General features: G+C 36.7%; 1 protein-coding gene, 1 long non-coding RNA gene and 1 pseudogene across 10 annotated transcripts; 1 reads left to right on the top strand and 2 right to left on the bottom strand.

Annotated features, from left to right (window-relative positions):
- Positions 1 to 16,717: 16,717 nt before the first annotated feature.
- On the bottom strand, positions 16,718 to 17,173 carry LOC114259463 (uncharacterized). The gene has a single exon (XM_028199482.2). It carries the CDS (start codon positions 17,171 to 17,173, stop codon positions 16,718 to 16,720), a length of 456 nt encoding a protein of 151 aa, XP_028055283.2.
- Positions 17,174 to 39,594: 22,421 nt separating this feature from the next.
- On the top strand, positions 39,595 to 52,679 carry LOC114259435 (uncharacterized). 9 transcript variants are annotated; one of them, XR_014349018.1, is made up of 8 exons: positions 39,637 to 41,566; positions 42,377 to 42,423; positions 42,587 to 42,899; positions 43,500 to 43,557; positions 43,723 to 43,814; positions 48,724 to 48,977; positions 49,202 to 49,270; positions 52,382 to 52,679. It is a non-coding gene; the product is annotated as an uncharacterized LOC114259435 (long non-coding RNA). The 9 variants fall into 9 exon arrangements; XR_014349017.1 differs by having other exon boundaries at positions 39,595 to 41,200; positions 41,433 to 41,517; positions 42,587 to 43,814; XR_014349015.1 differs by having other exon boundaries at positions 39,595 to 41,200; positions 41,433 to 41,566; positions 42,587 to 43,814.
- A 12,360-nt stretch (positions 52,680 to 65,039) lies between these two features.
- On the bottom strand, positions 65,040 to 66,158 carry LOC114315807 (uncharacterized; annotated as a pseudogene).
- Between the last annotated feature and the right edge of the window lie 5,931 nt (positions 66,159 to 72,089).

Raw genomic sequence — 72,089 nt, 5'->3', positions numbered from 1 at the left:
AGAAGTCTAGACCAAAAGACTTTGTGGTTCTAGCCCTTTTACTCCTTCTTGGCTCATCTACTTCATCAACTTGATCATCTACTTGATCAGTTATTTGATCAGCTGTTTGATCATCCATGTGATCATCTATGTGATCGTCTTTGTGATCATCTATTTCTTTCATGAAACTCGGAACCCTGTCTTGGGGACGACACAGAAATACATCTTCAAAGAAAGATGCACTTCTAGATTCCATGATAGTATTCTTGTGTATATCTAAAATATCAGACTTGTGCACAAGAAATCTATATGCACTACTATTTTGTGCATAACCAATGAAAATACAGTCCATGGTTTTCGGACCTATCCTAACCCGCTTGGGTGTAGGTACCGCCACTTTTGCAAGACACCCCCACATTCGTAGGTATTTATATGAAGGCTTTTGACCTTTCCACAACTCATATGGAGTCTTGTCCACTTTCTTCCGTGGTATTCTATTAAGAATATAATTCGCGGAGAGAATTGCTTCCCCCCATAAGTTCTGTGGCAACCCAGAACTTATCAACATTGCATTCATCATCTCTTTCAGCGTCCTGTTCTTCCGTTCAGCAACACCATTTGACTGAGGCGAATAAGGCGCTGTGGTTTGGTGAATAATCCCAAATTAAGCACAAGTCTCGGCAAATGGGGATTCATACTCACCACCATGATCACTTCTCAATGCCTTGATTTTCCGGCTTAATTGATTCTCAACTTCATTCTTAAAAGAATAAATTTATCAATAGCTTCGTCTTTGCTTTTAAGCAAATACATATAACAGTATTTAGTGAAATCATCAACAAAAGTGATGAAGTACTTGTTGCCACCACGTGATTGCACAACTTTCAAGTCACACACATCACTATGCACTAAACCCAAAGGCTGGGTACTTCTTTCAATAGAATGAAAAGAAGACCTTGTCAATTTTGCTTCTACACAAGTTTCACACTTGTGTTGTGGATTAATCTTGAAAGATGGTATGTGATCTAACTTGATTAATCTATATAAAGATTCAAAATTTACATGACCCAATCTACCATGCCATAAATTAGGGAATTCAAGCATATAAGCAGAAGAAGAAGCTTTCTCATTAATCTTAGGGATAAGTGTCATTACATTCAATTTAAACATACCACCTGACATATATCCCTTCCCCACATAGACCCCGCCCTTGGTCAACACGACTTTGTCTGATTCAAACACCATGCGGAAGCCATGCTTGCTTAGGAGAGACCCCGAGACAAGGTTCTTTCAAATGTCCGACACAAAAAGGACATCGTTCAAAGTCAGTTATTTTCCTGAAGTCATCTTCAGGATCACCTTGCCTTTACCTTTAACAGCTGAGGTTGCAGAGTTTCCCATAAACAACTTCTTCCCGTTTGAAACCGGTTCGAAAGTTGTGAACATTCTCTTCTCTGCACAAATATGGCGAGTGGCCCCAGTGTCCACCCACCACTCCCTCGGATTTGACCCCACCATGTTCACTTCTGACACGATGGCTGACAGATGCATGTCGTCCACATCGTGTGACAATTCCTCCATTTCAGCCATATGTGCCCGATTTTTGTGTTGGGGAGGGTTTTTCCTGTAGGGCTTCTTCTTCAGACAATCAACTGCCCGATGCCCGTCACTTCCACAGTTGAAGCATTTGCCATCGAACCTAAAAGTAGGCTCCTTTGGCTTGTAGGCTGGCCTTTTGGAGATTCCTCCTCTAGCCCCCAACTTTCAGCTTTTGCCTGTCGGTGGTTTTTTCCTTGCCCCCAAGGACTCGCCATGCTCAACCATGTTGGCTTTGACAGTGGAGGTACTCCTTCATTTCTTCCTGTTGTCTTCTTCAATCCGGAGCCTGACAATGAGCTCTTCGACTGTCATCTCCTTTCGTTTGTGCTTCAAGTAGTTCTTGAAGTCTTTCCAGCCGTTAGGCAGCTTCTCAATCAAAGCAGCTGCCTGGAATGACTCACTTAGGACCATCCCTTCTGCATGTATCTCGTGCAGAATCACTTGGAACTCTTGGACTTGACTCAGGACAGTTTTAGAGTCCACCATCTTGAAGTCCAGGAACCGGTTTGTCCAAGGCATCCCACAACTCCTTAGCCGATTTCTTGGCATAGAACACGTTGAAAAGCAGATCCGCCAAGCCGTTCAGAATGTAATTTTGGCATAAGAAGTCTGCTTGTTTCCAAGCGTCCAGAGCCATGAGCTTTTGTTTATCTTGCTCATTCTCCTCTACGGCTGGTACATCTTCACTCAGAAACCTCACAAGGCTTAGGGTAGTCAAATAAAACAGCATCTTCTGCTGCCATCTCTTGAAATTCACTCCCGTGAACTTCTCCGGGCGCTCGTGATGATTGAGCGGTCCTCCCGGAATAGCCGGAGTAACAACAGGAGGATTGACCACAGAGGTCACAGCAGGGGTTGGCAAGCCAGTCGCCCCGGGGTCCGGATCCCCACCAACATTAGCAGCAACAGCAGCAGCAGCAGCAGCATCAGAGACAGTTGCCATTTCTGAAAAATTACAGCATAATTTTCACTATTCTGTATTTCCAGAAATCAAACTTAACACTAGAAAATCCCACAATTGGAAATTTAATTCAAAACTAGTTTCACCACGCAACCTAGAATCGAACATGGTCAGGAAAGTTTCGAGGAAGACTGGAGGGGTCACACCGGTCCCACTTAAAACCCAGTTAACCTTAGACAAAACTTTCAAGAGCATGTTGACTCCTAGTCCATGGGAAACAACTTTAAGAATTAAATTTTTCAAGGGATGAACTAGGTTAAACACACCAAGTTCCAAACGGTACAAGCAATTACAATTGCATCACTTTATAAGCAATTACAACAAAATTGCTACAATAATTACAAGCAAATAAAACTTGCTTTACATATTTAGTACAGATTAATCCTTTTTCCCATTCCCATAGGTATTCCTGCAATAAAGAGTTAGCAGCAAAATACAACAAAACCTCCCTCAGCATTTCTTTGCTTTTGGCAAAGTAGTGATTGAAGGGGAGGGTACTAGCAAACAAAATAATAAATAACTGTAAGTAAAGATTAAAATCAACCCTTAAGTTACACATCTAGAATTTAAACAAAAAACTATAAAAAATTAATTACATAATAAACATGTAATTAACTATACAAGTTACAAACCCAAAATTAAATATAATTAAACCATATTTTAAATTGATAAATGTTACATATGAACTTATGGTATACTAAACATGTAATTAATTGAGGCAAGTTATAAACATTTTATAACTCCTAAACGCTTTGAAAATCCTAAGTGATTCGTGATTAGATCAAGATTAAAAAAAAATTCCAAATCCCAAAAATCTAAAACACACAATCTAAATCAACAAGCACTTACGAAAGTGATTTAGATTGCTTGTTTTTCAGATTAAATAATAAATCGACACAATACAATTTTTACGTGGAAAAAACCACAATTGGACACCTCCAACTGTGATTAAAAAAGCACGGGCGAAACGCCACTAATTAATCCACTACTGAAGTAAAAAAGATTACAAAGATAACATACAAATTACCCAACTCAGTCAATTTGTCTTCGAATCTTCTGTAACTCTTTCTCCACGACTTCGTCTTGGAACTGATCAATCCTGAAATTGATTCCACAACCTCATTTGTCAATTTAACGACTACGTATAGAATCAAACGCCTTTTGAAACTATACGTTTGAATCTTCGGAATCCACCGAAAAGAACTCTCTCTTGATTTTAAAGTAACCAATTCCTTGATGTATGTATTTTAGATCATGGGTGAAGAACTCTTCTCAAAACATCAATGAAAAACTCACAAAAATCTCTCCACAAGAACACCTCAGAAAATCTCAAAGTAGATCTAAAAAGTAATCCTAAAGTTTGGAGAAACCAACTACTTATAGAATTCCGGATTCTGAAGCTCGCTCGAGCGAAGCTTATCTCGCTCGAGCGAGAAGCTTATCTCGCGTGACTTCCATAAGTACCTTTGCTCGAGCCATAAAGTCTTCGCTCGAGCGAGGAATAAACTCTTTCAGGTTTGTATGCAGACGCAGTTCTTCGCTCGAGCCTCCAATGCTTCGCTCGAGCGCACAATGACCTCTTTCAGGTTTGCAGCCAGACGCAGTCCTTCGCTCGAGCGAGGCCTTCTTCGCTCGAGCGAGCAACATAAAACAGCACAGAAATTACAACTCGATTACACAAGTTTGTTCGTGGAATTGACAAGACTTAGGGACCTAACAATTATCTCCCCCTTTGTCAATACCCGGACAAAACTTCCTAACACAATTTCCTAAACAGACGAACTAGCTAAAACGATTACAACTCAACGCAAACGAACTAGCTAAAATGATTACAACTCAAGGCAAACCAAACAATAAACCAAACTTGAGGAAAACCTGTAATGAAATCTAACTCCATCAAACCTGAAATGTAACATAACAAACCAAAACAGATAGCCCAATATCCAGATCAGTAATATCCACATCATATAAACGTCTCCAAATGCTCATCTGCAAAAAACAAATCATGAGTACAACTCACTACTCCCCCTTTTTGTCCGGAGTGACCCAAAAACAACAACAGGCAGATGCAGCATAAAATAATAAAAAAAACACTATCCAAAGTAAGAACAAAAACTGTCCAAGAGAAGCATATGCCAAAAGCTAAGAAGGAGAAGATGGTGGCTGCTGCAACTGAAGAAGAGAAAGAATCTGAGCAAGCATGGCACTCTGCTCATCAAGGCGGCCATCAAAAGCATCAAGACGTGTAGCCAAAAGATCAAGGCGACGTGTAACAGACTGCTCAAAGTGCTGTAGCTGGCCACGAAATGAGCGAGGACGTAGCTCAGGAAGATCAGGGGCACCGGCATTGGCGGCCTCAAACTCCCCCTCCTCGGCAAGGGGATCATCATTACCTGCACCAGAACTCCCAACCCCCGACACACTCCCCCTCACATGAGCCTGACTCTGAGAGACTGTCAATTTAGTAATGGGTTTGATAGGGTAAGCAAACTCATCATCATCAAAAAAAAGAACATCAAGGGCAGTGAGAAAACGAGTAAGTAAACACCCATAAGGAAGCCCCAAAGATTTTCTGCCCTCAGAGACCCCAATCATTTTTGAAACAATCATTTCCGGAAGGTCAATAGGTAGTCGGTGATGAATACAATACAGAACATAACCTTGGTCCTGAGTAATATGCGAGGAATGGGTGGTGACATAAAGATTCGCACACACGATGATATTCAAGAGACGAAACCAAGGAAGCAACTCATTTTGCTGAAGGAGATCCCCAGTGATCCAAGTCCGGTCAACACCACATAACTCAGAAGCAACACAATTAAAATCAACACCTGACCGGGTAAGAAACAGAAAATGACAATTACGAACTTCAGGAAGACCAAGTAAAACCCGAAACACATCCCCAGTGATAACAAGTGACTTCTTCCTAACCCAAGTCTCAAAGGATGCCGGAAGTTCTTTGCAAATGGAATGGATATTGCAATAGAATTCCCGGATGAGACTCAAATTTTGTGGCCCGGAGAAATGCAACACTTGATCTCCGCCTAACGAATCAAATAAAGACCGAATGGGAAGAACCTCAAAGGCATTTGGGAGGATATTGCGCTCTAAATGTACTTTACGAGATGCAAAAGACTCCCTAAATAACTTAGATTTTTCTTTAGATGGGAACTTTTCAGAGTTGAAGGAAGAACGAGAAACCGTAGCTTTACGGCGCTTGGATGACTCGGCCATGACTAATACAACCCAAACAGAGCAACATAGACAAGAGCCCAGAAAGACAAGGAACATCCAATAAACAACACCAGAAAACCCCCAAAACAAAACACAAAGAGCCAGTCAAAACAAATTAGTCCAACAGGGGTTAGAAAAGCAGTGAAACTCGTAACATTAGCATAAAAGAAATGAAATGATTAGCAGTGCTAAAGAGACAAACAATCAGCCACAGAGAAAACAAGATATTACAGCCATTATAGAATCGAAACATCAATGTATGAAACAATAGAGAGAAAACAGATTACAATCACATAATGGCAATATATGTATATGTAAATGAAATCCCCAATGTTAAACTCTAACAAAACCCCAATGGTAAACCCTAAGCACAATGGAGAGTGCAATAGACAAAATCATGAACCCTAGATGCAAGAGTGAGGCTCGAAAATTAGAGGGAAGAACCACAACCAACAAAAATAAAACCTAGAGTCTAACAAAGAAAAACTACAACCACATCTCAACCCAAGTACCATACGAACAAAAAAAAGAAAATAAAACGAAGAAAGAAAAAAAACTTACCAGAAACGGAGAGAGAAGATGAAGAAACAAAAAACACTCCGAAATCAAGAGGGAAAATAACAGAAGATCGCAGCAAAGATAACCACGAAAAACCCTAGGGGAGAGAGAGAGAGAAAAGACGAAGGGGGGGAAAAATGAACTAAATAGGCACAGATTCAGAATTTGAACCGCGACAGGTCGCTCGAGCGAATACTTTCTCGCTCGATCGAGAGCTAAAAATGCCCAGGCGGTCGCTCGAGCCAAGAATGGGTCGGTCGAGCCAAAAAAACATGCTCTCAGGTCTAATGCAGTGGCAAAAGCACGCTCGAGCGAGGAAAGCGTTGCTTGAGCCAAAAAAAAAACAAGCCAAATTTTTTTTTTTTTTTAAAAAAAAAAAAAAAATAAAAACAAAATACTCAATAACTAGAAGTGAGACCCGAAACAAAAGTAGATGAGCACATTCAGCCAGAATTGAATACTAAGATGAGATAATCCGTAATTCATAAAGTCTGGAAACTTGCAGTTGTAAAAAAAATGACACTGAACATCATGAGCAAAACAGATAAAATATAATCAATGATCATAAACTACAAGAGAATGAACAACTCAAAATCCAACATGAGAGCTCACAAAATAATGTGTGTGTGTGCAATCCATGAGAGGTCACTGAGCTAGAGTTAATCCTAGTAGTGATCGGATGGCTGGACCTCCATCAAGAGTAACTCAACAATGCAGAGAAAAGTCAAACCACTAGGAATCACGGGGTATTTGTTGAGTAAATGCGGAGGCTCCCCCTCAATCAATGAGTCCCATTTTTTTTATTATTATTATTATTATTATTTTTTTTTTGTGTGGGCACTCACTGGTGGCTTTCACTCTCAAGAGTATGGAAACCAAACCAGAGAAGAATGAAATCATAAAGGATGGCCTGGTTGGTGCCTCTGAGGTAGCCTTTTCCTAATGCCCGGACTCAAGGAACTGAGGGAGAAACCGTGGAAGTGAAAACAGATGGTAGATGGTTAAGAGACTCAACATCACCCATGATATGCTAGTATCGGTCAATTCCACTGTAAAAGTACAAGAAACACTGTTAGTGGTCCATAGAGAACTTTGATCACATGTGCGGAAACCCCTGCAACAATTAATCTCAAGGATGTGTACAGAATGAGATCATGAGGTTAATGAGCATGGGCATTCAAAATGAGCTATGACCAATGAACAATGAGATCTTGTAAGCAGCATGAGTAGTGTAAAAAAAATTGGATGCAAGTAAAACAGATATCAATGATAATGAGATTATCACATCCAAGCATTCATAAGGCAAAAACATTTACACCTACTCAAGAAACAAGTAACACTCTAGTGATCGAGCATGACACCCAAGGTCTTCTAAGGAACTCAAACCGAAGAAGATCAAGGGGTTTTGTAAAAATATCAGCTTTTTGATGCTCTGTGGGAATGTTCTCAAGAACAACAAGGCCCTCTTCCACTAACTCTCGAATAAAATGATGACGAATGTCAAAGTGTTTGGTGCGAGAGTGTTGGACAGGATTTTTTGAAATGTTTATGGCACTTGTGTTATCACAGAAAAGAGTAAGAGTGTTCTGTTTTATCCCATAATCATGAAGCATTTGCTTCATCCACAACATTTGAGCACAACAACTCCCTACAGCAATGTACTCAGCCTCAGCAGTCGAAAGAGAGATGGCATTTTGCTTTTTACTATGCCAGGAAACCAGATTATTCCCAAGGTAAAAACACCCCCCGGATGTACTTTTCCTATCATCAGCACACCCTGCCCAGTCGGCATCAGAAAAACCAGTAATCTCAGCTGTAGTATCAGTAGAAAACAAAACTCCATACCCCAATGTCCCATTAACATATTTAATGATGCGTTTGACAGCAAGCAGATGAGACTCTTTAAGATTAGCTTGGTAACGGGCACAAACACCTACACTGAAAGCAATATCAGGACGACTGGCTGTGAGATACAAAAGACTCCCTATCATACTCCTATAAAGGGTAGGATCAACATCAATACCAGAGGAATCTTTGGAGAGGTGAAGATTGGTGCTCATGGGAGTGCGTGCATGTTTGGCAGACTCAAGACCAAACTTAGACACAAGATTTTTCGCATACTTAGACTGAGACACAAATATACCTGAAGGAGACTGTTTAATTTGAAGACCCAAAAAATAAGACAACTCTCCCATCATGCTCATCTTAAACTCATGTGTCATGCAATCCGAAAAATATTTCACAAGATGTTCAGCAGTGGATCCAAACACAATATCATCAACATAAATCTGAGCAACAAGAATATGAGACTTAGTATGTTTCACAAATAAAGTCTTATCCACACTACCCCTTTGAAAATCGTTGTCAAGAAGAAATGTAGTAAGTCTATCATACCAAGCTCGAGGGGCTTGTTTCAATCCATACAAAGCCTTGTCTAACTTGTAGACATGATTAGGACATTTAGGGTCCTCAAACCCTTTTGGTTGCTCAACATATGCCTCTTCTCTCAAGTACCCATTCAAAAAGGCACTTTTCACATCCATTTGAAACAATTTAAAGCCAAGAAAACATGCAACACCAAGCAAAATATGAATAGATTCGAGACGTGCAACTGGGGCAAACGTCTCATCATAGTCAACACCCTCTACTTGTGTGTAGCCTTGAGCAACCAACCTAGCTTTGTTCCTAACAACTGTACCATTCTCATCAGATTTATTTTAAAGATCCACTTGGTACCTATCACATTCATGTCTCTAGGTCTGGGAACTAGAGTCCAAACTTTGTTACGTTCAAATTGACCTAATTCTTCATGCATAGCATTGACCCAACTATCATCTAGCAAGGCCTCTTTAAAATTCTTAGGTTCAATTAATGAAACATAACACATATGTGATACCTCATCCCGAATCTGTCTTCGGGTTTTCATTCGATCCGAGACACTTCCAATCACCTGTTGAGCTGGATGATTCAGTTTCACCCTAGCTGATGGTTTAAGCTCAGGACTTGCGGTGACAGGGGCAACAGGAGTGATGTCCCTTGGAGCACTCTTTGGACTTGACCTTACCTGTGAAGATGGTTCTGTAACCATTTCTTGTGATGGGTCCGCACCTTCTCCTTGATTTTGTGATTCCGTATCCAAGATTGGAGACTCATCATTATCATCCTCATTTGTTGCTGGAGCAGGTGCACCTGTGTCATCTATAACCACATTGATAGATTCCATTAAAGATGAAGTTCGCAGGTTATAGACTCTAAAAGCCCTACTAGTGGTTGAATACCCTAGAAAAATACATTCATCACTTCGGGAGTCAAATTTGCCCAAAGGCTCTCTATCTTTGAAGATGTAACACTTACTCCCAAAAGTTTTGAAGTATTTTACATTAGGTTTCAAGCCCTTCCACAATTCATATGGAGTTTGTAAAGTGCCGGGCCTTAAATACACGCGATTTATGACATAAACAGCAGTATTTATGGCTTCGGCCCAAAATTTTGGAGGAAGTTTCTTACTAAGGAGCATGACCCTAGCCATTTCTTGAACAACCCTGTTCTTCCTCTCAACAACTCCATTTTGTTGTGGAGTAATGGGTGCAGAAAATTCATGCTTAATTCCATGTATATCACAAAAATCCGAAAACGAACTATTTTCAAACTCACGACCATGATCGGTTCGGATTCTTATGATACGATCAATGGAAATACCTTATTCATTCTGGATTTTAAAGACTAAGGCCTGGAAAGCATCAAACGTATCAGATTTTTCCTTTAAAAAATTTACCCATGAAAATCGAGTAAAATCATCAACAGTTAAAAAAATGTATCTTTTACCTCCGATGCTTTCAATGCGAGTAGGACCCATTAAATCCATGTGAACCAATTCGAGAGGACGTTTGGTTGTAAAGCTATTCACCTTTTGATGAGGGGCACGGGTTTGCTTTCCAAGTTGACATGGTCCACACACATGGCTCAAATTCTTACCCAGTTTAGGTATTCCCCTCACAAGCTCTTTGTTGGCTATCTCAGTTAGGTCATTGAAGTTCATGTGACCTAATCTTTGATGCCACAGGTCAATGTTACTAATGATGGCAGAGTGACAAGTGAGATCATTAGTAGTAACAATCCCATAGCAGTTATCAGATGTGCGAATCCCATGTAAGACAGTATTTCCCTTTTTATCCAAAATTTCACATTTATTTTTTGAAAACAATACTTCATGATGGGAATCACACATTTGACTAATGCTTAAAAGATTTGCTTTAAGACCATCAACTAGTAGAACATTATCTAGCTTGGGAAGACCAGCAACACTTATAGAGCCCTTACCAATGACTCTCGAAGTGCCGCCATCTCCAAAGGTAACAATTCCTCCTTCATATTTTTCAAGAGAGGTGAAGTAGGATTTGTTACCGGACATATGACGAGAACACCCACTATCAAGATACCACATGTGTGAATCACGTGCTTTTAGAGCAGTGTGAACAACTAAACAAGTCAAATCATCTTTTCTCACCCAAATCTTTTTAGTCTTGGTATTCCGCCTAGACATGTAAGGTTGTCTCCTAGCCCAAAAAGTATTTGAATTTCTACTCTTTTGAGACACCTTACCAAACAATTCATAGCAATAAGGACGAATATGGCCATACCTACCACAGTGATGACAAATAAAAAACGGTTTTACCTCCTTTTTGTTGATCTTACCAGCTTTAGGTAGACGAAGAGAGAGATCAGCCTGGTCTACCTTCAATTTTCCCTTTGCTTGAGTCTTCTTGTCATGTGAAGTAAAGGCCTGTCCCTTGTGAGCTGTTGCACCATAGCCTAACCCGCTTTTGTCGCAACCCATTTGTTGAGACCCGAGGATGTCTTCTAAAGATTTGGAACCTTTGTTCCACATGGCAATAGTGGCTCTAGCAACACGAAGCTCTTCATCCTTTTGACAGACTATCTCTTCCAATCTGGCTTGTGACAGCTCAAGACTTTCAAGCTTTTCTTCATATGTGGAATACACCTTCAGAAGTTCATTCCTTTCAGTTTCACAGGATAGTAATTTTCCACATAAGTCTTGCCTGTCACTCGAGATCTTGACGATATTCTGCTTTGCTGCTACAAGTTCTCCTTTCAGCCTGATATTCTCACTCTCACATGTTTTGATCTTGAGAGAGAGTTTGTCGTTGGTTTTGGATAAATTCAGAGATTCCTCATATAACTTTTCGTAAGCTTGTTGTAGTTCATCGCCATTGATCTCATCATTGTCATCAGATGTTTCATCATCCTCTTTTTGCTCTTTATTCTCCTTTGCCTCTTCCAATCTAGCAACTAAGACTGAAAAGTTGCTGGATGGTGGTGAATGTGAATTTCCTCCTTCATGGAATTGGCTCAAAATTTCCCATGCCTCTTTAGCCTTTGTGCAACGAACAACCCGTTGCTGTTCTTCAGTAGAAATTGCTCCACGAATAGTGATCAGGACTCTCTGATTGCTCGGATTGTCAACCCTGTCTGTATCTTCTTCAATGGCCTGCCAGCCTTCTGGATCAAAAGCTCTCAGAAAAGCTCTCATTCTGATTTTCCAAAACAGGTAGTTACTCCCGTCAAAGGTGGGAGGAAGATGCAAGTTCTAACCACGAGCTAACTCTGCTGGCTTTGGAGGAGGTGGTGTCAAAGTAGACCAAAATGCCATGAAAGCACTATCCCCGTCTTCTCCAGATTCAGGTTCTTCGGGTTCTTGCTCCGACCCGCTTTCATCATCCCAAGTTACAGTGTAGACTTTCTTTCGATTCTTTTTCGAAGGGCATTCAAGGGCAATGTGACCAAAACCTTGACATTCATAGCACTTGACCCCTTGCCCCTTTACAATCTTCTTTTCAGTTTTTGAAGCAAGTTTTGGTGGAAAAGTTTTGGGTTTTTCATTACTCTTGTCTTTTGAAATAGGGTCTCTGAAATTAGGCTTCTTTTTCTTCAAATTTTTTTTAAATTGTTTAGTAAACATAGCCGTCATCTCAGACTCTAAATCAAATTCAGCCTCTGGAGTTTTTGCAGACTCATGAGCACTAGTGAAAACCACACTTTCTTTTTGTTTTTTCTTTGAAATCTGGTGTGCTTCATAAGTCTGCAAGTTTCCAACCAATTGATCAAGCTTGAGGGTATCAACATTCTGAGCCTCCTCAATGGCTGTCACTTTTGGTTGGAACCTCTCGGGTAAAGACCTCAAAATTTTTCCAGCTTCCGGGATTTTTTCCCCGAGTGTGAAACAGGAATTCACGATATCACTAAGTTTTGCATAGAAATCATCAAACGTCTCCTCATCGCGCATAAAAAGGGTTTCAAAAGCGGAGGTGAGACGTTGAAGTTTTGACCTTTTGACAGAAGTCGTACCTTCGTGAATCGTTTCCAAAATGTCCCAAGCCTCTTTTGCTACCTCACACGTGCAGATACGTCGAAACTCTTCAGGTGTGACGGAGCAAAACAGGGAATTGAGAGCCTTACTGTTCCAACTCGAGTTTTGGTAATCAATTGTGTCCCATTTATCAAGGGGTTTAGGAATATTAACACCATCAATGGTGATAGTAGGTTCACTCCACCCATAGATCACGGAGTGCCAGACTTTCTCATCGATGGATTTTAAAAACGCTCTCATACGAGCTTTCCAGTAAGAATAGTTTGTACCATCGAGTAAAGGTGGTCTATGGGTCGAGTTAACTTCACGAATAGAATCCATAATACTAGTCACACAAAATCACACTCCTATATTTTTTTTTAAAAAAAAAGAGTGACCCACTCTGATACTAATTGAAAATCCTAAGTGATTCGTGATTAGATCAAGATTAAAAAAAAATTCCAAATCCCAAAAATCCAAAACACACAATCTAAATCAACAAGCACTTACGAAAGTGATTTAGATTGCTTGTTTTTCAGATTAAATAATAAATCGACACAATACGATTTTTACGTGGAAAAAACCACAATTGGACACCTCCAACTGTGATTAAAAAACCACGGGCGAAACGCCACTAATCAATCCACTACTGAAGTAAAATAGATTACAAAGATAACATACAAATTACCCAACTCAGTCAATTTGTCTTCGAATCTTCTGTAACTCTTTCTCTACGACTTCGTCTTGGAACTGATCAATCCTGAATTTGATTCCACAACCTCACTTGTCGATTTAACGACTACGTATAGAATCAAACGCCTTTTGAAACTATACGTTTGAATCTTCGGAATCCACCGAAAAGAACTCTCTCTTGATTTTAAAGTAACCAATTCCTTGATGTATGTATTTTAGATCATGGGTGAAGAACTCTTCTCAAAACATCAATGAAAAACTCACAAAAATCTCTCCATAAGAACACCTCAGAAAATCTCAAAGTAGATCTAAAAAGTAATCCTAAAGTTTGGAGAAACCAACTACTTATAGAATTCCGGATTCTGAAGCTCGCTCGAGCGAAGCTTATCTCGCTCGAGCGAGAAGCTTATCTCGCGTGACTTCCATAAGTACCTTCGCTCGAGCCATAAAGTCTTCGCTCGAGCGAGGAATAAACTCTTTCAGGTTTGTATGCAGACGCAGTTCTTCGCTCGAGCCTCCAATGCTTCGCTCGAGCGCACAATGACCTCTTTCAGGTTTGCAGCCAGACGCAGTCCTTCGCTCGAGCGAGGCCTTCTTCGCTCGAGCGAGCAACACAAAACAGCACAGAAATTACAACTCGATTACACAAGTTTGTTCGTGGAATTGACAAGACTTAGGGACCTAACACGCTTAAATCACATTACTAGGCAAGAATTGCAAATGACATGATTAACATGCAAATAATTCTAGAGAAATTAACATGAATTTAAATATAGGCAAGTTATAAACTTTACAACTCCACACCTAAATTAAAAATTAATAGGTACAAGTTACATGTAAATTTACTACCTAATAAACATGCTAGAAATGTAAATTACACTAAAAATTAAACCCGAATGAACATGTAATTTATATTGTACACTAGAAGCATGTGAACTAGAAGCATGTAAATCTAGAAATACAAGGCATGAACCGGTACACCATAAATTAATAAATTAATTAGAAAATACAGTGAATTAACGTTGCACCAATGGAACTCTTCTTCCCTATTGATAACAGTGGCCTATTACATGCAAAATTGTTGCACACACCTATGAATCTATTAATCTAATTCTATGATAAATGTCGAATCTATTTTAAGCTTGTTGGGAAAAACTACTCACATTACATAATTTCACATTGCATATCGCAAAATTATGAGATGAACAAACCAAACCTTCAATCCCAGGAAAAATAACATGTTTAATAAAATACAGATAAAATATAAAATGGTTAAAGGAAGCAAACCGAAGTCTGTGTAATACCACAGTCTCCTTAAAATAGATTCGTCGCCTCACCATTGGGGACTGGAGGTACGCCGGCGTCTACTTCCCAGGATACGACGGTTTTTACTAGCTACAATAGAAGCGCCTTCTGATTAGCTTAGTGAATTGACAACGGCAGCACTCTCTCTCAGGAAGAAAATTATAGGAGAAGTAGACTGACAGGGTATGGATGCCAAGAAAAAATTCTATCTCTTTTTTCAAGGAATAGGGCCTCCTTTTATACACCATGGGGGAGAGGGGAGGAGTCTCTAGCCATCAAGGCTGGCAACTAATGCTAGCAAAACTGCCCAATCAATTTTGTAAAACTGATGAGCCTTAAATGTGTGAGTTATATACACATTTATGAGGCAATTTCTTATTCAACCATTTTTCTCCAACACTATTTACACACACCAAATACCCTCTTTGCACATCCTTTTCACTACACACCAAAAAAATTAATTCCTAATTAGTTTACTCACTACACACACGGTTCATTCCACATCTACCCTCATACACACACACACACCCCTGACCCCAAACCCAGCTCTCCCAACGGTGCAAATACACACACCTATTGAAGCTGAAGCTACGTCTTCAACCTTGAGGACATACACACCCATTGAAGCTTACCGTGTGCAAATACATTGAAGCATTCCATCACATAGAAGCTTACCGTGTGCAACCCAGGTGTGCAAATACATTGAAGCATTTCATCCACGAAGCTGCATCCCATTGAAGCATTCCATCACATTTTCAATCATCATTCCTATTTAATTTGCAATGTAGAGTTTTGTTTTTTTCATTTTGAAAACGAACGAAGGCCCACAGAGTGTAAACAAACTGTTCGGAACTGGTTTTCCGAAATTAAGGAATTTGTTCGGAAGTAGGAATCCGAAATTGATAATTTATTTCAACAGTAGGTTTCCGAAACTTTTTGATTATTTCAGTAGTCAACTTCCGAATACATTAAATTCAAACAACAATCAACTTCCGAAATTAATTTTTTGTTTCAGATTTCAACTTCCGAACAATATATACTTTCAGTTTTCAACTTCCGAACAGTGTTATTTTTTTTCCTCCCTTCTTTTGTGTAATCTTTTTACATTTGTGGTAATCTCATATTGAGTGATAAATAATTTGAGAAAATGCATTAAAATTTTAATTATTGTAACATAATTTATACCTATATGAATCAATCACTACATATTGTATTTGAGATCACCTTTTCAAAACTTGTTTGAGCTTCAATGGGTACTAACATGGAATTGAAAAATGGTATAGCTTTGTTTGGGGATAGAATTAGGGAATAAGAGCATTAGTAATGCACTAGGATCGATTTTTTTTTTTTTTAATTTTATTTTTAACAATGTGATACTTAATGTGTTTATAATTATATGTATTATGAGATTATTATAGTATTATGTTTGATCAAGATGATGGTCATCGAACATATTAATTTTTGCAGATAATATGGATTTTGAATATCAACAACGTGTCCCACCTACTGCTTCAAATAGACGACGTCGTGAATTGGATGTTGACCATGAACAGGGACAAGGGCGTGGGCGAGGACGAGGTCGAGGTCGTGATCCAGTTTCGGTAGAATATGATATCCCCAGTGCCAGTCAAAGTAGAAGCCGAAGCCAAAGACGAGTTCAAGGTGATGATATGCCTGACATTGCTGTGGAGGACGCCTTTTTACCCGATTCTCCTACTGTCCAGGAAGAGTACCTTACTCATGCTTTTCCAGGTGGACCGACTGATCCATCAATATTGCGGAGTTTCAATAGTCATGTGACTGCAACTATTTGGCACGGGGAGGTAAACATTCCTCAGTAAAAGTGAAATCATTTGTATATGAGTTTTTTTTTTTTTTTTTTTGTGTGTGTTGTATGGTAGTTTCTAATGAGATATCATTTGTGTTATAGGAATGAGGGCCCCTAAAGTGTCATAATCACTCTTCAAAGATCCTTGCATGGCCATGGTGGTCAGTAGACAACAACACCAGATTCAAAGCCATTATTGAGCAGTCTGGGCTGCCACAGCTCTCTGTACCAATTCACCCAATAAGTGTTGCATCTGTGATCTTCCAGCTCTCTGTACCATCCTGTTTCGATGGCGTACATTGTAAATGGTTTTAAGTGTGCTTACATTGGGGGCATTTCGCTGTTTCAAGGTTACTAGGATTTCTTTTGGCCGAACCATCCTCTTTGACATATCCATTAACAATGCTTTCTCATCCTTTGATAGCCTCCCCGCATATGAATGTCCCTCAAGGTGCTCCGCAAGTGGATGATTATGCAATCCGCATACTACGGTCAATGTCCATTCATCATGTGTGGTAAACCTGTGAGCCCTCATATCAAAAGGACAACCACACTTCTTCGTACCGGTTATTCTTGATGTATTGTTGCAATCATGTTTTAACTTCTTTGTTGCTCTATATTGGCCACTCCTCTCACAAGCAAGATACATCCTGGGTCTTTTTTTCCTTCAACCATAGTCTGATGTTTTGATTACAATGACCAAACCATTTCTCTTTCCAACTTCACGTATCCAATTGAGCAATTCATCCTTACTTTTGAATACCTACAAAGTTAAATAAATATTATCAAACATTTACGTTTGGTGAGCAATTCGAAACATAATCGTTATAATTTCGTAGAGTGAACCTGTTCAATTGTGAATTGAGTGGTGTAATCCAACACAAAATCCACGCAAACCTGACTTCCTTGAGTTGACACATATTCCTGCATGTTTTGTATAACATTACAAATTTTTTATGGCATTATAAAGATTAATTTGCAATTTGAAACTGTAAATTTGGTATGCAGTTTGCAAATTTGGAATATAAAATAGGAAAAAAAAATTTACTTCATTCGGAAGTAGTTGTCCGAATTTATTTTCAAATTTCGGAAGTTGAATGTTGTAAAAGTTAACTTTGTTCGGACAACAACTTCCGAATTTAAATACTTTGTTCGGACAACAACTTCTGAAATTTATTACTTTGTTCGGAAAACAACTTCCAAAAATATATAATTATTTCAGTAGTAGATTTCCGAACCAAATAACACAATTCGACTCTGGTTATCCGAACGACGCTAAAAAAAATAAAAATAAAAATAAAAAGAAAAACTCACATTTCCTTTGCTCTGTTTTACATAAACACTTATTTGCTGATTTTCAGAAGACAAATCCTCCATAACAATGATGAATGAGGAAGAAGCTACGAATGAGGAAGGTTGAAGCTACGAATCAGGAAAGTTGAGACGCTACGAACTTGGACCTTAATGGAAGAAGTTGAACTTTGAGCTTAATGAATGAGTGCGTTCACTTCTAGCTCAATGGAAGAAGCTGAACTTGGAGCTTAATGAATGAGTGCATTCACTTCTACCTCAATGGAAGAAGCTGAACTTGGAGCTTCAACGTGAAGTCTGGATGTGTGCATTGAGACTTTTGAATTGGGTAGATGTTTAAAATAGTAATTTCACTTAGGGATAAAATTGTAATAAAATTAAATATCATTAAGTGTGTGTATAGAGGGGATTAGGTGTGTGTAGAGAGAAGCTCCCCTGAGTGCACTGTTGGTCTGACTAATTCAAAGGGCAAAATCGTAATTTTGCCCTCTAACTTCCCCCACACACTTCATCCAAATAGTATAGATTTTTTTACTTTTTTTACTTTTTTTTTTAGTAACTTTTTGACTTTTTTAAGGGATCCCAAATAAGCACTTATACTCTAGTTCTAACTATAATTTTTTGGACCTTCAAGTCCGATTAAATTTTTAATAGTCAAAATTACTCTTCAAACAATGATTATTCATCATTTATGATTATTTATAAAAAAAATATGATAATTTGACATTTATTTTGATTTTCAAAACTTTAAAACATCAACTTTCAAATTGAAAAAACCTAAAAAAAATTATGTGCAAAAAAAAAAAAAAACTAATGTTTTTTTTTTTTTTTGAAAAAATTGAATTTTTTTTTTTGGTGAAAAACTAAAAATTTTGTGTCTATAAAGAAGCATGATGATGGAACATTGATGTGCAAAAAAAAAAAAAAAAAACTTTAAAAATGAAAAAATTGGTAATGTTTTTAATTTTAAAACTGAAAAAAATTGATAATCTTCTCTGTTTTATTGGATAGTTGAATTAAATCAATAAGTAGAATGGCAAAAAAGTTTAATCTCATGCTCTGGAACACTACTATGTAAAATTGATAATGTTCTTAGTTTTTAAAAATTAAGAAAAACTGATAATATTCTCAATTTTACAAAATACGATTTATTAATTCAAAATTTGTTTAAATAAAACCTGAACTATCATAATATTTAAAAATAGGACTTTTAAATAATTATCTCTTTAGCTTGACAAATTTACGTTTACTTCTTTAATGCATTCCCAGTCAAACTCGGTTACTTTTGTCTAGGGTTTGACAAAGATGGAATATTATACAAAACGGTTATTAGCAATTATTTAACTTTCTAGTCAACTAACAAAAAAAAAAAAAAAAAAAAAAAAAAAAAAAAAAAACATCAACTAACATTATATGTATAAATAAAAAAAAAAAAATATTATTATAAATCCCTTTATGTTTTTATTTGGAAAGTAAGTTATCTCTAGTCATTAATTAACAAGAACAACTTGTGATTAACTCGACATATATAATCATCACACACGTAACCTATTAATAATTTTGTAACTTGAAAAGGTAAGTTTATCAACATGACTCAAATACTTTTTTTTATTTTTGAATACTTAGGCTCTGTTTGGAATGTGAATTGATTTTTTAGCTATTTTAATCTAAAGCTAAAAAGTCTCGTTGGGGATAAATTTTTTTGACTTTTGTAACAGAAAAAATAAAATCATTATGATTTAGATGTGATATTTTTTAACTACTAAAAAAATCTATTTTATCTTTTTATAACTATTTTAATCTCAACCCACCCCCACCCAACTTTCCAAACCAGTTCTTAAAACATTACTCAAATACTTTCCAAACCAGTGTTTAAAACATTACTCAAATACTTAACCACCTTAAAACTTTCTCCGTTCTATATTATAGAGAAACTTTTTAAACATATTTTTTGATTGTGCAAAATGTCCAACAGTACTACGTTATTCATATATTATTCTGATGGATTGTTTTGAAACGTTATCATGTATAATTAAGTTTATTGTTGGGGTATTTATTCATAATCTTTCTTCACTTACTTATATTCCACTTAATGTAAATTATTTTCTTATATTCTAATAAATTTTATAAGTGACATAGTTATCAAAATATCTCTAATAATAATAGAATAAAACACGCATTAATGTTCACATTGATAGCGCGTGTCAATATAAATATTCACATTGTCAACATAAACATTAATACAATCAAATTTATTTAATTTGAATATTTACATCACCAAGTTGGTGAGGGTTCAAAAAATATTTGTAAGGGTAAAATTATTTATAAAATACTTTAAATATGAGAATTAGAATTTAGTGAATTAAATGCCTAAAATAAAAAGACTTATGAGAATATAAAAATATTTTATAGACTAATTAAAATACAAGTATTTGAAAGATGATTTTTTTAATAAGATTTCCTTTATTGTTTAGAAATATGTCAAAATAAGCAATAAATTTGTTTTTGGAAATGATGATGTGTGTACGCACACAAGAAATATGAATTCTTGTTTGTTATTTGGAGTGTTAGGATTTAGACCATCTCTAATGGTTCATTAAATCTATTATTTAATTTAAATTTGATAAAAAAAAATTATTTTTGCTTCTTTAACGGTTCATCATATTCAAGATTTCACTTTTTTTTTAATCAAACTAAGGATCAATGTGTTTTTCATCAAATTACTATTCATTGTCGTTGAATTTTCACCACCGGACGTCTCCCGAATGACCACTTCAAGACAAAAATTTAGGAAAAAATTACACTGGCCAGTCGACCGGCCAATTGTCTACCTGGTGGACCGATGGTTTGATGAAGTTACAAAACCTTTCGTCGAAGCATTTAATATCAAAAGGAACTTTTACTCAAATTTTGTGAAAAAATTTATGCACATTCGGTGATATATCATTGAAAATATCAACAATGAATGCTTTGCCACTATTAGAGTGTGAATTTGTTCACACAATGTAAATAATATACAATAAAGTAATTCTATTTATACACCACCAAATCTCTTAGTATATACCATCTTCTCAATACACACCACACACATTTTCAATTTTTTAATTTCATCTTACTTCACACCATCAATTTTATTTTTTTTCTTCTATAATAACAAATCCTAAATTATCCTGATCTTCTTCAACTTTCTATCCCAAACCCTAACCTAACCCAACCCTAACCACCACCACGTTGTCTGCCGTCACCTCTTTCAATTGTCGCTCTTCCCTTCCCGCGCTTCGCCTCCACTCATCGTTACCCCTATTCTCTCTAGCCTTCACGGTTTTTCTTCTACCCTCTCTAGCCTTCATTATCATTTTTCTTCTCCTCTGGTCGTCACCCCTACCCTCACAGTTTCCAACAGTGGAGAGGAGAGTTACAGTAGCGGCAGCAGAATGAGGTAGCACTATCGCTCCCCTTCTCTCCCTATCATTATCTTTTTCATTTTCTTCTTGTTCTCCCGAAACCCTAACCCTAGATCTAGATATACCACCCACCACCATCACTACCCATCATCCATTGTCGCCCCTTCTCTCCTCTTTATTTCCTTTTTCTCCTTCTACTTTTCTGAAACTTTAGATCCATTATCGTTGCCAAATCGCAACCCATCGCCGTTGCCATCACCTCCCACCTTTGCCACCAAATCGCGACCTGCTGCCACCGCTCTTAGAAAACCCTAGATCTAGGGTTAGGGTTTCAGGAGAAGGGGAGAGAGAGAGAGAGAGAGAGAGACACACACACACACACACACACACAAATAAGAAGAGGAGACGGGGACTAGGGAGGTGACCAGCGAGGATGGTTGTGATGGTGGGTGCCAGTGATGGTGGCTGGAGAATGAAAGCAAGCGGAGGCAGGCGGTAGGTGGTGAAGTCCAAAATAGTAAGTTTTAAAGGGATATAAGTGTAATAAAAAATTATGAAAATAGTTTGTATTGAGAAATTTGGTGGTGTGTAAATAGAATTTCCCTACATTATATTTAATTGATTGATTTTGAGCTTTTGGTAGAATCACCCTATTGGTTCAACCAATGAGGTGTTGTATATTATTTAGATATGTGTAAATATATTTGTACTCATCTTTTGAAAGTTCATTTTAGGTCTTTATTTTGGTGATTTGTATGTTCAAATTTTAGTATTTCTCAATATTTATGTAAAAAATTAAATTAATCGAATATTAGTAATCTCATGTTTGGATCATGTTAATCTTAAAAAAATAAATAGTCTATTCTCGATATTATACTTGTTCATTTTAAAAGAAAATAAATATATTTCAAATATATTGTTACCAATATCTAATTAATTTAATTTTTTTACATAAATAATCTATTTTCTGTTTGGTTTAGGATTTTGAAAAACATCTTTTTTAAATTTTCAATCCATTTTTTTTTAAAGTAACTTTTTAAATGTTCTAATTATTTTAAAATCTAAATAAACTCCTGTCCTGTCTTCTCATCTTCTTTGTCATGGCAAATTGGGCAGAACTTGCCTTCCTTCTAATGGGTTTGTTTCTTTGTTACTCATGGAGTATGAAATCATACCCTTTTTTAAAAATTAAAAAAAAAAATTATTTTCTATATTCAGCTTTACTCTTGTGGATGTTATTTTCTATATTCAATTTTACTCCTGTGGATTGTTTTTGATAGTTATGTATACAATTTTCATTATCATAGTTTCTTTAACTTGTTTGCTTGCAATTCAGTTATATTTTTATTTTAATACTGTGGACTTGATTTATGATTGTACAATGCTACATAGCATGAACCTCTGGAAGTCTTTCCCAAACCATTGCATCCTGTTTGTGATATTGGAATTCTATTGTTCCCTCTTGAACTCATTAGGGAAGTGTAGGCTCTCTCAGCTACCTCCTTTGAGAGACAGACTTAATTCTAACTCTGATGGTTGCTCTTATGCAGGTATAAAACTAGATTTTCTTTCTTGGGTATACAATGTAGGTGTTTGGGGCAAGGCTGGTGGATGCAAAAAGACTATGATCTTGATCTACTTTCTTATGGAATCTCACCACAAACAAAGTAGGGTATGAAAAGTCTAGTTCAAATACTACAGTCATTCCTCTGTTGTGCTAGGATGAGCTTCATCACATTGTGTTTTATGCAGGTCCTTTTGTTGAGATTTTTAACCTGTTTTGTTTCTTATGAGTGGTTGGTTAGTTTCTTTCTTTCTTTTTTTTTTTTTTTTTCTGAAAGTAACATTTTATTAATTCTAACAAAACATTTAAAAGAGGAATTACATAAAAATCATGACATTTTCAATATTAGGAGCTCCATTCCAAATTACATTCTCTTGGTTATTCTCGGAGCTAGCTGCCAAGCACCTTGGTTTTTGGAAGCCTGAGAAAGGAAAACGATAGAACATAACAGACTTAAAAGGTCGAATCCGCAGTAGCGACCACATCATACCACACCCCGTCCAATCCCAAAACTGACGACCAAAAATAGGTAGAAACATGATAACATGAACAAAGAAGCAGCCAATGTAGATCAATGCTCCAACAACTCTTTATAAACAGACAACTCCAGAGTGCAAAAATATGAACCTCCCCCAGCAAAGCAGTATAAGAGCAGCTACAACCATATCACAAATAGTCTATTATAGGGTGTAATCAAAATACAAAATCAGTGACATTGATTGATTTGCATAAATCCTTTCCTTTTGCCTAAAGTAAAATTCTAAATTTTATATTTTCCACCACCTCTTCCCAGATAGGTTGCAGACCCAGTCCATATATTCCACATGATCGCAAAGGGGATGATTTCCCAAACAACCATTTCCTTTAATTTTTCCATCCTCTCCACCAATCACTTAGTGATTTAATTAAGATAGGAGCTATCCATGACAAACCCCACCATCTTAGGATAGATGCCCAAACTTTCCCAATAGCATGGCAATCAATTAGGGGATCACTACAAGAAATATGTGTTTTGGTGGCATATTTTTAACGAAGTTTTTTAAAATTTCATTGTTTATAATATTTAACGGTATTTCTTAAATGTCGTATCTATATTTTATATAAGGAAAATGGGGTTTCTAACTCACAAATTTTGTGGGAGCTCTGATATCTCAATCTTAATTTCTTAATTTTTTGATTTAAAAAAAAAAAACTCAACACTTATTGACTTCTCCTATATACATCATTTTCAACTTCTCTCATACCTATTTAATTATTTTGGAAATAATAATTATCCTCCCGTTTTCAACTTTTCCCATAGCTATTTAATTATTTTGGAAATAATAATTATCCCTTAATTTATGGATTTCATAATCTCTTAATAACAAAAATATTTCATAATCTTTCCATTTTAATTTCTCTCATCGATTTCTGAAAGAAAATATTAAAACTTGCCTTCTTTTTCTCTTCCTCAAAAAATTAGATAATATTTTTCATGATAATTGTGATTATCTATCTATATTTTATATATTATATTATAACATAACCAAAAAAAAATAATAATAATTAAAAATTAGATATACAAACAGATAAAATCAATAAGCGAGCTTTTTTGATAAATCCACTTTCTAAGAGCTTTATTCCATCCAACCCATATTCTTTTTTACTATTCCATTAGGTCCTATTTGAGATAAGAAGATCAAAATACCCTTTTCATCTACTTATGTTTCATTTAGTTCACATTATTTTCTTATATTTCAATAAATCCTATGGGTGACATAATTACCAAAATACCCCTAATGTGAATGTTCACACCATCAATGTAAATGTTCATATCGTCAATGTGTAGGGGCCCGGCCCATGTCGATCCTCGTGGGTGCCCGGAAAAATTCGAGTTGGGCCGAGGCGGGCCCGGCCCATTGACAATGTAAATATTCACATTGACATGTTAACATTAACATCAATAGGAGTGTAAAATTGGCCCACGTCCCATGGGCGGCCCGAGGCCGGCCCGGTCCGGCCCGTTGACAATGTGAATATTCACATTGACATATTAACATTCACATTGATAAGAGTATAAAATTGGCCCGCGGCCCATGGGCGGCCAAAAGCCTGCCCATAGCCCGGGGCGGGCCTGACCCGGCCCATTGACAATATGAATATTCACATTGACATGTTAACATTCACATTGATAGGAGTGTAAAATTAGCCCGCGCCTCGTGGCTGCCGAAACCCGCCTACAGCCCGTAGGCAGCCCGGGGCTGGCCCGGCCCGGCTCGGCCTGTTGACAATGTAAATATTCACATTGATATGTCAACATTCACATTGATAAGAGTATAAAATTGGCCAGCGGCCCAGGGTGGGCCCGGCCCGACCCGTTGACAATGTGAATATTCACATTGACATGTTAACATTCACATGATAGGAGTGTAAAATTAGCCCGTGCCTCGTGGCTCCTCGAAACCCGCCCACGGCCTCGGTGCGGGCCGGGCCTCGTCATTTTTTTCTAATTGTTTTAATTTTTTCTACCAAAATTTTATTATTTTCTACAAAAAAAAAAACACTAGGCCTCGGTGCGGGCCGGGCCTCGGACCGAGCCTTGAATGGGCCTTAACTGAGCCGATGGGCCGGGCTTCAAAGTGATGGCCCCGGCCCTAGCCTAGGGTCTCGGACTAGGCTCGAGCCTGAGGCCAAACGAGCCTTTCCCAGGCCGACCCAGGCCCTAGCCCTGGCACAACGGTATTCGGGCTTTGGATGGGACGATAGATCAAGCCTCGAGTCGGGTCGGTGGGCCTGGGCCTAGCCTCAAGCTTAGGTTGGGCTTGGGCGGGCCTAGCCATTTTTTTTAATTCTTTTTAATTTTTTCTACCAAAATTTTATTATTTTTCACAAAAAAATACATTGCGCCTCGAGCGGGTTGGGCCTCGAACCGAACCTTGAATGGGCTTTAAGCGGGCCGATGGGCCGGGCGAGGCTTCAAAGTGATGACCTAGGCCCTAACCTAGGGTCTCAGACATGCTCGGGCCCGGACCGAAACGAGCCTACCCCGGGCCGTGGGCGAGCTTCGGGTAGCCCACGAGCCGCGGGCCAATTTTACATTCCTATCAATGTGCATTTTAACCTGTCAATTTGAATATTCACATTGTCAACAGGCCGAGCCAGGCCTACCCCGGGCCGCGGGCAAGCTTCGGGCCGCGGAAAAATTTTACACTCCTATCAATGTTAATGTTAACATGTCAATGTGAATATTCACATTGTCACGGGTCGGGCCAAGCCCACCTCGGGCTACGGTCGGGCTTCGGGCCACCAACGGGCTGCGGGCCAATTTTACACTCTTATCAATGTGAATGTTAACATGTCAATGTGAATATTCACATTGTCAACGGGCCGGGTCGGGCCCGCCCTGAGCCGCTGGCCAATTTTATACTCTTATCAATGTGAATGTTAACATGTCAATGTGAATATTCACATTGTCAACAGGCCGGGCCTGGCCCGCCCCGAACCGCCCATAGGCCGTGGGCGGGTTTCGGGCAGCCACGAGGCGCAGGCTAATTTTACACTCCTATCAATGTGAATGTGAACATGTCAATGTGAATATTTGCATTGTCAACGGGCCGGGTCGGGCCTGTCCTGGGCCGCTGGCCAATTTTATACTCTTATCAATGTGAATGTTAACATGTCAATGTGAATATTCAGATTGTCAACGGGCCGGGTCGGGCCCGCCCTGGGCCGCTGGCCAATTTTATACTCCTATCAATGTGAATGTTAACATGTCAATGTGAATATTCACATTGTCAACGGGTCGGGTCGGGCCCGCCCTAGGCTGGTCGGGTCGGGCCCGCCCTAGGCTGCTGGCCAATTTTATACTCTTATCAATGTGAATGTTAACATGTCAATGTGAATATTCACATTGTCAACAGGCCGGGCCGAGCCCGCCCCGGGCCGCCCATGGGCGGGTTTCGGGCAGCCACGAGGCATGGGCTAATTTTACACTCCTATCAATGTGAATGTTAACATGTCAATGTGAATATTCACATTGTCAACGGGCCAGGCCGAGCCCGCCCCGGGAGGCGGGCGGGCCGGCTTTTGGCCAGCGATGGCCCGCCGGCCAATTTTATACTCTTATCAATGTAAATGTTAACATGTCAATGTGAATATTCACATTGTCAACGGGCTGGACCGGGCCCGCCTCGGGCTGCCCATGGGCCGAGGGCGGGTTTCGCGCCGCCACGGGACGCGGGCCAATTTTACACTTCTATTAATATAAATGTTAACATGTCAATATGAATATTCACATTGTCAACGGGCCGGGCCCGCCCCGGCTCGCGGGCGGATTTCGGGCCGCCCACGGGTCAATTTTACATTCCCACCAATGTGAATTTTAAAATATAAATGTTCACATCATAAAATTGCTAACCATTCAAAAAATATTTATAAGGGTATCAAAATTAAATATAAGGGATAAGTATCCAAGAAAATAGTGTAAATCAAGAAAAAAGACTTTATGGAATAAAACTATACATACATGAGACTAAATGAGTTAAAAAATTCCTTCATGGATTTCTTAGGTTAAAACACTTCTAAATGGGATTTATCAATAATTTACCCAATTAATAAATATGATTTTTATTTATTCAGTTAAAATCTTTATTTTGCCTCTCTATATCCAATTTTAAATTTTAAAAATCTTTAAAGTCTATCTAAATAAATCTAATTTGAAAATATCTCACACCATCATCAATAAAACTGACATGTCTATCACATATTTAACTCACATCGTGACTTACCTAAATAATAATAATTAAAAAAATAGAAATCCACAACTCCATCTTAAATAAATTGAAAATAAATAAATAAATAAATAGAAACCACACAAAAATAAATAAGATAAGAATTTACATATAGATTTCAAAAAGATATGACAATATCTAAATTTGAATTATGATTTAATAATATAATTATCTATTTTTTATGTATATCTATCAAACTTTTAAATCACTTAATGGGACAAATTAATCAATTTTGAAGTCTTATTTAAAGAATAATTTGATTAGTCATCTCAATTCCTAGATTTCACTGGCACTTGCGGAGGAGCTGCCGGATAAGGTGGGGCGAGGTCTAAGTTGTTGGGGGTAGTATCCTACCACTCCATAAATTTATTTATATTTTAATTATATTTTTTTCCCTGTGTGATTCTCTTTCTCTATTATTGGTTTGGCTTTGGTTTCGATTTTAGTGAGATTTATGTGTTTGTTTACAGGTTTACATGGTGGAGAAGAATTATTGGTAATGATAGTTGTAATTGAAGTATCTATGCCCATTTTGTACAAGGTTTTTGATCAAATTTTGTTTTTTTCAATTAAAACCGTAAAATTAAAGTAAAAAAATGGGTATCGAATTTTTTATTTTTTATTGTCTTTTTTTTTTATAGAAAATGTGAAAAATTATTAGGAATTCAAGATTGTACTATAACATTAGATTTTTGTATAACTAGGTAAATTTAAAACTTTTAAATATCATTATGTTTTTTATTTTTATCGTCTTTCTTTCCTATTATACGATTACTGCTATTTGTTAGTTTGTTAATCATAATTCAATTAATTGAAAATGAAAACTTAGTATAATTTTTCATATATATTAATTAATTTGTTACCGCTATATTTGTATATAATAGCATAATATGTAGGAATAATCTCCAAACATAATTTTTATTTTTTTATGTGATTAAAATAGTCCATCTTAAAATAGTACATAGAGGTGTTAGATGGCTACTTTTATTCCCAAAAAACCCAATTTATTTTTTTATACTTTTTAATTTTTTAAATTGTTTATGTTCACAAAACAAAATTGATAAACACATATCCAAAAGATACACATTTTTTTATTTTTTATTTTTTTTAATTGATAAGATATTTACAAATAAAAAATGTTTGACACCTCCAAAAAAATTTATAAAATCCTGTGCGTGCATTTATTTTTATTTAATTAAAACGGCACCGTTTTATGAATAGAAAACGTTTATAAACGCCTCCAAATGAGTTATGTCTCAGCGCCCCCCTCTGTCTCTTTTCCCTCTCTCTCTCTCTCTCTCTCTCTCTCTCTCTCTATCTCTGCTGTCTAAACCCCATTAATATCTCAGAGCCATTTCGAAACACATCGGTGATTCATCAGAGCCGTTTGGAAATCGAAATCGAAATCGATGTTCATCTCAACGATTCTGTTAGGTCCCTATGTTGTCAAATCCGGAGACAAAACATTTTGTTGATTCAAATATATTTTTTTGTGTTTTTGTTCTGTCCGCTCGAGCGTATACTTGAGAGCTCGAGCGTAGATTAGCAGGTCTCGGTATTTTGTCAGGACAAGCAAAAATACTGGTGGGTGTGATTTTACGCTCGAGCGGATTCTCCTACGCTCGAGCGCATCTCAGCTTGTTCGCACGCAGTTTTTGGTCAGTCCGCTCGAGCGGGCTGTGTTGAGCTCGAGCGGAGATCGCGGATCCAGATTCCTATGTAAAGCTGTTAAGGGTGTTTTTTGTAAAGCAGTTTTTCTAGATCTGATCTAAAAGAACTAGGGTTGTGTTTAAAGTTTTCTTTGGAGATTTTTCATAGTTTTCCTTGATGTTCTTGAGAGAGTTCTGAACTTATGCATTGAGATTCATACATCAAGGAGGTTGCTTCTTAAGTTACAAGAAAGTTCTCTTCGGTGGATTCCGAAGATTAAAGCGTAGAATTCAAAAGGCGTTTGATTCTACGCAGTCGTTAATTCGACAAGTGGAGTTGTGGTGTGGAATCAACTTCAGGATCAATTCCGTGACGAAGGTGTGGTGAAAAGAGTTACAGAAGATTCAGAGACAAATTGACTGGGTTGGGTAATTTGTATTGTATCTTTGTAATCTTTTTGTTCTTCAGTAGTGGATTGATAGTGGCGTTTCGCCCGTGGTTTTTTATTACAATTGAAGGTTCTTCAATTGTGATTTTTTCCACGTAAAAAATCGTTTGTGTCGATTTATTGTTTATTCTCAAAAACAAACAAACTAAAATCACTCTCGTAAGTGTTTGATGATTTTAGGTTGAGAGTTTTTGAATTAATTGGGTTTTGGAATAAGTTAATCTTGATCTAATCACAAATCACGTAGGATTTTCAATTGGTATCAGAGCAGGTCACTCTTTGTTTTTTCAAAACTATAGGAGTGTGATTTTGTGTGATTAGTATCATGGATTCTATTCGTGAAGGTAACTCGACTCATAGACCCCCATTACTTGACGGTACAAACTATTCTTATTGGAAAGCTCGTATGAGAGCATTTTTAAAATCCATCGATGAGAAAGTTTGGCACTCCGTAATCTTTGGGTGGAGTGAGCCTACAATCACCGTTGATGGGATTGATATTCCTAAACCCCTTGATAAATGGGACACAACCGATTACCAGAATTCGAGTTGGAACAGCAAAGCTCTCAACTCCCTCTTCTGCTCTGTCACACCTGAAGAATTCCGTCGAATTTGCACGTGTGAAATAGCAAAAGAGGCGTGGGATATTCTTGAAACGATTCACGAAGGAACTACCTCTGTTAAAAGGTCAAAACTTCAACGTCTCACGTCTGCCTTTGAAACCCTTTTTATGCGCGACGATGAGACGTTCGATGAATTTTATGCAAAACTCAGTGATATCGTGAATTCTTGTTTCACTCTTGGTGAAAAAATCCCGGAAGCAAAAGTTGTTGGAAAAATTTTGAGGTCCCTTCCCGAGAGGTTCCAACCAAAGGTGACAGCCATTGAGGAGGCTCAGAATGTTGATACTCTCAAGCATGATCAATTGGTTGGAAATTTGCAGACTTATGAAGCCCACCAAATTTCTAAGAAAAAGCAAAAAGAAAATATGGCTTTTACGAGTGCCCAGGAGACTGAATTTGATTTAGAGTCTGAGATGACGGCTATGCTTACAAAACAGTTTAAAATTTTTTTGAAAAAAAGCCGAATTTCAGAGCCCCTATTTCAAAAGATAAGAGTAATGACAAATCCAAAACTATTCCACCAAAATTTGCTCAAACTACTGAAAAAAAGATTGTAAGGGGACCAGGGGTCAAGTGTTATGAATGTCAAGGGTTTGGCCATATGTCTCTTGAATGCCCTTCGAAAAAGAATCGGAAGAAAGTCTACACCGTAACTTGGGATGATGAAAGCGGGTCGGAGCAAGAACCCGAAGAGCCTGAATCCGGTGAAGATGGGGATAGTGCTTTCATGGCGTTTTGGTCCACTTTCTCTCAACCTCTTCCAAAGCCTGCAGAGTTAGCTCTTGGTCAGAACCAGCATCATGCTCCTACCTTTGATGGGAGTAACTACCTGTTTTGGAAAATCAGAATGAGAGCTTTTCTGAGAGCTTTTGATCCAGAAGGCTGGCAGGCCATTGAAGAAGATACAGACAGGGCTGACAATCCGAGCAATCAGAGAGCCCTGATCACTATTCGTGGGGCAATTTCTCCTGAAGAACAGCAACGGGTTGTTCATTGCACAAAGGCTAAAGAGGCATGGGAAATTTTGAGCCAATTCCATGAAAGAGGAAATTCGCCTTCACTACCATCCAGTAACCTTCCTGTCTTAGTTGCTAGACTGGATGAGGTCAAGGAGAATGAAGAGCAAAAAGTGGATGATGAAACATCTGAGGATAATGATGAGATCAATGGCGATGAACTACAACAAGCCTACGAAAAGCTGTACGAGGAATCTTTGAATTTGTCCAAACTCAACGACAAACTCTCTCTCAAGCTCAAGACATGTGAGAGTGAGAATGTCAGGCTGAAAGGAGAACTTGTAGCAGCAAAGCAGAATATCGTCAAGATCTCGAGTGACAGGCAAGACTTATGTGGAAAATTACTATCCTGTGAAACTGAAAGGAATGAACTTCTGAAGGTGTATTCCACATATGAAGAAAAGCTTGAAAGTCTTGAGCTGTCACAAGCCAGATTGGAAGAGATAGTCTGTCAAAAGGATGAAGAGCTTTGGGTTGCTAGAGCCACTATTGCCATGTGGAACAAAGGTTCCAAATCTTTAGAAGACATCCTCGGGTCTCAACAAATGGGTTGCGACAAAAGTGGGTTAGGCTATGGTGCAACAGCTCACAAGGGTCTGGCCTCTACTTCACATGACAAGAAGACTCAAGCAAAGGGAAAATTGAAGGTAGACCAGGCTGATCTCTCTCTTCGTCTACCTAAAGCTGGTAAAATCAACAAAAAGGAGGTAAAACCGGTTTTTATTTGTCATCACTATGGTAGGTATGGCCACATTCGTCCTTACTGTTTTGAACTGTTTGGTAAGGTGTCTCAAAAGGGTAGAAATTCTAATACTTTTTGGGTTAGGAGACAACCTTACATGTCTAGGCTGAACACCAAGACTAAAAAGATTTGGATTAGAAAAGAGGATTTGACTTGTTTTGTTGCTCACACTGCTCTAAAAGCACGTGATTCACACATGTGGTATCTTGATAGTGGGTGTTCTCGTCATATGTCCGGTAACAAATCCTACTTCACCTCCCTTGAAAAATATGAAGGAGGAATTGTTACCTTTGGAGATGGCGGCACTTCGAGAGTCATTGGTAAGGGCTCTATAAGTGTTGCTGGTCTTCCCAAGCTAGATAATGTTCTACTAGTTGATGGTCTTAAAGCAAATCTTTTAAGCATTAGTCAAATGTGTGATTCCCATCATGAAGTATTGTTTTCAAAAAATAAATGTGAAATTCTGGATAAAAAGGGAAATACTGTCTTACATGGGGTTCGCACATCTGATAAATGCTATGGGATTGTTAATACTAATGATCTCACTTGTCATTCTGCCATCATTAGTAACATTGACCTGTGGCATCAAAGATTAGGTCACATGAATTTCAATGACCTAACTAAGATAGCCAACAAAGAGCTTGTGAGGGGAATACCTAAACTAGGTAAGAATTTGAGCCATGTGTGTGGACCATGTCAGCTTGGCAAGCAAACCCGTGCTCCTCATAAAAAGGTGAACAGCTTTACAACCAAACGTCCTCTTGAATTGGTTCACATGGATTTAATGGGTCCTACTCGCACTGAAAGCATCGGAGGTAAAAGATACATTTTTTTAACTGTTGATGATTTTACTCGATTTTCGTGGGTAAATTTTTTAAGGGAAAAATCTGATACGTTTGATGCTTTCCAGGCCTTAGTCCCTAAAATCCAAAATGAACAGGGTGTTTCCATTGGGCGTATCATAAGAATCCGAACTGATCATGGTCGTGAATTTGAAAATAGTTCGTTTTCGGATTTTTGTGATATGCATGGAATCAAGCATGAATTTTCTGCTCCTATTACTCCACAACAAAATGGAGTTGTTGAGAGGAAGAACAGGGTTGTTCAAGAAATGGCTAGGGTCATGCTCCTTAGTAAGAAACTTCCTCCTAAGTTTTGGGCTGAAGCCTTAAATACTGCTGTGTATGTCATAAATTGCGTGTATTTAAGGCCCGACACTTTACAAACTCCATATGAATTGTGGAAGGGTTTGAAACCTAATGTAAAATACTTCAAAACTTTTGGGAGTAAGTGTTACATCTTCAAAGATAGAGAGCCTTTGGGCAAATTTGACTCCCGAAGTGATGAAGGTATTTTTCTAGGGTATTCAACCACTAGTAGGGCTTTTAGAGTCTATAACCTGCGAACTTCATCTTTAATGGAATCTATCAATGTGGTTATAGACGACACAGGTGCACCTACTCCCGCAACAAATGAGGATGATAATGATGAGTCTCCAATCTTGGATACGGAATCACAAAATCAAGGAGAAGGTGCGGACCCATCACAAGAAATGGTTACAGAACCATCTTCACAGGTAAGGTCAAGTCCAAAGAGTGCCCCAAGGGACATCACTCCTGTTGCCCCTGTCACCGCAAGTCCTAAGCTTAAACCATCAGCTAGGGTGAAACTAAATCATCCAGCTCAACAGGTGATTGGAAGTGTCTCGGATCGAATGAAAACCCGAAGACAGATTCGGGATGAGGTATCACATATGTGTTATGTTTCATTAATTGAACCTAAGAATTTTAAAGAGGCCTTGCTAGATGATAGTTGAGTCAATGCTATGTATGAAGAATTAGGTCAATTTGAACGTAACAAAGTTTGGACTCTAGTTCCCAGACCTAGAGACATGAATGTGATAGGTACCAAGTGGATCTTTAAAAATAAATCTGATGAGAATGGTACAGTTGTTAGGAACAAAGCTAGGTTGGTTGCTCAAGGCTACACACAAGTAGAGGGTGTTGACTATGATGAGACGTTTGCCCCAGTTGCACGTCTCGAATCTATTCGTATTTTGCTTGGTGTTGCATGTTTTCTTGGCTTTAAATTGTTTCAAATGGATGTGAAAAGTGCCTTTTTGAATGGGTACTTGAGAGAAGAGGCATATGTTGAGCAACCAAAAGGGTTTGAGGACCCTAAATGTCCTAATCATGTCTACAAGTTAGACAAGGCTTTGTATGGATTGAAACAAGCCCCTCGAGCTTGGTATGATAGACTTACTACATTTCTTCTTGACAATGATTTTCAAAGGGGTAGTGTGGATAAGACTTTATTTGTGAAACATACTAAGTCTCATATTCTTGTTGCTCAGATTTATGTTGATGATATTGTGTTTGGATCCACTGCTGAACATCTTGTGAAATATTTTTCGGATTGCATGACACATGAGTTTGAGATGAGCATGATGGGAGAGTTGTCTTATTTTTTGGGTCTTCAAATTAAACAGTCTCCTTCAGGTATATTTGTATCTCAGTCTAAGTATACGAAAAATCTTGTGTCTAAGTTTGGTCTTGAGTCTGCCAAACATGCACGCACTCCCATGAGCACCAGTCTTCACCTCTCCAAAGATTCCTCTGGTATTGATGTTGATCCTACCCTTTATAGGAGTATGATAGGGAGTCTTTTGTACCTCACAGCCAGTTGTCCCGATATTGCTTTCAGTGTAGGTGTTTGTGCCCGTTACCAAGCTAGTCCTAAAGAGTCTCATCTACTTGCTGTCAAACGCATCATTAAATATGTTAATGGGACCTTAGGGTATGGGGTTTGGTTTTCCACTGATACTACAGCCGAAATTACTGGTTTTTCTGATGCCGACTGGGCAGGGTGTGCTGATGATAGGAAAAGTACCTCCGGGGGGTGTTTTTACCTTGGGAATAATTTGGTTTCTTGGCATAGTAAAAAGCAGAATGCCATCTCTCTTTCCACTGCTGAGGCTGAGTACATTGCTGCAGGGAGTTGTTGTGCACAAATGTTGTGGATGAAGCAAATGCTTCATGATTATGGAATAGAACAGAATACCCTCACTCTTTTTTGTGATAACACAAGTGCCATAAACATTTCAAAAAATCCAGTCCAACACTCTCGCACCAAACATATTGACATCCGTCATCATTTTATTCGAGAGTTAGTGGATGAAGGCCTTGTAGTTTTGGAACATATCCCTACTGAGCATCAAAAAGCTGATATTTTTACAAAACCCCTCGATCTTCTTCGATTTGAGTTTCTTAGAAAGACCTTGGGTGTAATGCTCAGTAACTAGATTGTTTCCTGTGTTCGTGGGGTGAGTGTGAGTGGCTGACTTACTATTCTTAGATGTGTTAATCTCATTATGATTGAGTCCTGGTATCTTTTGCATCAAAATATTAAATGAACACTGCTCATGTTTCTTACAAGATTTGTTTTACATCATTGTTCATAGCTCATTCTGAATGCCCATACTCATTTACTTCGTGATCTCATTCTGTACACATTCTTGAGCTAAACTGTTGCAGGGGTTTCCGCATAAGTGATCAAAGTTCTCTATGGACCACTGACAGTGTTTCTTGTACTTTTGCGGAGAAATTGACCCATACTAGTATATCATGGGTGATGTTAAGTCTCTTAACCATCTACCGCCTTAGTTCACTTCCATGGTTTCTCCCTCAGTACATGATCTCCGGGCATTAGGAAAAGGCTACCTCAGAGGCACCAACCAGGCCATCATTTTGACTTCATTCTTCTCTGGTTGGAATCCATACTCTTGAGCGTGCATGCCACCAGTGAGTGCCCACAAGAGAAAAAAAATAAAAATAAAAATAAAAAACAAAAAAAAAATCTGAGGGGGAGCTTCCGCATTTACTTAACAAATACCCCGTGATTCCTAGTGGTTTGACTTTTCTCTGTGATAGTCAGTTACTCGTGTCGGAGGTCCAGCCATCCGATCACTACTAGGATTAACTCTAGCTTTGTGGCTCTCAAGGATTGCACACACACACATTTTTTACATGAGCTCTCATGTGTGTTTTTGAGTTATGCATTCTCATGATGCGTGTGGCTTTGACTTAATACTATCTGTGTTGTTCATGAGCTGGTGTTTCATCTCTTTTCTCAAAATTTGCAGGACTCATAATTTGATGGATTTTCTTGTCTTTGTGGTTTAGTCTCACTTGCTCTCCTTGCTTGTTACAGGACTTTCTAGGTGTGTTTTGTTTTTTTTAAAAACAAAAAAAAAAAAAGGGTTCTTTCAGCTCGAGCGGAATGTTTTACGCTCGAGCGCGTTTTTCACTCTTGCAGCAGTTTGTTCGTGTTTTGGCAGTTCTGAGAGATGGGTTTTTGAGCTCGAGCTACCCTCTGCACGCTCGAGCGGGAGTCTGTTTGCATTGTTTTACGCTCGAGCGGTAATCCATACGCTCGAGCGGACCTTTTTCATACTTAACTCCCTCTCTCGACTCTTTGAGTCATTTTTTCTACCTTTTTCATTCTCTCGACCTAGGGCTTTGTATTGTGGCTGCATCTTGGTCGATTTTTCCTCTCCTCCTCCATCCTGACTGCCGATTAGCTCTTTGGTAAGTTTTTCCCTCTTTTATTTTTGGTGATTTTTGTTCTATTTGGTTCTCGTGGGTGTTGGGTTTGTGATTGTGTGGGTTTTGTGTGTCGTTTGTGATTCTCTCTCTCTCACCCCTTTTCCTCGTCCTATTGTCCGTTTTTTATGTGTGTTTTCTTTATTGTGTCTGTGGTATTCGGGTTTATCTGTGTTCCTGCTTTCTTGTCGATTTATGGGCTGCTTTCACGTATGTTTATCTCTGTTGAGGTCACTGTGTGTGAGTATGGGTCTGGTCTTGAATACATTGCTTTGACTTTCTCATGATTCATACTTATACTTTGCAATTTCTCTCATATTGGGTGTATTAGTTATGAGTTCTTCAATACCATGCTCCACTTTGTTCATGCTTGATCTTTTGCATTGCCCATTGCGGATTTCATGCCCTGTTCTTTAATTTGGTTATTGAACTAATGATTTGCTTTGGTTTTGTTTTGATGTGGTTTGGGTTTTGGGTTTGTTGGTTTGTTGGGTGTTATAGTGTCCTTTTCTTCATGTCTGCTCCTGCGCCTAAACGCCGAAAGGCCACCGTCTCTCGCCCTCTTTATAACCCTGATAGGTTTCAGTCGGCCACACAATCCAAGTCCTTCCACAAATCTTTTGTGTCTCGCACAGTTCATTTAGAACGGAATGTTCAACCTGATACTTTTGAGTCCATCCACATTCGTCCTTTGTTCGACCCTCTAGGTGGTGACCTTGTTTTATTGTTTTCAGGGCGTCAGAATCTCGATTGGGTTCGAGAATTCTATTGTAATATGGAGGGTATTCGTGATTATGAGCCATCTTTCACTACATGGGTTCGGTCAAAATCCATTTCCGTCACCCCTGTCTTGATTCGCCAACTTCTTAAGATTGAGCAAGTCTTTCCCCAATACTATCCTTTCCCTGTTCCTGACCGTCCTACTTGTAACTTTGACGATGTGGCTTTGGAGCTGAGTGGTGTTGCCCGTCATTGGCCTAAAGGAGGTTTGATTAAACAGTTTGAACTTCTTCTGGAGTTCAGACTGCTTAATCTGATTGTCTGCGCCAACATCATTGTCACCACACACTCATCCGAGGTCAAACAAGACCAAGGATTCATTTTGTCCTGTATTGCCCGTCACCGGTCTATTGATCTCGCCTCTCTTATTATAAAAAAGATGATCAGTGCTCATGGGCATAAAAAGCTTGGCCTTCCCTACGGTTGCTTGATCAACCGAATTTTGTCTGACCTTGGGACCCCTATCCTAGAAGATGATGAGTTTGCCTCTCCTTCTCGCCCCTTTACCAAGAAAACTGTGTCTCAAAGTCGAGCTCATATTAAGGGGGAGTCATACCGGGTTGGTCCTTCTGCAGGAGTTGCTGCTGGTCTTGCTGAAGAAGCCGAGTTTGAAGCCACCGCAGCCGGTGATGATGATGAGGCTCCTGTTCCCCCTCCGGATCTTCCTGCTCTGTTTCAGCAGTTTGCGGAGGCCATGACCAGACGTTTGGATTTTTTGGATGCTCGCTTCGATGCCTTTGATGGTCGTCTTGGTCAGATTGAGGCGACTCTCACCCATCTCGCCCGTCTCATTCAGTCTCCCCGGCCACCCGATGCTTGATTTTTGATCCCCGGCCAAAAAGGGGGAGTGTTATGTTTTGGTTGGTACAGCTTTTGTGGTACAGCTTTTGATTACACTTATGTTGGTACAGTTGGGTTTTATATAGTTTTTTCTTTTTGGTTCTATTTTGGATATATGTTTATGGATGGATGGATAATGGTTTATGATTGGCTTACTGATTTATTATTTAATCCAGTTCCACCTATTTTTGGTTGGCTTGTGTTTGGGTGTTCTTTTTCAGGCTCATGGAACACGCGCATAAGTGGGTGAAGTTGAATGAATGAATTCTTTTCCAAGTTGTGTGTTTTCGGGTTTTAAAAGATTGTTTTGTTTATTTGTTTTGTAACTCTTATAGTGCGTGTGTGTAAGGAACAATGGTTAGAAAGGTTTTGTCCGGGAATTGACAAAGGGGGAGATTGTTAGGTCCCTATGTTGTCAAATCCGGAGACAAAACATTGTGTTGATTCAAATATATTTTTTTGTGTTTTTGTTCTGTCCGCTCGAGCGTATACTTGTGAGCTCGAGCGTAGATTAGCAGGTCTCAGTATTTTGTCAGGACAAGCAAAAATACTGGTGGGTGTGATTTTACTCTCGAGCGGATTCTCCTACGCTCGAGCGCATCTCAGCTTGTTCGCACGCAGTTTTTGGTCAGTCCGCTCGAGCGGGCTGTGTTGAGTTCGAGCAGAGATCGCGGATCCAGATTCCTATTTAAAGCTGTTAAAGGTGTTTTTTGTAAAGCAGTTTTTCTAGATCTGATCTAAAAGAACTAGGGTTGTGTTTAAAGTTTTCTTTGGAGATTTTTCATAGTTTTCCTTGATGTTCTTGAGAGAGTTCTGAACTTATGCATTGAGATTCATACATCAAGGAGGTTGCTTCTTAAGTTACAAGAAAGTTCTCTTTGGTGGATTCCGAAGATTAAAGCGTAGAATTCAAAAGGCGTTTGATTCTACGCAGTCGTTAATTCGACAAGTGGAGTTGTGGTGTGGAATCAACTTCAGGATCAATTCCGTGACGAAGGTGTGGTGAAAAGAGTTACAGAAGATTCAGAGACAAATTGACTGGGTTGGGTAATTTGTATTGTATCTTTGTAATCTTTTTGTTCTTCAGTAGTGGATTGATAGTGGCGTTTCGCCCGTGGTTTTTGATTACAATTGAAGGTTCTTCAATTGTGGTTTTTTCCACGTAAAAAATCGTTTGTGTCGATTTATTGTTTATTCTCAAAAACAAACAAACTAAAATCACTCTCGTAAGTGTTTGATGATTTTAGGTTGAGAGTTTTTGAATTAATTGGGTTTTGGAATAAGTTAATCTTGATCTAATCACAAATCACGTAGGATTTTCAGATTCAGATCGGTGAGCTCCACCGTCTCTCTCTCTCTCTCTCTCTCTCTCTCTGTGTCTCTTTGTTGTCTAATCCTAATTATCTCAGAGATTCAGCTCGGTGATTCAGAGATTCAGATCGGTCACAGCGAAACATATCAGTGATTCATCAGAGCCATTTCGAAGTTCTCTCTCGAAATCGAAGTTCATCTCAACGATTCAGATTGGTGAGCTCCACTGTCTGTCTGTCTGTCTGTCTGTCTGTCTCTCCCTCTCTCTCTCTCTCTCAAGCTGAACTGATGATGCAATGTCGATTTGGTTGTTGAAATCAATTCTGTGAAATCCTGTATGAATGGTTTGATATTTGATTTGAAATGATCCTCTCATATCCTTCATGCTTGTTCAACATGGCTATTATTCTCTAGTTGGGGCTGGAATTTATTTTTTTTAATTTTTTTTAATATTGAGATTTGCAGTGGAATTAGTGTTTTTAGTTATATTAATATGAAATATTAGCAATTGCAAACAGATTGTTGTCAATGAATGTGAACCACAACTCTCTTTTGCTCTGCTAGAACTAGAAGCTACATTCTCCAAACAGAAGTTTAATGTTGTGTTTATGTATGAGAATGGAAAATATTTAGTTAATTTGTTGAATTTATATTTGACATATTTCTTGAGCTGGGCATAAAAAAAACTCTAAAAACTTAAAACTGATATATTGTTGTGCCTGTTTTCTGTTACTTGGGGTTTCACATATTTACAAAAACTTAAAACTCCAGCAATATTTATGGAGCACAATATTTACATATTTATATTTGACATATTTGTGCCTGTTTTCTTTCAGTATTGTTTCCACCTAGGTTTATTCACCTGTTTCTGAGCTTTGTATGAACTGTGAACCTGCCATTGGTATTTATTTGCTTGGAAACCTGTTCAATTGCTTTAAAATTGGGTTGTGTAAATTTTTTTTAATTAGTTCCTAGAGCCACAACCTTTGCTTGAGTGTTGATTATGCCATATTTCTTTCTATATGAGACCATGTGTCATATTTCTCAATGTTGCTAAAGTAGGATCGGAATGGTTAAATTGTTTCTGGAGCTCTTCACTTGATTTTATAAATGTTCAAACTAAAAGACGCTTGAAGTCTCTGTCTATAACTAATTTAATGTTGGGCAGCCTACATATATCTGTAAACAAATTTTTATTTGGTTATTACCGTGCTAACCAAGGTTTCAACTGGAGGCGTTTGTATTGTTCAATAAACCCTTTTTACCAAAAGAGAACAAAAGATCTTGTGCTTATGTTTCGAATCAACTCCAAGGTCCTAAAATTTTTTTGCAACAAAATGATGATGGGGCATATCTAACCAGTTCACATGATACAGATGACTTTGGAACGTTGCAGTCCAAGCCTAAAATGTTTAAAAATTGATTTTTGGACCTTGTACGCCTTGATTCAGTCCTCAATAATGCTGCTGAATCTTTTTTCAAGAGTGAAATACGGCAGAGATTATTTGTGATAGCTGTGTATTGTGATAAGTCGTATTGGTTATTTTATTCCTCTGCCTAGATTTGATAGAAGGTTGATACCGGAGGACTACCTTAGCTTTGTCTCAGGATCGGTTGGTGAGTAATCCAAAATTACAAGTTTTAGTTGCTTTATTCAAAATATTTTTCCTAATGGTCTCAACGGTGATGGCTAAATTGGGAATGCTTATTTTTTGTTTAAAAGTAAACTGGTAGCTGCTGTAATGTACCACTGCTGTTCTGGTGAAGCTAGATTCTTTAATGAAAGAACACTTGTTTCTGTTTCTCATTTTGTTCTTGGAAAAGATTATTTATGCATTCTATTTTTTAGATGAACTCGGAGATTTCACGGCTGAACTTAAGCTTTCCCTTTTCCAACTTAGAATCAATCCTCAGATTGCTGCATCAATTCTCATGCAAGTTTGCTGTTCTTTTATCCTCAGGTTTACATTTCTTGTCCATTATGTAAGACTCTATTGTGATTATCTTGATTGATTCTATGTTTTTGTTATTATATTTTCTTTCTCCATTCTAGTGTTGAACATTAGCACAATAATTTGGATGCTGAAGGTTCTTTCTTTGTGTTGCATTAAATGAAATGTCATGGACTTAATAGATTCTGTGTGGTAGTGATAGGAACTGAATTGGGTTTCATTTGGTGGTTTAAGAAACACTAGTAATTGGTTCGTGAGGTTTTTGGGTATTGATTGATACTATAGGTGAAATTAGGGAAACTTTGGAATCTGGGTCTTCTATAGAATTGAGTTCCCAAGCTATGAAAGCTGAGTCTTTTCTTGCGGATAGTTTTTGCAAACAAGTGACTCATTTTGGGGGAGGTTGGTCTTGGGTTCTTCTTTCATGCCTTGCTCAAACAGTTTGGAAAGGTTCTAAAAAAAAAAAAGGGGCAAATTATAAACACCCCCCTCGAGATTTGGTGAAATACAGATTCCCCCCTGAGGTTTGAGAAATTACATCCCGTCCCCTGAGGTTTATATTTTCATAACAAATTGCCCCCTGAGGTTTTTATTTTCATACAGATTCCCCCCTAATTTTTCCTAATTTGTTATGAAAATTTGACCCTCAGGGGAGAATTTGTAATTTCTTAAACCTCAGTGGAGAATTTGTATTTTTACCAAACCTTGAGGGGTGTTTGTAATTTGCCTTAAAAAAATCCCATATTTACATACATCTATATACACTGGCATTTATGTGTTTTGTGAATGTTTTTTTAATTTATTTCTCTCATCTCTTCTCTTCGTAATAGTAGATGGGTAGGACTACGAGGAAAGCTCTTCTTGCTGTTTTGGACAAGATCAAGGAATGTGAGATATTGGAGTTTTTGTTTTTATTTTCTGTTTTTTATTCATCATTCTGATTTTTGTTTCCATTTTTTTGGGTGTATTGGGGTTTTAGAGATAGGTTTTTGTTTATTCTTTGTTTTTTTAATTCATCACTCTGATTTTGGTTATCTTTACCTTTTGGCAGAGCTAATGCTTTTTGGATTTATCTTTCTTCCATATTCAACACATTTCTTGGAATTCAACAAAGTCTATTATGTGACTGCAGACCTTAAGAGATCTCATCTGTGCACACTATTGAGAAAAAAGACGAGATAGTAACAATTCAACAGGCATCATGACACCTGCATTAAAAAGCAAGTGCTCATCTTCTGAATCAATATTGTGAAGATATACACGATTGTTACTAAATTTTGTATGTTGTTGCAGAGTTTGGACCTCTGAGACAAGGAGCATGAAACAGATACACTCTTGATCAAAGGGGAAGCATGACAAAAATGGTCTCTCTCCAAAGTACAATATTATTAGTATATCTGAGATTACGTGTGATACTTTCTACAATCTATACTATTTTAATTTTACTTGCTCTTTCGGACGAGATTTTGAGATTTTAATTTGGTTATTCTTTTGCTAATTGTACGGGGTCTGTTAAATATTCTATTGATTCTTAAGGTCATTAGCCAAGGTAAAGGTTGTCTTTTGGTATTTATTCATGAGTATTCCCTTTGTACCTTCTCAGTTCCCATTTGATGTTTCATCCGATACATTTTCATTTTGTGTTGGATTTGCAAATTAAAGCAACAGTTGGGGAATCCTAACACCTTTTGAAATGAATCCAAACCTGAAAAATGAATATTATTTTTTTTTTAATATTTTTTTTAATTATAATTTATGGAGTTGCAATATGTTAATCTATTGAAGTATAGAACTGATTTCCATTCAATTCCAATTCTACACAACCAAATGCTTAGTGTAATTGGAATATGAAATATCTGGTGCACTTTGATTTATGATTATTGCTTCTTGTTTGTTGAATGCATATCCTCTCATATTCTGACATGTTTTCCTCTCTGTCCCCGTCTGTCTCTCTCTATATGTAGGTATACCTATTGAACATTGGATTTGTTGAACAAGATGGAGGTTGCAACAACTAAACTGGTAAAGTGTTTGACCTTTCTAGTGCATCATATGACATCATACATGAGTACTGGTAGCACAATACAAATGTCAAAATATCACCTTTTTTCTCAGCCTGCTGTTTATGCTCACTATTTATTCTCTTACTTTTTATTTACGTACATACATGCCTAATTATGTGTGTAGGGTCAGTCATTTGGTGGAACAAATGATTCCCAGAAATCTGTATTTGATTTGGTAGACTTTGCAGGGGATTTAACTGTTGAGGACACAAACAGGTATGATTCTTCCCTATGGCAATGCAATCACAAAATTAAGGATTTTTGTCCTTAGGTCACTAAATAAATCATCTGGCGCCAAAAGTATTTGCTTATATATGCATATATAAATTATGCAATGGGGAGGAAGTATGCGGGTTCTTCACATCCTGAGGATAAATGTTATGTGGATTGTGGACGTAATGTATTGTAGTTGTTTTGTTTGTTTGTTTGTTGTTAACCAAAGTGTATATTAATGTTTGTTTGTTTGTTGTTAACCAAACTGTATATTAATTGAAGGTTGAACCAAGTGGTGCTGTGATACAATGAAGAATAATTTAGAACTTCACCAATTCGGTACCTTATTAGTTTGTAAAAGTTTGAAATTTGATAGAGTATTATGTATGTTGATTACATTGTCTTGAGTTTGGAAAGAGTATCATGTATCATGTATGTTGATTCCATTGTCTGGAATAAAAAATAGTAAACTAATACTTAAGTTTGCTTTATCTAATGTCATCTTATGTAATATGACAAGGTTTTCACCTTTTCTTCCTTTGGTTTTTCTTTCTCTTTCATTCTCTTTTATGGAAGGATGAGATTGGTGGCTGGGCTGAAATTTCCAATTACAATAGATAAGTTATACTATATTGTGATTGATTTTACAAGGTAGGATTTGTGGAAATATGTTATTGTAGATACTGCTATATGATCTCTGTTCTTAATTGATATGAAAGTCAACATTGTAAATGGCTGGAAATGGGAATTTGACTTTCAATGGTAGTTTTTATTCTAATCAGATTCTAGAAGCGTTTTCTGATCATGCCAAATTAGCTTTATAGTATTTTCTGATTCAAGGCACTGTGCTTATTGAGCAAATGAGTTATGGGTTTTATATAAAGTGATCTGCCCTTTTTCCTTTTTATTATGGATTACCAGAGGTATATGGTTTCAGGAAAGGCAAAAGTTATAAGGGGATCCTCTATAATGTGTCACATATTTTGGAGCTAAGGTAGACAATATACCAATTTCTCTAAATAAGTTATTGGTGATGCAGATCTGGTGTTTATTTTTTACCATCTTTTGTGGATTGTGTCCTTTTCGTTGTTTCTGCCTCTAATTTATTGAATTTGAGCATTAACATAAAGCTCTTGTATTCAATCAATCAGTATCCTTATGGTGGTTTTTGAAAAACATAAAAATAAGAAGAAAAAAAGCATATTATTGCTATTTTTCAGCTTTATTACTGGTATTTTTTTTAGTTAAATCTCATAGAATTAGCACAATTTCAAAAAAAATAAAATAAAAATAAAAATAAGCTATAACGGTTATAATGCCAACAGTTATATTTTTAAAATAGAAAAAAGCTATCATGACATTTTTAAAACGTCGCTAAATATTGGCGTGACGTTATTTTACCATTATGTAACACACTTAGTGGCTTTTTCTAGAAACGCCGCCTATACTAATATAATGACACTTTTTGTAACAACCCTCATACTGTTTACCGATTAATGACTGATTGATTACCGATAACCATCGATTACCGTTAAACTGAATTGATTATGACTGATAATTGAACTGATTAAAAATACTGAACTGACTGACTGAAAACTGGAACTGAATTGACTGAGTATGTACGTTTGAATTGCATTCTATCTGTTGATTGTTTATTTGATCTGTTCGTATTTTAGTGTTTAAACTGCTAATTGAAGGCCTTATCGGCGGCCGAATCCGGAATTGATTAATGTTTTATGATCGTCATAATTAATGTGATTTTATGGTATAATTATCTGAAAACTGATTAGGTATGATTAAATTAGATTAAAATGAGTTAATTGCATAGGTTGGCCTTATTTACCAAACTAGCCTTAAGTGCCCACTACCTATACACCTTTGAGCTCATTGCACTTGAACAACATAACTTCAACAGCCATTTCCCTTGTCATTGCCGACTAGAGAGAGAGAGTAAGAGGAAAAGAGTGATTCAACTTGAGTCATCTTTAGAATTGCTTGGAATTGGAGGAATTGAAAGGAGTTCTTGCTAGATTGAACCTCAAGACTAGTAATTAAGGAACCTAGGTATGAATTTCATCCTTTTGGTTTGTCTTTAAGTTGATTCTTGCATGGTCCATGTTTAATTGTAGAGATAAGCCTTGTTTTAGTTCATACATGTTGATATAGAGCTCATTTCATGTATGCATGTTTGAATTGATGAGTTTGAGTTGAATCCATGGTGAAATGGAACATGCATGTTCATAATTTTGTAATGGTCCATGTTTTCAACTTGTTTTTGGATCAATTGGCTCCTTAGAGCATCAGATTGGAACTTCCAAATGATTTGAATTCATGCATGTTTGCATGTTCATATTGTTCATGAAATTGGTTTGAAATTGAGTTTGAATTAAACACCCTTGGGCCTTGATTTCTCAAAATTGAGCTTTGAACTAGGATATTCTATGTGTTTATAAATGTTTTCCAGAAAATGGGCCCAAGAGGATTGGTTTTGATGCATTTGAATGTGAGTTTGAGCTTGGAGGTGCAATTTGGAATTCCCAGATTCTGCACTTCCGCTCGAGCGGGGGAAGTGCCGCTCGAGCGTGGAATCCGAGCATCCAGTATCTCTGCACTGTTTTACAGTCCGCTCGAGTGGAGGATTGGGCGCTCGAGCGGAGTCATGTCTCAAGCTCGAGCGGGCGTCGAGCGGAGATTTCACCCATCCAGTACTTTTACAGTACGCTCGAGCGGGAAAGTTGACGCTCGAGCGTGTACCTTTGTTGCGTAACCGCTCGAGTGGGGAAACCTGCGCTCGAGCGAGACTCTGTTTTTCTGCAAATCTTGAAACAGTCTTCTGATCACATCTTTGCATCCTCATTCCATTCTAGGCATTCTTAGGCCTAGTTTTAGACATCTTGTTGAGGATAGATGTAGAACACACCGAGGCATTAGGGGTTAAATTATGTTATCTCCCAACTGTGTAGCTTAGTGTGTGTTCAATCTGTTAACTGTGTAGGGTTGGCGACTGGGGAGGCGCGCTCTAGCATATTGTAGCCCAAACTCTGTGAGTAACAACTGTGTAAAGATATGTTCAAAATGATTATTTTCTGAACAATTGAACTGTACTGCTTTCTGAATTGTTACTGTTAATTGAATGAATGTATGTCCTCTATTCTGAACTGTGTTGTGGCATCCTTAGCAACTACTGTTACTGACTGTTACTGTTACAGAGATCTCTGTCGGTTCCCTCGTGGAACCACTACTGTTTACTGATTGATGGCCATCAATACTGTTCGGTCTTTAAGACCTACTGTTTACTGCTATGCTAATGGATGTACCACATATGATTGATTAACTGTTCTGACTGAAAGACTGAAGTATTGTTAATGAACTGATTTCAATACTGTAAGGACATTTCATTCTTAACCCCTTTACGCATTATGTTATTCACTGGGCTTTAGCTCACTGTTTATATATATATGTAGGTGCTCAGCCACCAGATCGGAGCTAGGAGCGCGAGTTAGACTCCAGTTTTGTCAAGCCAGCCTTTGTGCCTCACTGAGAGGTTCCGAGTTGCCATGCTATGGCTTTGGGGTGTCTTGTTTTTCCCCCGTCTGTCTCCGTACTGTTTGGTTTACTGTATAGACTGTCAGCTACTAACTGTACTGTTATCAAGGGATTTGGTCCCTGTACTGTGTGACTGTAAATTTTGTGTGAATGCTTAAAAAATCTTTTTGGCATACAGACTGTCACAGCTCAATGGACATTATTTATTTACTGTTTTGGCTTCCGCCAAGCCCTGTACTCTGTTTTACTATACTACTGTTCTGCAGGCCTTCGGTAATCTCGGATTACTGGCCGGTTACGGTGCTAAACCCATAGGGCCGGGTTTGGGTCGTGACACTTTTAAACCGCCATAAAGATATGGTGACTGTAGCGTCTTCGGCGTTTGGTACTAAGTGTCACAAAAAGAATTAGTGGCGTTTTTTATAGCTATAGCGGCGTTTTTTAAATGCCTTTAAAAGTCAAATTTCCAACAATGGATGTTCTGATGTTTCAAGCATATTATTATAGAAAAGACACAACCTAGAATTCGAAGCTACAGGGACACCAATCTTTAGGTGAGCCATTATGAGGTTTTAACTCTTCAAAGCCAAGCTAGCCATCGAAAACATTGGACTTTAAAGAGGGAAACACTTGCCCACCATTCAATTCAGTTAGGGAATAGAGGGAGCGAATTGAAAATTTTCCTGAGGGTTCTGCCATCCAGCGCGTCAAGTCCTTTTTTTTTATTATCGATTGAGAGAAGTTGGATAGAAGGCTATAAAAGACCCCATCTTTTTCTTTTTTTGCTCGTTCAAAGACACCCCAGGGGGGGTCTAAAGTTAACGACACAATAGCAATTTAATTGAAAATGGCTCAGAATATGTTAGGTTGAACTAGTTTGTGTACTCGTCTTTGTAAGGTAATCAGATATATGTATAATTTGTATAGCATTATGCAACTACCAAGCTTAAGATTGACTGTAGGGTGGAGATAAAACTTGACACAAAATTCAACAGCCAAACAAGAGGGACGATACCTCCCCTTCTCCACCAAAGAGAGAGAGTCCCAAGATTGTCTCTATTTTCCTATTGATGTATCTTTCTTGACAATGTGTTATTTGTGATCATTCATTTTCCTAGTGCATTGGTTTAGATGATTTTTATTAGAGGCATACACCTGTACTGTGGTTGCAGCCCTTGGATGCGTTGCTTAGGCTTGATTGGCTGTGGCTGCAGCTGTGTTTTCTGATGGTGCTTCAGCTGTGATTGTTGTGTTTTCATAACACTTGGACAAACACTTGGATGCATAGACTTGATACTCTTATCAGTTTTGTTAATATATAAATTTTATTTGTGGCACTGACTAACAATTGCATACACAAATGAAGGAGCTCGGAGCGCAATACAGTGCTACAGATGAGGAGATCTTCACACGGGTTCTTGCGCCTGATTGGCCTGATTGTGTTCGAACATATAGATTAGGTCCTTTCTCCGACAAATGTCTTTGGAGGTGGATATAGGCAGTCACAAGAGCAGACTCATCTCATCCCGATGCAAGTCCAAGAGCAACTTAACCAACATAAAGTACAAATAGAGATGCAAGTGAAGGCGATGATGGATGCTATGTTTAGTCAGATGCAAGGTACAATCCAAGCTCAACAAGCACGAATAGAGCAGTTGGAGTCTCAACAGGCCATGGGTGGGCCTGTTGCACCAGCTGCTACACATGTGCATTCACAACTACAATCCCATGCATACACCTCATCGTTTAATTGCCATCATTCATTCGAGGAAGTGAGTAAATAGTTAATTATGAAATTTTCAATATGGCATTTTATTCATGTCATTTGTTCTTGTCAAATGCAGGTTCAAATATCAAAGGAAGAAGAACAAGAAGATAGGACAAACTCAATGTCGGAGGGACTATTTTTTGTAGTAAGTTTGGTTATCTGTCTACTAGGCTATTTATTTACTGATAGTGATACTAATATCTTCTGTATAATTGCATAAGTCTTAGTTGCTAGAATTATGTTTTAAAAGTAGCATCGGTACTGATCATAGGGTTCTTACTGTTTGCTAGTTTAAAAGTAGTAACTCAAGAACATTACTTCATGTTTCATTTTTATCTATTATCAGTTTAGTTCAATAATAATATATTTCCCTTCTTGATTTGGACACCTATAGGCTATATGTATATTAGTCACATAGATAGGGTGAGTAATCTTAACTATGTAGATGAAAGGCCTTTGGATGTCCAAAAATGTAAATTCTCCCAAAGCTTGTTTTTGCATAGAGTCATTTTTTTGGAGTAACTGTCTAGGTAGTTGGTTAATAATGCTCATCATGAATTCTCTTGCTGGAACCTTATTTAATTTCTAGTGTTCATGTAACATAGCCTTCTTTACCTCAATTATATGCAATATCAATAGGCTAATCATGGTTATGATGCTTCATAGCTTAAAATAAAGGTTAAATTCATAAGCAACAAGTAGAAAGGTGAATATGTGAGCTGATCACATCAGACAAGCATAGTTAACCTAGAACTTCATATCCTAAAGTAATGACGAGGAATAATTGGAAACTTTGATCATAAATATAAAGATTGGAGATTGAAAGCCTACTTTCAACCTAGGACATATGGGAACAATGAAATTTGGGGATGCCGCACAATTTTTTAAGTTTCTAAACCAGGTAAGTTCACAATTTTTTAAGGATCCAAATCCTAGGGTTTGGATTGTTCATTGTTGAAAGTTGTATCTTTATTGAATTGGGTTAGTAGTTTTTTCATATAAGAGAGGTTGGGTTTTTTTTTTTTTTTTTTTGGGTGACTTAAAATTTTATTCCACACAAAACACAAAGAAAACAAGAAACAAGGACCTACCCCTGCATGCTAGAAACAAAAAAGCACAGATCAACACCAAAACAAAAAAACAAAACAAAAGAAAGCTAGAAAATCTATTTATCAGGTCTCTAGAATGGAACAAGGCAGCCCCCCGTCTATACAGATTTGCCAATTTTGCAAAGAATTCTTTACTCTCTTAAAAGAACAAGCTCTAGCAGACTGAGTAAAAATTCTTCCTTAACTATTCCAGCCACAATCACTTCCTTGTGACTAACAGACTAAGTAAAAATTCTTCTATTCCTCTCCAACCATACATGATATAAAGTGCAAGCCAAGGAAAGTTTGAACATAGTATTTCCCAGTAAAAGGACAAGAGCATAACAAATGCTCATGAGATTCATTTACAGATTGACACAAACTGCACGCAGGATCCACCTCTATTCCCTAATGTAGTAATTTATCATTGGTAGCTAATTTTGTAAACAAATCAGCCAATGCACAAAAGCCCATTTAGACACATTTCCTTAAACCAAACAATAGAACACGTGGGACCACTGCTCTAGATGGCCTCAGAGCTTCCCAAGCAGCTTTAGAGGAGATGCTACCACCCTTTGAAGGTAACCAAATAGCTTCATCAGATCTGTGTAGATTAGGAATAAGGGTATGAGGGGTTAAAGCAATAACTTTATGAATTACTCTATTTCTTAATCTAGGTCAATGCCAGCATGAGCAACTATAATACTTGAAACATTCACATAAAGAGCTCTACCAATATTCTGCACAATTCTACTTCCAAAATGTTGATAGAGGCCCCACTGGATGCCAGTTATCAAGCCATAAGGAGGTGGATCTTCCATCTCCTATTCTGTAATGAATAAGAGCCTGCACAATCTCTCTAAGCTTGAATATTTTCCTCATAGACCATGAGGAATCATTTGGACATCAATAAACCAAAAGCATTGATCCTTTAAAATATAGGTATGTATCCATTCAACCCAAAGTGAATGAGCCTTCATACTTATAGCCCAAAGGTGTTTAATCATATTGACTTTATTTTAAATTTTCAGCGATCTAAAACCTAACGCTCCTCCTTGTTTAGGAACACAAATACTCTCCCACTTAACTTTGGCCCCTGTTTGTTTGAGCTCAAAATCAGACCATAAAAAGGCTCTAATCAAACTTTCCACCTCCTTTAGAATTCTTTGAGGTAAAATAAAAAGGGAACTCCAATAGATTTGTACACTAAACAATCCTATTTGAATAAGTTGCATGCTTCCCCCATATGACAAGAGCTTATTTGCCCACAACTGAATCCTCGAGCGTATTCTATCCTTCAGTTGAAGAAAATCCTCATACCTCAATCTTGTGGAAATAAGAGGCACACTCAAGTACTTGACAGGTAATAGACCCTTAGGAATTGGAAGAACAGTCAGTAAATCAGCTTTTAAAACAGAAGAAATCCCAGCAAAGAAGACAACACTCTTCTGTAGATTAGGTTGAAGTTCATACCATAAATGGAACTTATATAAAGTGTCATTTATAATTCTGAATGACTGAACATCAGCCCCATACAGAACAAAAAGATCATCCGCAAAGGTTAAGTGACTGATACCCAAAGATTGGCACTTAGGATGGAAAGTAAACTGACCGTGAGTCAAATTATACTTAAGAAGAGCACATAACTAAAAGAAAAATTTAAGGGGAAATTGGATCCCCTTGCCTTAGACCTTTTTCTCCCTTGAAATAACCTTCCAATTCTCCATTCAACACAATGGAATAACTAAATAACCTTCCAATTCTGCATTCAACACATTGGAATAACTAACACAATGATTTAACTAGCTGTGGACATACATTGAATAACCCAAGAAATAAACCTAATTGGAAACTCCATAGCAACCATTATTTTGAACAAAAAATCCCACCTTACAGGGAGGTTAGGTTATCATTTATATTTGCTTCTGCTATTCAACTGAACCATAAATCTATATGTATGTATCATGTTTTATGGATCCTAACATCTTTAGGTGTATTTCACTTGCAAGTATCAGTTATTTAATTCTCCATTTTGATACTGCCTTATCTACAAATCCTATCTTTGTTTCTGTCTATTGTAATAATCGTGACTATAATGCTTGTATTTATTGTTATGTGATCGTTACTTTGTTTTTATTTTAATTTTAAAATTTTATTTACTGGTGCAGGAAACAAGTGAATGAATATTTGTTAGGGTACTAGTCTATCTCTGATCTTCCACGATGAAGGCGAAAATTGGGCAGTGGTGACATCACTGATGCATTTTGCACTAATAGATGGGAATGTAATTTTTTAATGCATCACAATTTTGTTCTAGAATTGGGCCTTCTTTCAGATTTTTGAAAAGCAAAGTTCTAGGTTTGTTTCTTATTTTTGATTGCACATCTCTAAAGCAAGGATTAAATACACTGTATATTTTTATTTTGATGAAGCAAATAATAAAAGCACCCATCAATTGTAAACAAACAGCACAAGAAACAAATTGGCCCCTCTCTTTTTTTTATCAGCCAAAAGGAAATATATTGATTGATAAAAATGTAAAAGTACAGTGAAATTACATCAATAACCTTACTAAGAAGGTACATGCAGTTGGCCCTATCATAGCAGTAGTTGTTGTGGGGTATTTTACTCTGTTATTGCACAGGAATAATGGAGTAATATCTTATGTCTATCTTTCTCACTAATCATCAGAGGGGTTGGTTTTGTAACTATTGACTGTCATATATGTTTGGAGGAGTTTAGGAACAGAGAAAGTGTACAAGTGCTCCCATTTGAAAGCGTATTTATGACATTGAATATATCCAAGCCTAGTTAACTTCTAAAGACTCTCGATGCCTTGACTATTGTTATAACTATTCAACATAGTAATTGGAAAGATACCCCATGATTTACCTTGAGTAAGAAGCATAACTTAAGGTAAATCAGGTGGCATGCTTTCCAATTCCCATGCTGCATAGTCATAACGGCAGTCAGGGCATTGAGTATTTCTAGTTAGCCAAGTCTGGATACAATTAATATGATAAATATGCCTGCAAGCAGGGAGCACTCGTACATTGTCTCCTTGGAGGAACTCCTCCAAGCATATGTGACAATCAATAATGTCAAAACCAACCTCTCCATCAATAGGAAAGGGAAGCATAGGAAATGACTCCACTACTCGTGGATCAAGTCCTTGTGCAATAACTGGTGGTGTTAATCCTAAACCAGCTGCATGCACACGTCTTAACCAAATAATAAAAAAAACTACAACTAAAATTAAAACAACACATACAATAATTATTATTACAATAGGACTACTTATTCCTTCTATTTTCAAATATGTTTACTATCAAACCAATAAGGTTTTTGTAGTTTTGCATCTGTACCTTGGGCTGCTACAGATTTCAAACTAATGAAGATGATGATGGCCCAAATCATAATCGTAGAAACTTCAACCTGATTTCAAAAATTGAAAAAAAGAAAAAAGAAATGAATAAATAAAATAATAAATTGATAAAAAAAATAAAAATAAATAAAAAATATTTGTTTATAATATAAATAAATAAATTATTAGAGTTATCTTTACATGTTATCTAACTATAATAGATAACAAGTTATGTCTTTCCATTATAGGTTCACATGTGAAAAAGATTGAAAATTTAAGAACACCACACCCATGTATGACTTAGGGATGTTTAGAAAAGATGGTTACAAGCTGCTTTTTGACTTTTTTTGATTTTTTTGTGAGAGAATGAAGTGGGTTAAAAGCTGGGAAGTGGCTTTTAACCCACGTCCCAAAATAGCTATTAATGTAAAATGATAAAATTTCATACGCAACTTAGGTGACGTCTCACTTACCTTTAATTAATTTAGCCCACACTCATACCACTCTCTCATTGCCGGCCCCTCTATTGTTAGTTTAGTACACTTCTATTGTTTGGTTCGGTTTACGTTTCTAAAGATTATATGCAATAATAAATATGATAAATATTTGATGTTACTAAATAAATTAATAATAATTAGTTTAGTTATGTTGGTTAAAGCTTATCAATTTCACAATGATAGCTAGTCTTCAAATCTTATACGAAACATTTCATATTTTAAATTTTTTATATAAAAATATAAAAAATAATAAACAAATATGTCACAGTCCAGTTCGGAACCATAATCACAGCCTTGGAAGCGGCAACCGGACAGATTTGAACGGTTCTACCATTTTCAAAACTAGAACCAGCTTAACTAAACCGATGATTTAGACCAGATTGAATTGATTAATCAATTCTACCGATTTTTTTGAACACCCCTAACTAATAACTATTGACCACCATCACTACAACAAATATCAAACCCAAGAAACCCATTACCCCAAGATCATGAATGCCTCCAAAAACCACCACAAACACCACCCAATTGTTATCAACAAACCACTACAATTGAGAACTTGGTGTACTAAACTAACAAGGACAATCTCCTCAGATGGATTTATTGATATGGCTTGAAGAAGCCATTTGCCATTAAGCACAAGGGCGTGCTCCTCATCATCCAAGGACGTGAGGTTGCCCTGATTTTATGGAGGCTCTATGCAAAATTTAAGATGGAAACTTTTATTTTAGGTGTTGAGTGATTTCAGTAATTTCATACTAATCAATTAAAGTGATTTTTCGTCTAAGAGACTCTAAATACTTGAAAACTTTAAACTCAATTTTTTAATTTTTTGATTTTTATAGAATTTTAAAAGCACCTTTTGGCTATCCTTAGACATTAAAAATTAAAATTCAGAAATATTTAATGTAATTCAAAAGCTTGCGTCAACATTTATAAAAGGGGGGGAAAATCCACAATTTGTCTTAAAACAAAAATCTACACCTTTTAAAAAGGATATAAATAACATGAAATGATAGCTTGTTATTTCCTAAAACAAATCTGATAAAAAGTAAACATCTTTCATCTCACATAAAATTCTGTTTAAAAAAAAAAAAAACTCACATAAAATCTATATTATAAGAGATACATGGTAAAAAAAAAAAAAAAAATCCACAAATATCATGATTCAATATATTTTAATTGGTATAATAAAGATAATTAAGCCAATTCAAGATCCCTTCTGCAACTGATGAGTTATAACTTGTGCCGAACATATAATGAAAAATAAAACCCTATATTAGCTTCTCTACTATATAATTAAGCATATTATCTCTTATTCAGGTTTAGCATGTTTAATCACTCACTTCTATTCTTTTCCTTTTTATTATTGTTTTTCCTGTCTTCTAAATTATTTTATCTTTTTTCCTTTGAGTTTAAGCATGGTTCAAAAGAGAGTTCTCTCACTAAGTTTAATGCCAAGCAAAAATCACACATTCCTCAAATTGTAAGCATTGTTCTCTCACCTTCATACTTTTGTAATCTTATTTTGTTGTTTGCAAAAATCACACGTTCATCAAACGTTTATCTATGCTAATTTAGTTTGGTTTGTTACAATGAAAGTAGAATAGAATGAAATATTCATTTCTTAATCTCCGTATGAATTATTTCATTTGTATTATATTTTTCATCATTTTTTTAGTGAACCAAATCTATAGACATTCTAATGAAATTATCATTTGATTCAAACCAAATTCAAATGAATCAAACATTACTTGAGAGAGGTTTGGGCTATTTCCATAAAACACATTGTTTGGCAAGGCCCCCGTTTTTTTTTTTTTTTTTTTTTTGTAATACTTCAATCATGTTATCTGTAATGATTTGTGAGAATTAACAAATAAGAATATAATAAAAATAAATAAATAAAAATGGATGGGTGCCCAAACAATAGAACTTCAAACGCAATTTGGGGGTAGAACAAAAAAAAATTATGTTATCTATATTGATTTGTGAGAAAAAAAAAACATAACTTGGGGGATGAACTCCTAACCAAAGAGTCATAATACCACGAGTTTTAACCGCTGAGCCAGAACAAATCTTAGAATTTATGTGTGTCCCACAAATATTTAAATCATCAAATTTGGCAGTCTCATCTACAACCTCTAGACGAGCGTGTGGCACGTGTATGCACGTGGCCTTTACTCTCCAACTTTGGAGGGCGCGTGATGGAGCGTCCGATCTTATATCGGGCTACTCTTTGTGGGTCTAGACTCATGTCATCGAGATGATTCTTCTGGTATGCTCAAAAATTGATTTTGAGTAAATTGATGGAGCTTCCGAACTATTAAGGGCTTGTTTGGTGTATGAATTTTTTACTATTTTGTATAAGCATGCAATACTCTATGTGGGCACTTTCTATGCATATACTACAATTTCATTTCCATCTGCTTATGATGATCTATGATGAAAATATGTCTGCTGCTGTTACAATGAAAGTAGGTTTTACGCCATGTTTGAAGTAGCTTATCTGCATCTATTTTGCAATTAGATTTACTTTCTATTATTTGTTATATTTTCTTTTTGCACCATTTGAAATAAGGATTTTGAGCATATTTGTCTGGACACGGAAAAATTAGGGGAATGTCAGTGACAAAGTTGCACACTACAAGATTAAACTTGATAGCTTCAAAAGTATACTGCATGTAAAGTTATATAGCATGAAACATCTGTAGAACAACTTCCAAATAAAGAGTGCAACTAATAGTTCTATGCCATTAGCTCCGTAATAGTTCTATGCCAACATGAACTAAAGAATACACCATTAAAATTCAGGATTTACCTTGATTTTTGACCGAGAAGTGGCCGATCTGAATCCTACCGTCGTCGGCAGAGTGAAGAGAGACTCCGGCTCAGCCTCTGTCATCAATGGCTCAGACATTTCAGAGGAAGGAAGTGCAAGTGGGAAGGAGGAGGAGGAGGAGGAGGAGAGGGACGAGGGATGTGGGAGGAAGGAATGTAGTGTTGAAAGAATGAATTGGAAGTTTGCCTATGGGGCTGCTACAACAAACTCTTGTAACATTAGCATTAGAACTGTGTCAGAATTTAATAATGGCCAACCCAGATGAATTGCAGAGCCTCACGCCCCTTCAGATGTTGAGCATTCTAGAATGTCCAAGATTGGCGAGTTGTTGGGATGAGAGGCTGCTCTGCCTAACCAGCCTTCAAATACCCCTTCATCTCCCTGGAGTCTCTAACTTAATGGAGGTGGGAAGGGGTCAAGTATCTCCCTGATCAACTTCAGCACCACACTGTCTTGAGAGAGTTGTTAATTGAACATTTCAATGGACTGGAAGCTCTGCTAAAATGGTTGGGTAAGCTTTCATCTCTTCATTCTTTGGGGCTGTGGGATTGTGAGAATCTGATGAATCTTCCCACCCTGGAAGCAACCCAACGCCTCACCAATTTACCATCTTTGAGAACTAGTGGTCCCCGTCTAAAGGAAAGATGTGCAAGGGAAAGCGGTCAAGAATGGCACAAGATTGCCCATATTCCATCCATCCACATGTTCTGGATTGAGATTATCCCTGGCCATGAGATCATAGGGGAGGAAGAATGTGGCATTCACGAGCACTAGTATTGATCGCAATGTGTGAAATTGATTTAAAAAATGGAAAGTTTGCAATGGTGATGAATATGTTTTTGCAGTGGCAGTTGTCCGTTTTTAGTATGTCAAATGAGAGAGATGTGGAATAAGCAATAGTGTGGTAAGTGAAATACTATCGTGGGTTGGTTCAAAAATAAAATAAAATACTATCGTGGGTTTGACGAGCAATATTATTAATCAAAATATGAAAATTGATTCTAAAAATGGAAATTTGGGTTGTATTTAATAAGAGAAATATCAAATAATTGGGTGTAGAAAAAATAATTATAAATTATTAAAAAAACTTAATAAATATTAATAATTATAATTATAAATTTATATTTTATTCCTGCCATCATTATAACGTAATTACCCCTATTTAATATTTCTAAAGAGGTTCTTCTTTACTTGAATATATATATATATATATATATATATATATATATATATACGAGTTCATTTTTTAGGGTCAATAATGTATAAATAAGATGATTTATGAATGATTTAAGAAAACATGAAAACAATATATGACTTAAATAATTTAATTTAAAAAATAATCTAATTATTTAGTTTAAATAACATTACTCTTTAAAAATTATCAAAATCTAACTTGGTAACAACCTCAGTTTAAACCAAAAAAACACAAGAAATAAAGCAAAACAAACCCTACTATAATCAAATGGTTACTTATATATACTATTATGTTATTTGAGTTGGTTTCAATGGTAGACTAGAAAGAAGGAAAGCGTCCTCAAAAAAGAAAAAAAAAAAAAAACAAAGAAGGAAAGCCGGCTAGATAAAGGGCTAGAGTACCTAAATTTTTCTTCATAGATCATATTGGGGAGAGAGAATGTGGCATTTAAACAAAAAAACACACCAAAAAAACAAATCAAACCTTACTACAATCAAATAGTTACTAATATACAAAATTTTCCATCAAGATCATATTAGGAGAGAGAATGTGGCATTGAGTAGTATTGATCCAAAAAAAAAAAATCTTCAAACATTTAATTTATCGAAAAATTATTATATATTTTTAGAATCACAAATTCATAATATCTAATTTTTTCTATCAATCATAATATTATGGAATACCATATATTCATGTTCCAAGAGTACCCCAATAATAATTTTTTATCCTAAAATCCACCTTAATGATGTATCTAACAATATGGGATCTAACCTTAATATCCCATCATCTATCTATATATTATATAAGCAAAGGGGAGTTTAAATGAGAAAAATCCTATGAAACTCAAAACTCTCATATTATTTGATATGGTCGTTTGCACACCAAAATATTATATTTAAAACTAAGGCCTCGTTTGGCAAGAGGCTATTTTAGCCAATTAGCCAAAAAGTTACTAAATTAGCCAAAAAGCCAACAACCCATACCAAAAAGTCAAAGATTCTCTTTTCTCTCTACTTTTTGCACATCTTTTCGTAATTAGCCAAAAAGTCATCCCAAACATACAAGTTTTTTTTACCTATCTTTTTAGCCAAATAGCCAAAAAGTTACTAAATTAGCCTGTTCCCAAACGAGGCCTAAGTACTAACAACTACTTCATAAAACAGTGGTTAAGATCAGGTGTCGATCTTCAAGGACTAGTCGAGTTGTTTTGATACAAAAATAATAGTTAAAAGTAATTTAAAAAAAAAATTTGATTTTGATAATAATAAAACTAAAATTAATAACACATAAAATAAATAAATCAAAATAAAAAATTTCTCAAGTTTTGAATCCACCACTAACCTTATAATAATGGTTATTGTATTAGTTTTCAGAAAATCATTAATTTGGATAAAATGATGTAAATTGATCACAAATACATCATCAAGAGGATTTGTATATTATGACTAGACAATCACGAATTATCTTCAATTAGCATGGATCGTCACCACTAAATTACACTAAACTAAGGTTGATATACGACATGTCTTATTAGGTATGACTCGTCTAACAATTTTAATACATAGTAATAAAAACAATTGTATAATATGATTTGAATAAAACATTTATTACACAAAAATATCTCAAAATTATATAATTTATCCAAATCAAATCAAAACTAAAAATACTAAAATACTACCTATCCCAATTATTTGATCAAAATTTCATCCCTATCTTAAGAAGAAAATACTAGTCCCTAACACTCATATAACTATCACACTCTAATATATAGAAGTTACACTCTCCTACTTCCCCTTTCTTTCTTTCTTCTCTCCTTTCTTCTTTAGGCTGAAACCCTCTGCTCACTTGCCTTGAGCTCCCCCTCCTCTGCTGTCTCTCGCCGGCCTTTTATAGGCAAAACCCTACACAATCAAACAACCATTAATATATATATATATATATATATATCAATTGAGGGCGACTGTTGCCGACACCCTCTTTTGATTTCTTTTTTTCTTTTTAATTTATTTTATAATAAATATAATGTAATATAATATCTAAAATATATTAGTTATATTAATTTATATACAAACACTCAAAATATATAAAAATATATAAAATTATAAAATATTAAAAATAAATAGACTAATTAAATATATATTTAGCGGGCCAAATATGTAATATTTAGGTTCCAATCACTATTTTTATAGATTTTTTTTTAAAATAATTAAAAAAATAACTTATATTGGTTAGTTTTTATTGAATCATTTTAAAAATAATCTTATTATGCCTTGATTTACACAGTTCAAAAGGAAAATTAATTAATGTATTTGCAATTTTGAAATTAAAAGTTTTTTAATAAGGGAAATATCAAATAAGTGGGTATAGAAAAAATCATTATAATTAGTGAATTTTTATAAATATTAATAATTAAAATTATAAAATTTTTCATAGAACTGTATTTTTTTCCCCTGTCGTCATTGTGATGTGATCATCCCTATTTTAAAGAGGTCCTTCACTTTACTTGAAAAAAATGTAGCGAAGAGATTGTCTCCCATCCACAAAGTGGATTGTACCATATTGTTGAAGAAGTGAGACCCACTACGGATTCTGTTTCAATAATTCAAATCATTCAATGTATGGAATTTGTCAAATAATTTATTTCTGTAAAAAATTACGTTGATCAGATCAGATTTTTGTCAATAATTTATTTTGAAAATTATATTTACTATTGACAGAAATCTAATCCGATCAAGTAGCTATCGATATCCGATCAACGTGATTTTTTACATGAATAAAGTACTCAATGAACTCTACATAATAAATAGTTCGGATCATAAAAAAAAAAGGACCCATGGTGGGCCTAATAGCACGCTCCAGTTCAATTTTAGACTGGAAAGAAGCCTGACCCAAATATATATATATATATATATACAAGTTCATTTTTTAAAGTAAATGTAATATAAATAAGATGATTTATGAATTATTTAGGAAAACATGAGAACAAGATATGACTTAAATATTTTTAAAAAATTATTTAATTTAAAAAATAATCTAATTTTTTAATTTAAATAACATTACACATCAAAATTATTAAAATCCAACTTGAAAACAACTTTAGTGGGGACCATTTTAATTTAAACGAAACAAACACAAAAATAAAATCAAACAAACCCTACTGCAATCAAATGGTTACTGACATACAAAATTTTCCATCCGATATCATAGCAGAGAGAATGTGGCATTGATGAGTAGTATTGATAAAAAAAAAAAAAAAATTAAAAATAAAAATAAAAATAAAAAATGTTTAAATACTTAGTTTATCGAATTTATCGAAAAATTATTAAATACTTTTAAAATATCACATGTCTATTTTTTTTTTTACCAATTATCATTTATTATGTCTCATCATATTTCTCAATCACCCAACACAAAATCATAATATCTCATTTTTTTCACCAATCATAATACTATATATGGCCATATTCCAAGAGTACCCAATAATAATTTTTCACCCTAAAATCCACCTTTAATGATGTGTCTAATAAGTATCAAATTTTGATTTATCAAATTATGTGTTTGAAAATAAATTTAAAATTGTATTGAAAACCATGATTTACTTAGATAGTGTTTGGTTCACTAAAATGAATTAGAATGGAATTATCATTTTATCAAAATATTTATTTCCATGTATGGTTAGATTTTCAAAAATAATGATAAATACATTACAAATAAAATCATCTTTTACCATTTTAAAGAAATGAGATAATTCCTTAAGAAAGCCTAAAGAATCATCATTCCACCGCATCTCATTCTAATCAATCAAATAGATGTTCAATTTTTTTCTTTTTATTGGATTTATTTATTTATTTATTGTTTTAATGACTTTAAGCTGTTTTACTATTTTTTAGTCAAAAAGTTAAATTATCAAATTAGGCTTGGCCTTGTCTAGGGAGTTTGAATTTTAGTTTATGTTAGGTCCCTTATGTTGCCAATTCCGTGAGCAAACACTTTTTTCCATGAAATCTGTAGACTGTTTTTGTCATACACCGCTCGAGTGAAGAATCCTTGGTTCTAGAAGTTTGAATTGTCTGCAAAATTATTGAGAAGACTTAATGTTCACTCGAGCGAACCTTTTGGTGGCTCGAGCGAAGACACTTATGGAAAACACGCATTTGGGTCACATTGCTCGAGCAACCATTCCATGGGTCGAGCGGTTTTCGTGGCCCTGTCTGTCTTTACTTGTTTCCTTTGATATCTATGTGAGTTTATATCATGGTTTAAGCGGATTATATCAAAGAGATTGTTTGGAAATTGTTACAATTAAATCTATTGTGAATTATGAATCACTTAGGTTTTTCAGTTTACAAGTCAAAAAGTCATTAAAAATATCAAAAAATTATTAAATTATTCTATTCTCTACTTTTTGCACGTTTTTCTCATAAAAAGTCAAAAAGTTTTCCCAAACATACTAGTTTTTTGAGTAAATTACAAGTGCATTATTTAAGATTTGCTTAAAATACGGATTATGCTTGTAGTTTGAAAAAATACAAATATCCCCTTGTTAGAATTCTTTATTTAACAAAATTAAAAGAAAAAAAAATATAATTTTTAACTACTCTCCTACACAATAATAAAACCATCTACATTATTAATTGAAATATGTTTTTGACATCATTAAAAATTATTAATTGACTTGATAATTTATTAATAAAAAGAGATATTTGTTATGCGATCATAAACTTGAAGGGGCGTGATATAATTTCTAAAACTTAGGGAGAAAAATCATATTTTAAATAAATTTCAAGAGATGTAATTGTAATTTATCCAAATTTTTTTATCTCATATTTTATCCAAAAACTAAAAATTACTAAAATACGAGAATCTATTTATAATTTACCTCAATATAAACCTAATCTTCTTCGAGATATAACCAAAGGTACATTTCAAACTATCCAAAATGTTGAAAGTCTCTTGAAGCAATCAAGGATAAGGTTTTCTAATAACAATCTTACGGATTATTACTAATAAATATAAAATATCAAAATATTTATAAGTTAATATATATTTTTTTATTTTTTAAATATAGGATAAAATATATTTATAGTTCTTAAAATATGTATTTCTTGTCATTTTGAACTATTAAATTTAAATTGTCAATTTGCTTCTTAAATTTTTGAATTTGAGTCAATTGGTCCAATTCTAAACGGACCGCTTAAATAGTTAATAGAATGATAATAAAATACATATACGGTCCTTAAAGTATGTATTTTGTATCACTTTAGTTCTTAAATTTTATATTTTATCAATTTGATCTTGAAACATTGATGATAAAACATAACCTTACAATATTAAACGAAAAAATTGACAAAAGTAATATTTTAGAGATCAAAATGATACAAAATATATATGTTAGGGACCATGGTTGAAATTTATAATTTTTCCATTAACGATGTAAACAACTGTTTGAAATTGGACCAATTTAATTCAAATTGACAATTTTGAGGATAAAATAAAAAAAATTAAAACTTAAAATGAAAAAAAAAAAAAAACACATTCTTTAGAGACTAAAATTATATTTTATCCTCTTAGTCTTTTACGCATTAGTTAACACTAAAAACAATTCTACTATCGATTTTAAACAATTTCCTTTATACCTAGTACGGGTGCTTAGCGGATATTTTGATATGTCCAAATCCATCAAACCGAACCGATCTGCCACATTTTAGACGAATGCCTGATGACGAGTGTATGGTTACAAATTATTTTTTTTTTCAATCAACTTATTTTTGGATGGATAGCGGATTTGAGGGTCCTTTGATCCCAACTAAACCATCAAATCGCAAGCACCCCCTAATAATTTGTAAATTTTTTTGTTTTTAATTTGTTTAGTTATTCTGTTTGTGTTTTCAATTGAAAAAGAGTTTAGATATTATGTTGTGTTTTCAATTTGGAAATCCCTTTATGAAATGGCAAGTATTGATATTTGGTATTTTTGTATGAAAAATATAAGACTTAATTTTGTCATTTAAAAAAAATCAAATTAAATAGTTTTTAAATAAAAAAAGTAATGAAATAGTTTTGATAATACATAGTTTTTTTATATGTATTTATTATTAGTATTTGACAATTTACTTGATAATCTTTTGGTTATGTTGAGTTGGATTATTATCTAAAAAAAAACTTGATAAGTTGTTGTATTATGTTCAAAATTTACAAGAATTTATACCATTAAATCGATTTACATTCATCCACCAATCCGCTTAATTCGCATCCACCAATCCGGCAGACAGATGCGGATTGATTTTTTTCAATTCGTCAATCCGGCAAATGGATGGAGGATTAGAGGTTCTCCAACTATAACCAAACTGCAAGCACTCCTAATACGTAGCCAAATTTATCATGCTCACATCAAGTTTGCATTTATAGAATAATGTATAACTAAGTGGTGAATTCAAATAATATTTCTTGATAATGAAATATACCTATGAAACCTGAGCTCTCTGCAAGCTATAACTTCATATTCTTAGCTAATTTCCTCACACAGATAAAATTTGCATTCAATTAGAATAATTTATAGCTAAATGGTAAATTCCAATAATACTCTTTAATAATGAAATACAACTAGGTGAGTTCGGTTTTGCTGCAATCAACAGTAGTGCTGTTGGTGCTGTAGATGGGTTGTCCCAATAAAGACCAGCCACGTGGCAGAGGTATACCACACTCAAAACAGCGTCAGGATCCTCTAGAGTAAGTTGTCTAGAGTGATGTCCTAGAGTAAACAATCCAATGGCTGAAATTAAAACTCACCAAAACGACGTCGTTTTGGTGAGTAAGTTGGAAAAAAAAAAAAAAACCAGCTTTTCTACTCTGCAAGCCGATTTCAAACATGAAGCATGAGAGAGAGAGAGAGAGAGAGAAAAGGGCTTAAGAGGAAGAGCAGGCGATAAGGAAAGAGAAGAAGAGAGCAGTGAAGCTCTTTCACCTCTGTACATCGATTTCAACCTCTTTTTTTTTTTTTTTGACTGAAAGTATTTCTAAGGAATGTAAACAGTAGACAAATGGTGAAGGTGATGATGATCTGTATATACCAAAAAAAAGGCTGGGTCGATTCCATGAATATATAGATACATAAAAACTATCAAACACTGGTTAAAATATATAGATCTATGTAGATAATAGTATAATAATTATAAATATGATCACATTAGCCCCTCCAATGTACCTCCCTCGAATGAACACTTGTGGCAAAGTCACATTCTTTACACCCAAAACGCTCATCAACTCTTTCCTAAACGCCGAATCCATGGAAATATCACGCTCGTCAACAATAACGCTAAATCCCCTCAATATCATCCTCACGGCATAGCAATCTTCGTATGTCCTTCGAATTCCTCGTAAACTAGTGAAATACACAACAATTCGATCTTCCGTACCCTGTAACGAAATCGAAGAGTTGGGTACCAATGGAGAAACCTAAGAATCGGAACCCAATGATTTTCCCGATTTCAATTTACTCGGAGATGGAAACTGAGTCTGCGGTTGTGAACCGTCTAGAGCCGAGGTTGGGGATTTGGTGGATTCGAATATGCTGCAGAGCTGTCTCACCTTTCCTTTGATCGAATTCTTGGCCGATTCAAACGGTGAATGAATTTTCTTGATTGATCCATTGCGTTCAAGAGAATAGTGAGGGTAGGGTTTGTTCCGAAACTCGCTTAGCGTTACATGCAAGGTTAGGGACCGATTGAAAACCGATGGTTTTGGATTGTCAGATAATTCGAATCGATCGTCATAACCAGCCATAGTTATAATTCAGAAAAAAAAAAATGAATCTTTTGATCTTCTATGATCAGGGTTTCAAAATAATAGAAAAGAAATTATCAAAGATCGGTTAAATTTAGGGTTTCTGAGGCTATGGAATTGCAGAGGTGAAAAGCTGGTTTTTTTTTTTTTTTTTTTTTTTTCAACTTACTCACCAAAACGACGTCGTTTTGGTGAGTTTTAATTTCAGCCATTGGATTGTTTACTCTAGGAGATCACTCTAGACAACTTACTCTAGAGGATCTTGACGCCTCAAAACATTGCATTTTAACAGAGTTAAGGCCACGTTTGTTTCTTTTGCTCATAGGATTGAGGGGATTAAAAGTATCGTAAAATTGAGTGAGGAGATTGTTAGTATGGTGATATTAGATTAGAGATATAGGACAAAGAACGTTTGTTTGTATACCACCGGATTAATAATACTATAGATAGTGTTATTATATAAAATTATTTTTTAAAATTTTTAGTATTTTTAATATTATAATTATTTTTTATTATAAAAAATATAATTTTTGCTTAAAAATTTACTAATCCTCTCATTCAATTTTTAATCCCAGCCCTCCTATGACTTTGTTAGTCCTATCACATAGAAGATTACTAGTCTAAGGAAATATTTAACTCCCTCACTCATTTTCCAAACTAAACACTCGATAGATGAGTCTTCCAGACTATTAATCTAATCCCCTCTTAAAGAGCCAAATAAACATGACCTTAGTGTTTTTTTCCATTTCACTCTTTTTGTTTCCCACTTTCCATGTTTAACTTTTTTTTTTTTTTTTTTTTGAATTACACTAATACTACCCTAAAAAGTATTTAAAAAAATAAAAATATATTAAAAATATTAATAATTAATATTATAAAAAATTTCATTAATATAAAATAATTTTTTTAAATTTAGGAGTTGTTTAATGCAGTTTTTAACTTTTTATAAAAACGTAGCGGTGATATGACCCAAATAAATACACTTATCAATAAGTGCATTTATTTAGATCATCTCCAAACAACCCCTTACACTTTATAATAATTTCTTCTTTTTTCCACTCTTTCTATCTGAGATGATCTCTAACTATTTTTATTTTAATAAATTACGTTGATAATTCTTATCTTTTACTCTTTATATTATTTTGGTCCTTGTATTTTTATAGCGATCCCGGGTTTACCCTTGTTATACCGTGATCCGGACATGTGTCCGTGGATGTTGGTAGTTGTTTATTATCTTGTTTACATCCTTTCTTACTTTGTATTTGAGTTATAGGATGTGTTGAGCGGGTTTGTTACAGGTTGGTTGAGTTTAGAAACCAAAACTAGTTGCCCAGATTTTTGGCCTGTACGCTCGAGCGGAGGTGTTGGCGCTCGAGCGTAGATTACACCCATTCAGTATTTTCTTGTGCAGCGTTGTACGCTCGAGCGTGGTATTGGCCGCTCGAGCGGGGTTGTCTGAGTGCCGCTCGAGCGTAGGGTTGGGAGCTCGAGCGGAGGCCTGGTTCTGCAAAAGTGCTGGGCGAGTGCATTCTGCGCTCGAGCGGGAGGTTGGCCGCTCGAGCGGAAGTCTGTGAGTGGCCGCTCGAGCGGGGTGTTTTACGCTCGAGCGGAGACCTGGGTTAAAGTCCCGAATTTGTGACTCTTTAAATCACTTTTTCACTTTCTCTTCTCTCTCTTACTTTTCCAAAATCACCATTGTTGAGCCTCTCACTCTAGACTCTACCTTCTCTCTAGGTTTTGATCTAGTAGGAGTGATTTACTCACCTTTGGCCTTTACAAAAAAGTTGTTGATCGTCGAGGGCTTCATTTTAATCTGAAAATCTCGGGTTTTGGAGCACGTTGGGTTTTGTCGTCTTCTCCTTTGGGACTCCGAATTTGAGGTAGGGATATCCTACTCCTCTCTATGGGTTTTGTCTTTAAATTTTGGTAATTTGAGATGTTGGGCTTGGTTTGGAAATTCTATGAAAGTTGGGGTTTTATTCATAATAAACCTAGATGCATGTTTGGCATGAAAAAAATGGAATGATTGTTGAATCATTGATGAAAATGGGACCTAAGGGTTGAAATGGTAATTATGGAAAATGGCCTAATTACATTAATTGGGATAATTAATTGGTGAGAAATGAGGAAATGAAATGTTGATTGAAAATCCATTTGTGCATTTATTTTCTGTTTTAGAAATAACTGCTTTGGGCTATCGGTGGAGGATAGTCGAGATTGTTGTAGACAATGCATGATGATTAGATAAACGGAAACTAATCAATGGAATGTGTCATGGAACTTGACGGTTAATAGAATACATTAATTGTGTGTATTGTGTGATTGTATATAGAACCAATGTGTTTATATACGTTATGTGTAGAGGAGGAGATAGGGGATGTACTCCGCGGTTTAGGGGAAGATAGGGGATGTACCTCTAAACCGGATAGGTATTGGGAGGAGATAGGGGATGAACTCCGTAGACAGAGCTCATATGCTTGTCTAGAGAAGTGACGATAGAGCTCATATGCTTATCTGTTGTGAAGTGTGGATACAGCTTGTATGCTTATCTGTGGATATTGTTGATATACATATCTGTTGTGAAGTGTGGATACAGCTTGTATGCTTATCTGTGGATATTGTTGATATACATATCTGTTGAGAATGTGGATATAGCTTTTATGCTTATCTGAATGTGAGATATAGTTTTTATACATATCTGTGGAAATGATGATAGAGCTAGCATGCTTATCTGTTGAAAAAGGGAAAATGAAGAGTAATTGGGACTTGTAAGTCGTTGACATAAATATGTAATTTATGTGATTGTATCAGTGTTGACCAACTATCAATTGCTAATGTTTTAGTCATTGTCCATGGTTGGTTTAGTGCATTTCTACTGGGCTGTGGCTCACCCTATATGGGAATATCATTTTCAGGTGCAGGAAGCATGCCACCTCCAAGGACATAGCTTGGGAGGCTAGAGGCGGACATAGTGTAGTTGTTTTACTTTTGATGTATTACATGTAACTCCAAGCCAAGGGCTTAATGTGTAAACGAGTAGTACTCTTTTGTTGAAACCAAGTGTTAACTTGGAAAGCTGTAAGCCCGTAGGGCATTTTGTTTTGATGTTAACATGTAATACTTATGTCTTGAAACTCAATGAAATAAAGGAATGTGGTTGGATTAATGTTATTATTTTGAGGGCGTTACAACTTGGTATCAGAGCGTACCGGGTTCGAATACTTTGGGTACGTGGGAAGTGATTAGTATCACAATGGGTTTGTCTCGCTTGATAGAGACTTAGATGTAGTATCATATGCTATGTGCTTAAATGCTAACATGCTTATGTGACTATGTGGGTATGGGATTTAATTTCTAGGATGTTGATTGGATCCTTGAGTTTCTGGGAGTCTTGTTGGAAAGGCACTTGATCAATGCTGTTTCTAACCGGAACTCTAGTAACGCCTCGGGACTATCATTATCCGGAAATGAAGTTCGTAAGTGCTTATGTGTTTATGTGCTTATGTGGAGTGAATTACAGTTGTCCATGCATTAGGACGTGAGTGTTTAGTTTTGGCACACTTATGAATGTGCTAACGTTCTGTGTTGCCTTTATTAGGATGTCAGGACGAGGAAGAGGTGCTAGGCGTGGTAGACCTGCGAGGCAGGAAGTACCGTTACAGGGTGAGATTCCGGTAGTTCAGGAGGGAGTTGGGCAGGCCAATGTGGCCGAGCCAGTAGGCCAGCAGGCTATGGGTGCCTTGGCCAGAGAGATAGCAGGAGCTTTGGGTATTCTTAGAGCTGGGAATCAGGCAGCTGAGACAGGGCCTTCCTTCTTGAAGAGGGAGTTTTTCCGGTGTAATCCGGACGAGTTTATCGGGGATCCTAAAGAGCCGCTTAAGGCAGATGAATGGCTCGAACAGACAACGAAGACGTTTGAGATGCTTGGCATCGAGGACGGAGCACTGAAAGTGACCTTGGCATCCTTCCAACTGAAGGGAGATACGGGTCAATGGTGGAAGTACGAGAAAGCTCGTGTTGGTGGTACTTGGGAGGCGTTTGTGAATGCTTTTCAGGAGAGGTTTTTATCAGCAGCAGCTAGGGAGAAGCTGAGGGATCAGTTTAGCCGGCTTAATCAGCAGGGCTTGTCAGTGGCCGAGTTTGAGGCTACTTTTACCAGTCTGTCTAGGTTTGCACCTGAACTGGTGGCGTCTGAGGAACGCCGTTGCTATGAGTTTGAGCGGAAGTTGAGGCGGGGCCTCAAGTTGAGAATTGGTGGGTCTTATATTCGAGAGTATAGACACCTAGTGGACGCTGCAGCTCATATGGAGCTTATGATACAGGAGGAGGATGAGGGTCAGAGAGGCTCCAAGAGGAGCCAGGATAGTCAGGGTGATGGCAGGAGACAGAAGGGTTATAACCCTCAGCAGTCTCAGGGTGCAGTCTCTAGATCGACCTTTCCAGTGCCGAGTGGAGGCTCGGGGAGAGGCAGTCAGGGGGAATTCACTTGTTACAAGTGTGGCCAGCTGGGTCACAAGGTTTCTGTTTGCCCGCAGAAGGGTGGGGGTCAGAAAGCTGCTTCTTCTTCAGCTAGACCGCAGAGTCAGAGTTTGGGCAGGGGGCAGCTCTTGACTTGTTATCAGTGTGGACAACCTGGGCACATGAAGAGGTTTTGCCCACAGTTGAGTGCCACTTCGGGAGCGTCTGGTTCTAGGCAGACGCAGGGTTTTCAGCCAGCTCAGTCTGTACAGGCCTCGAGGGCCAATCCGGGAGCTTCGTCATCCCAGTCTGTGCAGCAGTCTTTTGCTCCGAGAGGTGAGCAGGTAGACCAGGGGCCTACGGGGCGCGTGTATGCTGTTATCGCGCAGGATTTAGTACCGGCTCCATCAGTAGTGAGAGGTACTTTTCTGTTTTGCAACTCAGTTGCTAATGTGTTGATAGACACGGGTGCATCTCATTCTTTTGTATCTGCTGCATTTGCATCTGTTTTGGAATTGGAGTTAGCACAGTTAGCATCTCCTATTTGTGTGGTATCGCCTTTGGGTGGTGAGTTGATTTTGAAACAGGGTGTTAGAGGTTGTGATATAGAGGTCGCCGACTATAGGCTTCCTTTTCCGTTTGTTGTCATGCCCATGAAGGGTTTTGATGTTATTTTGGGTATGGACTGGCTATCGTCATACCGGGCTGTTATTGATTGCTACCGCCAGAGGGTTACATTGTGTACCTTGAGCGGGGAGTGGTTCCATTTCTTGGGAGACCGGGTTGGTAGTGTTTTGCCACCGGGGTATGATTCGCGAGAGCGAAGTGAGCTTAGTAGTCTACTTGCCAGCTTCGAGAGTGGTGAGAGTGGTGAGACCCAGGTTGTGTTACCGAGGGTGGTTTGTGAGTATTCGGATGTCTTTCCCGAAGATCTTGTTAGTTTGCCACCTCACCGAGAGATAGAGTTCTCTATTGATTTAGTGCCTGGTACGGCGCCGATTTCTATGGCACCTTACCGTTTTGCTCCAGCAGAGTTGGTTGAGTTGAAAGTTCAGCTCCAGGAATTGCTCGATAAGGGCTTTGTTCGCCCTAGTGTTTCACCGTGGGGAGCACCGGCCCTCTTTGTTAAAAAGAAAGATGGTGCCTTGAGATTGTGTATTGACTATCGGAAGTTGAATCGGGCTACGGTTAAGAATAAGTATCCTATGCCCCGTATAGATGATTTGTTTGACCAGTTGAAGGGTTCCCGTTGTTTCTCTAAGATAGACTTGAGATCGGGTTACCATCAGTTGAGGGTCAGGGAGGAAGATATTCCTAAGACGGCATTCCGTACGCGGTATGGCCATTATGAGTTTTTGGTGATGCCATTCGGACTTACCAATGCACCGGCAGTCTTTATGGACTTGATGAACCGGATTTTCCGGGAGTTCTTAGACCGATTTGTGGTTGTTTTCGTGGACGATATCCTTATCTATTCGTCTTCTGAGGAGGAGCACGAGGCACACTTGAGAGTGGTGCTTGAGTTACTTAGAGCCCATAGGCTGTATGCCAAGTTTGGGAAGTGTGAGTTCTGGCTGAGGGAAGTCAAATTTGTGTGTTTGTTGATACACACTCTTAGGCCACGTGGTATCCGGGGAAGGGGTGTCTGTTGATACATCCAAGGTTGAGGCAGTGCAAGATTGGGCACAGCCTAAGAGTGTGTTTGAGATTCGCAGTTTTCTGGGATTGGCTGGGTATTACC

Source organism: Camellia sinensis, chromosome 13, assembly GCF_055761805.1.
Source record: "Camellia sinensis isolate YWXY chromosome 13, ASM5576180v1, whole genome shotgun sequence".
NCBI classification, from domain to species: domain Eukaryota; kingdom Viridiplantae; phylum Streptophyta; class Magnoliopsida; order Ericales; family Theaceae; genus Camellia; species Camellia sinensis.
The sequence above is the reverse complement of the archived record's forward strand: the minus strand, read 5'-3'. Positions and strand labels throughout refer to the sequence as shown.

Bases quoted from the DNA above. Each gene is read 5' to 3' on its own strand.
- LOC114259463 (XM_028199482.2), bottom strand. From the start codon at position 17,173: ATGTATCTTGCTTGTGAGAGGAGTGGCCAATATAGAGCAACAAAGAAG.